The sequence below is a fragment of the Amborella trichopoda genome, chromosome 6 (assembly GCF_054954075.1).
Source record: "Amborella trichopoda isolate Santa Cruz 75 chromosome 6, AtrichopodaSantaCruz75HAP2 v2.0, whole genome shotgun sequence".
Lineage (NCBI taxonomy): Eukaryota > Viridiplantae > Streptophyta > Magnoliopsida > Amborellales > Amborellaceae > Amborella > Amborella trichopoda.
The window spans coordinates 49,100,595-49,172,683 of NC_142341.1; the positions used below are offsets into that span (position 1 = coordinate 49,100,595).

Consider the following 72,089-nt stretch of genomic DNA (forward strand, 5'->3'; position numbering starts at 1 on the left):
ACCGTAGCAATAAAATTAAGAAATGGGTGTAGGTTTTATAATTTCATTGACAATAAGGAATTTTTGTCTCAAATAACCATTTATTCTATATGGGAAAGTATATAATGAGACCATTTGCCTTGGTACAATGTGGTCACAATTAATTTTGATTATTAGATGTGCAATTGAGTGACTGCATTTATTTTATTGATTAAGTTTAAAGTTCAAAATATATTTATTTGAACTTTATGATACACCCAAGCTATCAGATTTCACATAAAATGGTTGTAAATAATTAGGACATCCTTGTACCAAAGATGAATGGTCTCATTGTATACAATCTATGCACTCGTTGCAAAAAACGGGAAAAATATTAAAAACATGAATTAAAAAGTTAAGAGGCAACGTATGTGTAGAGACGGTTGGTTTATACAATTTATCCAAGTGAACCTAAAGGAAACTCGTTTTGTGTCATGCCCAAACTTGTTATTATACGGGCCTCGAGATCTACAATGCCTGTTAAAATTGGTTTCAAAGAAAAAGTAAAATTAGCGGATCAAATAACTTTTCCAAAAAATATCACTTATAGTTTTTAAAATTTATTTATTTTGATAGATTAAGAACTTTTATATTAAATATTATAGGGTGCGGTTTGTATAGAGCTTAGGCTCTAGACAATCAAATTAATGCGTACTTTAAATAGTATTGAAAAATGTTGTTTCAACATTAAAAATCTTTATGATAGCTTTAAAATTTATTTTTATCTTTATCTATAAGGTTTAAAGCTTAAAAAATAGTGTTGATCAACAGATCTATGAAAACTTAAAAATCTTAAAAATTGACGGTAAAAAAATGTGTTACAAAATACACTATTTTCAAAACTTAAGATCCAATGTTTTCTCATGTTCATGCATCTTAATGCCCATGATCGATTTAAGGATATTTGGGCACCAAAACAACCTCTCTTGGTGAAATTTTTGATATAGGCTCTAATAATTTGATGGTTCAAAGCCTCGGCTCTATATAAATTTTTTCAAATATTATATATTCCCTTTCAAAAATAAATTATTAAGGACCCGCATTTCCACATGAGTCCTTGGCCTCATACGCGATGTCGAAACCTAAAAGGGCTCACTGGTCTTGGCGCCATTTTGTCTCACTAACGCAGGCGCCGCTTTCTCTCACTAGCGCAGGAACTCGCCGACTATCTTTCTCCCTAGATCCCTACCCAGACAAGCCTCTCTCTCTCTCTAAAAAAACCAGGTTAAGAAAAACGCGCCAATTCTTCTCTCCGGGAGTCGTTTTTGAATTGCACCATTGAAATAGGGTTTAAGAAAGAAACTTGGATGATTATTTTCATTTTGAGCTGAAATTTAGGAGATGGGGAAGAAGCAGAAGAAGCCTGGAAAGGGAAAAGAGAAGACAGAGAGGAAAACAGCGAAAGCAGAAGAGAAGAGAGGGCGCAGAGAAAGTAAGAAGATCTCGCAGGAAGATGACATTGATGCAATTCTGGTATTTCTTCTCTCTCTCTCTATTTGCCTACTTTTCTCTTTTTTTCTCTCCATATTTCAAACTTCGCATTTGTTGGCTTGTTAGGAGAATTTGCGACTTGGTCTCTCTTTCTTTGACATTAGTAGCTTGCCACCACGCTTTTGCTTCATTGTGTATCCGGGTACGAGTGATAGTGGATTTTGGAAGAGATTAATTTCATCCTATGACGGTTCCTAGCTTGAGTAATCCCGGTCCATTCAGTAATGGTTTTTTTCATGTGTTTGTGGATTGTTCTCTCTCTCTATAGAATTTGCTGTGTCGTGTGTCCTGGATTGAGTAATCGTGGGTCTGTTCACAAAATTATTTTTCATGTGATGTGGATAGCATAAGTCTGCCTCTATTTCTCTCTCTCTCTCTCTCTCTCTCTCTCTATTAGTCTGTCATACACTGGTAGTGGAGAAGAGCTAGTGGCATTAGTTTCTTAAATTACCAACATAGACAACCACTTCTAGCTTCCTTTGTTTGTTGAAAATGAATCAAGTATATGTTTCTTTTTTGGAAATCAACTGTGGGTGATTTTCAGGCCAGTATACAGAAGGAAGAAGCAAAGAAAAAGGAAGTTCATGTTGAGGAAAATGTGCCTGCCCCTTCTCTGCGATCCAATTGCTCGGTATTGTTAATGATTTCGCCATTGTTCTTCATTTCTGGTAGTTACTTTTATTCTTTTGATTAAGTGAGAAAACTCTCTTTCCTATTTGATTTGTTTCACTGCTTGTTTAGTTGAATGTAAACCCAATGAAGGAAACTGAGTTGATTTTGCATGGAGGAGAATTTTACAATGGTAACAAGGTAAAATTTATACATTGTCCTTTTTCCTTTCTCCCCCCCTTTTTTCTTGAGTTTATAACGTCTCCTATGATTATCATGTGATTGGGTTGTGTGGTTTTCATGCATTGGGAGGTATGCCTTCATTGATTGATATTATGATATAGACATTTGTATATGGCGATCTCTATCGGTACAATGTTGAAAAGCGTGAATGGAAATTGGTCTCGAGTCCAAACAGCCCCCCACCACGAAGTGCCCACCAGGCAGTTGCATGGAAGAATCATCTTTATTTATTTGGTTTGTGAACTAGACCACTTGAGCGGCTATACTTTTTCTTAGTACATCATAGTATTCTTTACTAAGATGTTATGTTTTGTGTACTTGTTTTGTTTGCTACAGGTGGTGAGTTTACTTCGCCAAACCAAGAACGTTTCCATCATTACAAGGTAGGCCTTTCTAAGGACTGTTCCTCATGTTTCTTCGATTAGCTATTTAATCTTTACAATGCCTCTTTATTGTAATTTTTGCTGTCTTTCCTTCTTTAATGGAAAAGATGAATGTGGCTTATTTATTGACTCATTCTTTCTACATCACAGGATTTTTGGATGTTAGATCTAGTCTCCAATCAATGGGAACAGATATCATTGAAAGGGTGTCCAAGTGCACGCTCAGGCCATCGGATGGTATGCAAGATTTGCTTGTTGTGGAAAGATGTTGAACACATAAAATATCTTGCAACTTTCATCACTTTTTGTGCTATATTTTCTAGTTTATCTTTATCTATATTTTCTAGGTTATCTTTATCATGTTCTGAACTAATTTTTGCCCATTTATCTGTGCTAAGAGTATGAAATCTGCTAACTAGGAAGCTGCTTTAGCCTAGTCTTGCTTCATGGTTATATAGATATAGATATTGAGCGAGCAATTGTTTGATTTTTTTTTTCATATTTGATTTACAGATACTTTGCAGTGCATTTCAAATTTGTTTCAATGCTTTGTAGTGCATTTCAAATATTGTTTCAGGCAGCAATGGGATATTAGCCATTATGCCAGGGCTGCTATTTGAAATTGTTTTAGTGTGGATTGGAATTCCAGATGCTGTTATTCATGCAGAACTAACTGCTGCTTTCTGTTCTCAAAATGGTGGCTAATACTTTATGTTGTAGGCACATATTCATGTGTGTGTATGTGCACATGCAGTTACCAGGAGATGCATACTCTGTTATGGTTTATTTGACTTGGGGGTTATTTGGGATAGACTGGCTCTTGCAATGTTTATTACTGTGAGGATAGATTTGTAATCTTTTGAATTTTGCTTTCTTCTATAAAAGTTAACGAATAAAGAAAACATAATCTTTCCATGGATAATGCCTAACACAAGGAGTTTCATATTCATTTGTCCTTATAAATGTGAAATGGAAAAAGGATTTGTAGGGTTTCCTGATCATGGCGGTATCTTGGGTTCTGTTTTTCTTGTTGATTTTTCCATTGCTTATTGTAATCACACCTTAAGGAAGGGCTTAAGAAAGGCTGCTGGTTGTTATGCTGTTGCATGGAATCACTATCACAATTTTTTATTTTTATTTTTGTATTATGTTTGCTGCCGATGATTGTTTTGGAATTCATTTCTTCATTGTAATCTGGAATATATGGAATTTAGTAATTTATTTGATGCTTTGATATGATATGTGTTATGTGTTATTTTTACTTTGAATTGCCTTCTTTGTTTAATTTCAAAACTATTTAATTTGTTATGCAATAGGTTATTTACAAACACAAGCTTATTGTCTTTGGTGGTTTCTATGACACACTACGAGAAGTCAGGTACAAATTTCATCATGCGTTGAACATAAATTGATTGAATTTATTTAATGCTCTATTTAGCTTGGTCATTCTTAACTTTTGAGGAGTCTAATTCTGAGTCATATCTTAAAAGTTTAAGTTTCAAAAGAATCAAAACCAACTGGTTTACTTGCTATTGTCTCCATTGCTATCTGCAACATACTCGGATGTCTTGATTGTTCGCATATTCTATGTATTGCATTGACAATTAGAGGCATCTGGACAGTGTTCCTCTTATGCAAGTTAATTTCATGTTGTTTTAAATATCTGCAGGTATTATAATGATCTGCATGTTTTCGACTTGGACCAATTCAAGGTAATTATGCATTTTGGTCATCTAATGGAAACTTGTAGCTTCTATTATGGTTTAGCTCCTGCCTGGTCTAAACTTTGTTTATGGGTTCTGCATTGCAGTGGCAAGAAATAAAGCCCAAACTAGGGAGCTTGTGGCCAAGTGCACGAAGTGGTTTTCAATTTTTTGTTTTTCAGGATGAGGTCAGCCTTCTAGAATGACCATGCACATGATTTTTGTGAGGGTTAAGATCTTCCATATGCATGTGAATGGTTCAAAGGAGTTTAGCCTTTCTATACCCTCCATTAAATGCCCTACACATGTACATCAAAATAGTTTACAATGATTTTGAAAGTTCAAACAATTGTAGTTATTTGGCTTGTGAGTCCTGACCCTTTTGATCATAATTCAATAAATATCACTTCAAATTATATTTGGCTTTTTTGAATTGCAACTCTTTTATTGATTAAGAAGCCTCTTTAGTGGTTGCTATCATTGTGCAGCATGCAACTACCAGCCAACATTTTCCATCTTCTAACTAAATCTTGTACCAGGGTACCTCTTAAATCATCCATAATGATCACCCTATTGATAACCACATCTGTTACTCTCTCATCTACATTACTCGAGCTTGAGAATTTTCCTTCAAACAGCTTATTGTTCCTTTCAATCCATATGCCCAGAAAATTGCTGCCATGCTTAGCACCCATTGTACTTTGCCCTTGTGTTTGTAAGGGCATAAGCTCCACTACGAAAGTAGATCCACCAGAGACTCTGGAAAGACCCATTCTATATCTCGGATACAATATATTCCAAATAACATGCTAACAAAGTATAGTTCCAAACAACAGATCCAAAAGATTCAATGGATCAGGAGATGATTTACACTATGTCTGCTTCTGTTAGGAAATTGCAGGCCTTTGTTGCAAATGGCTCCCTTTTAACGCCTTTTCTCCAACTGCTAACCAGTTGAAACATAGGACTCATGATGTAGCTGGGATGCTCCATATCACGCAAGCCGGGAAAGGAGCCTCATTCACACCTGGTAGCTTTTGGAAAAGTGATTTGACTGAGAACATTCCCTTGTTATCATATCTTTCTACCATTATTTTTGCCGCTTCACCTGTGATAAATTCTTACATTAAGCATTTTAAAAGAGAGCGAGCTTCATTGTCATTTAGATTTCAATGCAAATGTAGGACACCATTTCAGACCATCCCGATTCCTCCTTAGTGTTCTTGTACCTTTGCCTCTTGAGTGGTTACTATTTGAGCTAGTCTTGGTAACTGTTCCCAAAGGCCATTTCACATGTCTCATCCCCAAACCATGTAAGTTCCCCTAACCCCACTATCCCTGATGCCATCCATAAATCTAACCCTACTCTGACACGGAATCCTCCATAATGTTGGAGTAATCTTTGTGATTGTCTTCTTGGAAGTTGTAATTAACAAATATTTAGGGTATTTTGGGAGATATATGACATATGTGGTGGTGATTAGTTTTTTTTTTGTGTGTGTGTGTGTATAGAAAGAACGAAGTTAGAAGTGTCAAGAGGGTATACTAATTTAGTAGGGTGGGTGCATTTGAGATTAAAATGGTTGTATGGGATGTCAAAGAGCTTGCTAATCTTGCTTATTTTTAGGGGAATTTACAAAAAAACCCTTATAATATCATAATTCAAAAACATCTCACATAAGTTATATTTTACGCCCAAGTCTCACTATTTCATTTTTCCCCCCTTTCACCCCGGTTTGGACATCCAATGTTTGTTTCCCTCTTTTTTTTTTCCTTGAGATAGAAAGCAGAACATACATTGCATGTCTGAACCACTTTTTTTTTGTAACTAGAGCGGTTCGGACCAATGTTATTAATTTCGCTTCGCTTCGGCCAAAGCCTTCGGATTTTAAGCATAAACCGAAGCGAAGAGTAGCGTGGTGTTGCCACTTCGGTCAGATTCGGGCTGCTTCGGCTTGCTTCGGTATGCTTTGGGTTTACTTGGGTCGAAGCTTCAGGCTGCTTTGGTTAGAAAAGAAATACCTATATAAAAGTATATTTTTTCAATTTTATTTTAATTTTTTTAAAATTTTCCATTATTTTTTTATATTATATATAAATATCTAATTTATTTATATTAAATTTTAAAAAAAATCTGAAGTCTTCCTTCGAATCGGCCGAAGCACCGAATTGCTTCATTTTTTTCACCAAACCGAAGAAGACTCCAAAGCGAATCTGACAACATTGGTTCGGACATCCAATGTTCGAACTGCTAATTCACTTAAAAATAACGAGTACGGTTTGAACCACCACACTTGTTTTTCTTCAAACCAGAAAGAGCGGTTTGGCCATCCAATGTCAAAATTGCTCTTGAACACGAAAAAATGACAAATTAGAGTGGTTTGAAGATTCACACTTGTCTGTTTTTAGCCCAAAAGAGTGGATCGGACATTGGTTGTCCAAACCACTTTTTTTTTTCTCGAAAAAATAAGAAAGGGAGAAAAAAAAAAAACTGAGCTTTTTAATCTTGATCGAAGTGTTTAGACCACATATCTAAGTGTTGAGACCACATATTGTTTTCAAAATTTTAAAGTTTTTTATTATGCACTGTTGTTACTTGTTTTGATTCTTTTGAAAACATAGATGTTATGTTATGTCATTGTAACTTTGTAACTATGTTGGGTTGACGAAGTTCTCGTAGGATAGAGACTTGGTGAGATCTGGGGTCGCTACATTACAATGTTTATCTCTGAAGATTGTACCAAAAGCAAGTGGGCCAAGAGGGCAGATGGGAAAGCAATGGTCAGCATTGTTTTGGACTCATGATTTTGGACTAGGGTTCAATATATTTTCACCCATTAGGGAATGTATTGCGGTCGGTTGAAATTAAGAAGGTACCCATATTGGGACTTATTTACAAAGCAATGGCGATTGCCAAGGACGAAATCAAGAAATATTCGGCATTAATGAAGCTAAGTACAATGCTTTCTTGAAAACGATGGAAGAGAAATGCACTAAACTTAGCAGGGTACTGCCTCAACCTTGCTCTTTTCTACACCGATCATGAGATGCACAACAAGAGTGAGTTCATGGATGCAATCAACCAACGCAACATCAAACTCAACCTTGATCCTGATGTCCAAGACAAGGTCTTAATGGATTTAGAATAGAGTTGTTAATAAGGCAGAGTACCAAAATCTCTCCTAGTAAGTTTTCTCATTTGGATTTTGTGACTTGAGTATTAGATTCTAATGGATTTAGAATAGAGTTGTTAATAAGGCAGAGGACCAAAATCTGTCCTAGTAAGTTTAGAATTTACTCATGTTGATTTTGTGACTTGAGTATTAGATTCCAATTAAATAATTACCTTATGTACGACATAAAATAACTGCATGATGGACCATCCATGGGGCAGGTGCCCCGTATTTGTGGCAAATGGCTATGCGTATATTGAGTTTGACTTGTAGCTCATTTGGATGTGAATGCAACTTCAACACGTTTAAAATGGTAATGTTATTTAACCATGCCTCTTGTGGGTTACTAGTTCAGTAGTTATTACATATTACTTAGTAGTTACTTTGTTTATTAGCCAGTTAGTCTACTCCTACCTATATTATGTTTTGCAAAATTTTAATTGATCATTCAGCATTTATCTAAGAGCTCCGTACAAAGAAGAGGAACAAAGTTGAGCAGAAAAGACTGAACGACCTTGTCCTCGTTTAGTATAATCAAAACTGAAGGAGCGCTATAAGGACTGCAATGATAGGGATGCTCTTGTTCTTGATAGTGTAGATGATAGCAGTGAGTGGCTGGTTGATGCTGGGGATAATGAGGTATTCCATGAAGAGAGCTTGACCTGTGGCGAAATTTGTGAGGTTTTTGGGATACCACTGAGCCCTATGCGGACCACTCAATCTAAATCTCATAGGCAGGGGAAGAGGTTGATGAGAGTGAGAGAGCAGAATGAAGAGAAAGAAGCTGAATCATAGGAGACAAGGGATGAAGATGAATATGTTGAGGAAGTGGATGACTCTGATGATGATGGCTTGGCGTCATCATCAAATTCTATTAGGATGATGATAAAACTCAACTGTCATTTTGAGCTCATCATATGTGGTCATCATGCTTTGAGTTTTGATTTTTTATTAGTTTATGTATTTTAAGTTTTGTTGACAATTTGATTTCATTTATCTATTTATTTATGTATTTACTTTGTGTTAAAGTTGCTTATGTCTCATGTTGATGATGAGCAATGCAAGGAGATGCAACTTTGTATGGATTTGGGGCTAATAAACCTTACAAAGTTATTGCATTTCAAATTCAAGTTTCAATCCAATTGATGAATAAATTTTAAATAGCACAACTGCCAGACAGCAAAACGCACAACAGCCCTGGAAAATGATGTTCAAAGGGGTTTCGGGGTCATTCCAAAGGTTTTGGGTCCATGAACTGCTCCTATGAACTCCCCATAGGGCTTGAACCCCTTAACTCAGACCAGGGCCACCTAGTCTCCTGGGGGCCCACCTCTGTTTTTGGAACATTGAGTGGAGCTCTCTTCGCAGGCCTTGTTTGGGCTGTAAATGAAGGTGAATCTCTATATTTTAAAAATGTGGATAGCCATTTGCTAGATTTTCACAAAGTTCATTAAAATCTCTGTGGTTGAAGGTGTTTTGGCCACATTTTTTTTGCCGAATGGTTTACCCTCAATTGAAATTCATCTAAGCGAAACTCACTGAAATTCTTCTATTTCTTCAGCCGCCTCAATCTTCAAAACTCTCTCACTCTCTCTCTCTCTCGTACAAGTCTTCATCTCTCTCTACAAACTCATACATTCTCTCTAAATGTTCTTGTTGCTCCCTGTAAAACTATAGAATCAAGAATGGTTTGATAAGAAACCATGGCTTTACAAATCTGGGGCATCAAAATACATACGAATACACTCAAACACGCACAGAACACACAAACACACAAAGAAAAGAACAAACAAGCATCAACAACCCAAGCAATCTTCTGTCTTTCTCTAAATTTTGACCTCCTTTGTTTCTCTCTATATTTCAACCATTGGGAGCCCATCGACCCAAATCCCAGCAGTGACTAAGGCTGCTGATTATGCATGATGAATATGAATATGCGGCACACCTTCATATTCACAAAACTTGAGAAGAAATAGCATTTTGTTTTTTGCTGGTTTCAAGTTGACTATTGAATCTGATGCTGCTATATTTCTGGAGAATGATGAAATAGCACATATACTGCGCCATGGATTTAGATTTTAACCTTCTAGGGTTCACACTCATCCATCTACATATTGTGATTCTGTGGATTGCCATTGATGGTTGATATTGTGGAAATACTTCTTTGGTTTATTGCAATTGATGCCGAATTACTATGTCCATGTCATATCGCCTTCGTTACTTCTTTCCTATTTGCCTAGTGGGTGAATGGCTTGTCATTATCTATATTTTTAGGTTCTTGTGGTCCATGAATTTGTAAAATGACCTCTTTTATAGATTCATTAATGAGTACATTTGCTGATACTGTTATATTTCAATTTTGTAGATATTTTTATATGGTGGTTATTCTAAAGAATGTGACAAGAATAGTTCCGAGAAAGGAATTGTTCATTCCGATTTGTGGTCCCTTGATCCAAAGACCTGGGAATGGAGCAAGGTTTGTACTATTATCTATCTGCATTTTCTCTGTGTAATGACCTTTTGTGTGCTTATACTAGTTTCATGTACATGAGTATTTCTAGACTCTTGCTCGGTAGTTTCTTTGAGAGAAATTCCATGGGGCTGTCCTATGGCTGTCAAAAAAGATTTTGTAATGCAGTTTCTCTTGGATAATAAGGAATTCAGTTTCAAAATGAAATGACACTAATTTGCTCACTTAAACTAGATTTAGTCACTCATTTCCATTGATTAGTAAAATTCAGTAGGAGCCAAAGAGTGAATGCATTAGATGTTCCAAATGTCGAACATACAAAGAAATATAATAAATAAAGCTGTCATTCCATCTTGTTTATTCTTTGTAATCCCGCTGTACTGATTCTTTATGCTAAAGGATTTTTTGTAAAATTTACTGAAGATTAATTTGTGAAGCATCACTTATCATCAATTTATGTTAGTATATTAATAATTATATGACTCCTACATCTATTTTCAGTTTGTGATGTTTTTTCCAATTGAAGCAGGTAAAAAAGATTGGGATGCCTCCTGGACCTCGGTCTGGGTTTTCCATGTGTGTACATAAGAAACGAGCTTTGCTTTTTGGTGGTGTGGTCGATATGGAAGTTGAAGGTAAGATAATTAAGATTTTATTGGTGTTTTAATATAAGTATAGATAGAAGATACACCTGTATCATACATAAGTTCTTTGAGTTTTGTGTCTTGCAACAGTAATTTACCATTGCATATGTGGAGCTTATTTGGCTATTGAGTTTTCACTGCCTGAGACATTGTTTATGAGTGACAATTTATCTTTGTAACGTGGACTTGTCTTCTATATAATTGAAATTTCTGCAATGATGGATTGTGAATTAAAATTGGCATATTAGATGATGTTAATATGGTCTAAGAAGGGTGAAGACGTTAAACTTTTCTTTCACGCGTCCCAAGACTGGGTAAAAGAAGTGGGTTGTGTTAAGTAGGCAACCAAGTAAAACTTTGTCAAAACTTTTCTACATGTGTAAGTAAGTGTCATAACATCATCATCATTATCATCATCAGAGCCTTTTCCAAACTATTTGGGGTCAGCGATATAATCCTGGTCCACCATTCTGCTCTAATAAGGGCTATACCCTCAGTGATGCCATGAGTCCCCATTTTTTATCACCACTTCCAATCATGTCCTTTTGGGCCTAGCTCTTGCCTTTTTCTAGCCTTTCGCAACTTACACTTCCTAATAGGTGTTGTCCTGGGTCTGCGAAGTAAGTGTCATAACATGTTTTTATTATTATCATTATTATGATTATTATTATTAAAGTACTTCCATTCAAAGGTGAGAGACAGTTTTATGGAGGGAACTTCAATTACAAGCTTTGGTTCTTGGTATCAAGTAAAAATTATCCCAAAAAAAAAAAGAATCTATGACCTAGTTTCAATTAGCAAAAAGAGACCTTTTCTAGTATCAATAAAAAAAAAAGACCAGCATAGCATAGAATACATATGCTATATTAAAGCTGTGCTAGTCCTTGATCTCTTAAACATTATTTGCTAGCCAGAGAAGGTCCTTGAGCAAATTTGGTCATGCTCAAGGAAGAAACCGATATGCTATTGTGGGCCCAACGAGGCCTAAAAGCTTGTAACATACTTGACAATGTGTCGGCATAGGGGTTACCATAGTAGACGGCCCCAAGAAAACATTGCAGGTTCTGGTAGAAACCGTCATCACATCCTTTTAAGCTCCCATTGAAGTTTCATTTCATGTGCCGTCAGTTATTCATGTACCATTTCGGTCCACCTTAAACCTAGGGTCAACTCTAAATTGCAGCCATTCTCTCATTAAGTGACCATTGCTCTTGCTGATTCCTTTGCACACAATGGCCATAGCATACAGTTGTTGGAGGCAGCACCGAGTGTGGGAGCAAGAGTGGGGTATTGTTGCTTGCTAGGAGTTATCTAGTTTAGGAGTGCCCATACAATAAATATAAAAATCGGAGAAATTTTAAAAAGTAAAAGATTAATCACAATATTTAAATGTAAATTAAATAATTAGGTATGTATTTAATAAATTTACTGAAATAAAACTTGAGAGTAATAACTCATATTTTTTTATCTCGGTCTTCTCATGCATAAGTCCTTCACAATAAAATACTCCTAATATTTATAGACCTTACATTGTAATGTAAATGATAATAAAGGATCATATTTTGCCCTTATCTTCAAATATCCTCCTTCATTTCAATCTAAAAGAGAAAACATGAAGCAGCGAGGGCAAGAGACAGGGAGGGGGTTCCTTCTCTTTATTGTTCTACATTTTTAAAAAAGATGACAGGCCAAAATCCTGACAATTGGCAAAAGTTGTACTCACTATCCCCTACATTAAATTCAATTTAGGGTGCATTGAATTCAAAATTTTCTTTCTAATTGATGCAGGCTTAAGAATCTTTTGCTTTTTGAAAAATTTACGGAATGTGAATTTGAATGCTAGTTATCAGAATATCTTAGCATGGGTAGCGGTCTCGCTTTGCAAATGTAATCCTGTTCTCTTGGAGGGGGATCATGGTCTTGCGACAATCCCTTGTTGGAGGGAGCGCGACCCCTATCCAGTAAAGGTTGGTCAACAAGTTAAGATACGTTATTCTTTATACTTGAAAAGAAAACAAGAAATGTATATCCATAAAAATATGATAGCAAACATAAATACAATAAAAAAAAGAAAGCACTAGTTATTTAAATTATGTTCTGTAAATTATTTCAAGGGAAAGAGATTCTTGAATATACATCTATAAAGAATAGAAATATTTAAATTAAATGCTCCCTTTATGACGATTAATGTAGGGAATGATGGGTTCCAACTTTTGTTATAAATGGTTTTGAGATTTTAATTCATCATCTTTTTAGTAAATGTGTACAAGACATACAATGATCTCTCTCTTCCGTCTATCTATGCCTTCCTCTCTATATTCGTATATTTGTGTGCTCTCTCTACCTCAAGCTTGTTTGTATATTATTCAACTGGAATAATATCATAATCTTTTACAATTTAAGATCTAATAAACATCTTCAGTATATTTGTTGTGATAGACTTGTATACGAGGAGACTCAAGTAAATAAATGAGTTTGCTCTCAAATTTTGTTGGAGTAAATTTATTTGTTATTTGCAAGTATAATAAATATATTTTCAATGCATTAGCTTTTCAAGTAATGAATGCGATTAATCTTTTATCTTAAGAAAATTCTCCATTTCTATCCATTTATTATTTGGGCACTCCCTTGGCACTCCCAAAGTGGGGAACTCCCAACCAGCAATGATCTCCTACTCGTGGTCCTGCCTCTAAGAACTATTATTTGAATAATTATTAGTTTCCTTTTTTAGTGATATATAGTTATTGCTTTCTCTTTTTAATGATCTCTGTTTTCTCCACTCCCCTACAACTAAGAGTCTGGGGAGAACAGAAAAAGCAAAAGCATCAGACTGGTGGGGGGTTCTAATCCAATAAAAAGGCCCCTCCTATTTCCAGCATATGCCACTGAACCCATTGTGTCTTTGGTCAATGGTGCACATATTGGACGGGCTTCGCTCGGAAAAGATCAGTAATGTTCTCATAGTGTCTGCAGAAGGTGCGCCATCCCCTCGAGCTCAACTAATGGCATTTAAGGAATTACCTTCAGCTAGGAGGGAGCCTGTGATGGATTTAAACAAGATGCTCAACCCTATGAGCATGGTCAAAGCTTAAATCATATTGACATTTCCTGTAACACTTTCAAAAGAGTAAAGCGCCACTTATACCAACACGCTCATCTTTAAAAAGCATTTGTACATTGGAAGCGGATATGATTTTGTTATGTAGCCTTCCTCTTGCTATACCTTTTCCACAAGGTCCCTACAATGACGTCAATGTTATATTTGATGTGATATCTTCCTTGAGGTGTGATGATATGCTCCATTACTAAAGCGATAAAAATCCGTATGATCCCAAACAATTCAAAATGGCAAAATCCATATGAGAGAAAAAGTTGAGTACCATCTTGCTAAACAAGCTCAAACCTGTTAAGAGCCTTTATGATGGAAATGGCTCCTCAAAAAGGATCCTATCTCTCATTATTTGCCTTATGAAGTGGCTAGTTTCAAGGCATGGAAGCAATCCCAAACCTCAAAGATGGAAGCAATACTGCAGAGGTGCCAAAGAGTGCATCAATGAATATGATTGGAACTATGTGCTTGGGTTCAAGATCTCAAATGCCTCGTATCTCTTATCCCATAAAAAACGTGGTTGCTTCTTCCAGTTGATCAGAAGCTCCCTGCTCACATATTTGAGGTATCTCGATCCTATACGAATGCGTCCTAAATGTACTGATTAAACAACCCTACGTCTCCCTCTTTTGCTGCAGCCTGGGTTCACAGAGATGGCGACTACCCTTAAAATCCAAAGGAAAGAAATTAACAACAAAATATATATATATATCGACAGCTGTTTATCCTTCATAATGAAACAAAATGATCACAAACAATGCAACATGATGTCATAGTATTGTTCCAGCTTCTTTAGCTCGCTTTTTATTCTTTGACATATGGTTTAATGTTTGGAGAACCCAGCAAACCCTAAGTCATTGGGCTTTGAGGCCATCTGATGCTTGAGATTTTGAACCTTAGCTAACGGGATCTCCTTACATCGATGGCAATCGCAGTCCAGCCATGATCCCATGTTGAAGGAAGTGCAATCCCAATCTAATAAGGGTAGGTCAACAGGTTACACCTATATTCTTTAGGGAAAACATCATTTTAAGGGGTTGAAACCCCTTACATATCTTTAAAGGGGACAAATGATCTCACTAACATGTTAAGGGTTGCTTTTTTATTTTCATTTCACTTAGGTACCTCATCCAAAAAATAAAAATAAAAATAAAATAAAAATTCCAAGTTGCCCTTATTCAGGATTCGGAAGCCTAAACAACTAGAGGTATTTCAGTAATTTGCACCCCAAGAGGCTTTAACTGAATAATGAAAAACGGCTGGTTGTTTAGGGTTACCAATAAAGAACACATTGTTCAGTTTTAATAGTTGGGAACAACTAAGGGTATTTTTATCAATTGGCACTGAAATGGCTTGTATGTATTACATGACATAAATACTCCTAATTGTTCCTCACTAAGAACTCTAAACAATGTGTTCCTTATCTATAATCCTGAACAAGTGGGGGTGTTTCCATCATGCGGTTGGGGTTTAGACCCCTTGGGGGGTCAAATTATTGAAATACCCCTGATTGTTTGGCCTTCTCAACCCTCTTCAAGGGTTTTTTTTTTTTAGGAAGTACCTGAGTGAAATGAAAATAAAAAAAGCAACCCTTTAAATGTTTGTTAGAATAATTTACCCCTTTAATGATTTTGTAAGGGGTTTGAGCCCCTTAAATGACATTTTCCCTAAGCTTTACAACTTTTAAAGGGAAAAAGAAAAAAAAAAAAATCAATAAATGCATGTCATAAAAAAAAGAAAGCAAGAAATGCATATCCATAAAAAAAAAAGCAATGAATGTTATGAATATGATATAAAACAATAATTATTTATATCTGTGTTCTATAAATTTTTCAATAGGAAAGAGATTCTTATATTTCATCAATAAAAGAGCGTCCCAAAATCGCATATAATGCAAGGAATGGTAGGTATGACTTTTGTCACAATTGTTATAAAATTTTGACTTGTCTTCCCTCCTATTTCTTTTGCTCTCTCTACCTTGTGCTCTAGATTTCTTTAATGAAGGGGGGCATGTGAAGAAAATGGAAGGATGTGCATATGTTGTGATTGAAATGCTATCCTTTATTACCATTTGCAATGTAAGATCATATAACTATCTTTGATAGATTATTGTGAAGGACTTATATATGTGAGATGACTCAAGCAAATAAATTGAAGTTATTACTCTTAGATCTTATTTTAGTAAATTTATTTGTCATTATAGTAAATATACTATTAATATATTAATTTTATATCTAATATCTAAACAAATTGTGATTAATCTTTTATTTTTTAAAATTTCTCTATTGTGATATATTCATTGAACAATACTACCAAACTCCTAGTAAGCAATGATCCTCCGCTTCCGCTTCCGCCTCCAACAACTTTGCTTTGAACCCTTTTGTGGAGATTCAATATTATATCGTTAAGTAAAAATGAAGCCAAATTTTCCTTGTATTAAATATTTGTAGCAGAGATCCCCTTTTACGTATTACTCTACCGTAAATATATCACTCCTGATTTGATGGTACACCTACCTTAACTATGTGGAAATCGGAAATGCATGTAGATTGACAGAAGTCTATTTCATTAGGATTGAGTTGGCCAAACCCTTCACCCTGCATCCGGTATACCCTCCAGATAGCAATTACCCTAATAATGAATGTTCTCGTTGGAATTCCTTATATATTTTAATGAAAAGTTTCCATGTATGACTTCCTTATTTTATAAATCAATTGGTGTGACTTGCCATGTGTCTCTCCTATGTGCGATAAACATGTTTTCTACTAAGATGTGGGTTCTTATTTGTGATTATCTGTTTTTTATGTTCCTTCGCAAGTTTCCACTTTCTTATGCTTTTATTTGTGATTACTATGAGTGGCATTCTTTATATGTGCTTTGAAATAATGGTCTTCCTTCATGTAACTTCCACTGTTTATTGATGCAGGTGACAATCTTTGGAGTTTGTTCTTGAATGAGATCTATGGTTTTCAACTAGATAACCATCGATGGTGTGTTTCAGCTTCCTTGAGTTTTACTTAGTATGACTTTGAAACTGATACTATTTTTAAATGCGCTCTTGTTATTATTTCCTAACATGGCATCATTGTTTTGGATTTCTCATTGGTGTTACCCTTTTGACCTTTCTCACTAAGTGCTTGTTTTATTGATATGCTGTTTTAGTCTACTAAAGCAATATTCTTTGATTTTTTATGGTGGCGTAAGAACATTTGACTTGTCTCTTCACCTTCATGACCCATATTCCTTCCTCTTGTCTGCAGTTTTTAATAGATTAACTTGTAATGCTGTAATATTTTTATGTAGCGTATAAAGTAGATATTTGTGGTATTTTTTCCAGTAAAGTAAATAAACATTTTATTCTTTATATTAAAAAAAGGGTTCTATTCTTTTTTTGTTTCACTAATATGCATGATCGGAGGCAATTACTATAACCGAATTCTTAGCTTATCCGCTATAAGAGTTTAATATTTCTATCAGCTCTGGATCAGTTTGAAGCAAGAGTCAATGGATAAAATCCACATAAATGCTTGCAAGATTACATATCATATTGCACAAGGATATCTAGGATGTGGGTTGCCCATTTTTTGGATGAAATCTTGATTTATATATATATATATATATATATGGAAGCATCTACAAAATGCCTATAGGTGAAGTTCTACAGTACTTCGCCTATATCTCATCACCTCCAAAGTTCATCACACGATCACAGTTGTCCGGTAGTATTTGAATTTTTATAATTATTGCACTAATCAGATTTATCTAAAATTTGGGGCGTGTGTACATATGACCAAGTCGCACCAAAATAAAATAGTAGGAAAATAATAGTCATAAAATAAAATGACAAAATTACCCCTGAAACTTTATAGGGGTATTTTGTGTAATTTTATCATTCAAATTATTTGTTTTATATTTTATTCATGTGCATCTCACTAAGGTGCACACACTTACAAAATTTCAAATCACTACGATTTGTAAAAAATATATTAAAATTCAAACACTATCAAACATCTGTGGTCGTGTGATAAACTTTAAACGGTGATAAAGCCGTTGGTGAAGTACTGTAGAATTTCACCTATAGGCGTTTTGTAGTGTTTTCCTCTCTCTCTCTCTCTCTCTCTCTATATATATATATATATATATATATATATATATATATATATATATATATATATATATATAGGGAGTAGTTTGAGGACAGCCCACATACTGACAACTATAGTAAATGCCCAAATCTGGGCCAATCCAATGGTTGCAAAATTGTATTTTGTATTTGAATTTCATTTTTTTCTATAAACCCAAATCACTTGAAAATTTAGAGCATCTACTCTTGAAAAAATAGGCAAATCTAATAAAAATATTGAAAAACATAATTTGCAAAATAAATTAACCAAAATACACCTGAAAGTTTTAGGGGTAATTTGATCAATTTAATTTTTACGAATTATTTTTTATTATTTTTATTAGGTGTCTTAATGAGAAGAGTGGATGCTTCAAATTCATGTGATTTGGATTTGTAGAAAAAATATAGAAATTCAAATACAAAATGCAGTCATCACCATTAGTCGGCCCAAATTCAACCTTGGCCATTGGGCTTATACTATTCCATCAGCCCATGGGCTGAAGTGATCTTATATATATATATATATATATATATATATATATATGGGTACGGTTTGTATAGAGCCGAAGCTCTAAACCATCAAAGTAAAGTGCACCTTCAAATAGTGTTAAGAAATGTGGTGTTGGAAATCTTTGTGATAGCCTTAAAATATATTTTCATCTTGAATTATAGAATTTAAAGCTTCAAAAATCGTGTAGATCAAGCAGATCTATGAATATCTTGAAAGTTGACAGTCCAAAAATGCGTTCAAAGATGCACTATTTCCAAATCTTGAAATCCATTTTTTTCTCATGTCCATACTTCTTGATGTCAAGATGATCAATTTAAGGATATTTGGGCATCAAAACAACCTCTTCTAGGGAAATTTTTGAGGTGGGCTCCAATTTGATTGTTTAGAGCCTTAGCCCTATATAAACGTTTTGCGATATACATATATATATATGCTGGCCGGAATGAATATAGGCAAGGGATCTTAAGTGTGACTCCAATGGCAATAAGATGAGGGAAAGTAGACTTACGTGGGCTAGCCATGTGCATCGTACACCTAATACAACACCAATTAAAAGGAGCGATTTGGTTCAAGTGGAAGGCTCTAAAAGGGCACATGGATAAAAGTAGTGAGAAGAGATATGGTAGATTGAGGGTATGGCCCCTTGATAGTGCAAAATGGTAAAACAGGATCCATGTAGCCGATCCCAAATAGTTGGGATAAGGCCTTGTTGACAATGATGATGGTGATGATGATATATATTTGAAGTGTTAATGGTGGGAATGGAGCCTAGGATGTTTGATCTGATTTGCCGTAATCCTATAATTTATATTAATGCACTATTCAAAAAAAAGAAAAGCAAAAAGAACACACATAATCCATTCATGCTAGTGAACACACATAATCTAGTCATGCTAACAAATACTTAAAACATGTGATCTACATCATTAAACTGCTCCCAATAACGCTTACCATCATTGAATATGTGTACCAATTGATACCTGGATTACCTCTAGGAGCACGAGTCTTGGTGTGATGCATGTTACTCTGTGATATCGATTGTGCCTTATGATGATTGTCCTTGCAACCATTGTTGCCTAGGTGCAAGCAATGGGCTTCCACCCTCCCTAAGGCCCTGGTGGTTCCACGTGGGGCTTCGAACATTAGAGTCCCCAACTAGGCTGACGGCTTTCTCCTGGAGGCTATGATATTCAAGGGTGGATAATGGCCTCATGTGGGAGAAAAGTTTTTGTCATTTTCAGGTCTTTTAAGGGGGATAAGAGAGGGGAATTGGGGGACGGTTTCTTAACCCTTAGGTCCTTCCAAACTCCTAACTTTGCTTTAAGAACTTGGATTTAACCCCAAAACCTGAAATATGTTGAAAATAAAAATATCTGCAATGAAAGTGAGATGTTTTGGATCAAGATTGGAAGACTTGTAATTGGTTCGGAACACGGGGCCTGCCTAGAGTGAGTCAGCTATGCGAGCCTTGAGTTGACTTGCTGAGTTTGTCCCAGGTCGGCCGATTAGGCTAGAGAAACTCCCAGAATGTCAGAAGAAATCATAGAAATTCAGAAAAAATAGAAGTACCTCTTTTTTTTAGGCAGTTTAGTAGGAATAAAACTTGTGATGTAGGATTGTTAAAGTCAACTATGAACCACATAAGCCCAAATCCAATTTCTAAAGTATTGAATCTGGATATAAATACATGTTGAATTGGAATCAAACTTGTGATGTAAGGTTGTTAAAGTCAACTACGAACCACTTAACCCTAACTCCAATTGCTAGAGTATTGAATCTGAATATAAAAAAGAATAGAACTTGTATTTAATTTCATGAATTTAAATTGAAAAATATAAAGTGATCCAAAAGTTCACCGCTAATCATCCAATCTTTGCTCAGTGTGATTCATGCCTCCAATATTTGTCAAAGTGTTCTCACGCACCTCAAATAAAAATCCTCACAAACTAGATTTGGGGTTGGAGTTCAGATTACTTTATATGAGCTATTGAAATTTTTGGGTGAATTATAACTACAAAATAAAAATATCTTTTTTTTTTTTGGTGAGAAATCAACCTGTAATTGGATGGATAACCCAAAAATAGGCTTAGGGAATAATTTTAATCCAATATCGACCAACCGTTGAAATCGCAGCTTTTTGAATTTGCTTAAAGCCTAGGTCCAAATTTTTAATTCATCAAAATCTGTAAAATCTAAATTTTTTTTTTTTTTCAAAATTTATTTATTCAACTGATAGTTCATTAAAAATTGAGCATACCCCTGAAATTTGTGCCCAATCAGATGCTTGAATGAGGAAAAATGAGGGAAAAGTGGGGACTGGTTTCTGCCGCCCTTTTTATTTCTGAAAGTTTATCGAACTTGGCAAGTTTTGACAGACTTCGTCTGTAAAGAACCTTCTGAGTTGCTAAATACTCGAGGCAATTTGCTACAGTAACTAGCCCAGATACCCTAGCAATTCAATAACACCACTAATTAGGGGTTTTCCTTGCTTGGCAGGGTGCCAAGTCTAAGTGACTCAGCCAGTCCAAGTGGACTAGGCAGAGTTTTCTACCACCATTATGGATATATTATTTTATTACTATACGTATATATATATATATATATATATATATATATATATATATATATATATATATATATATATATATATATATACCTTTTTTTTTTTTTGAAAACTAAAATATGATGTGAACATTTTCTTTTCCTTAATTTTCACCTCCTGGAAGTCCAGCTGCCTTCCTTGAGCACCATAGCAGGCTGGCCTCTGCTTATCACTTTTGTCAAACAGTGCTTGCAACCATGGAGGGTATATATGCCAATTTGTGGTTATTTTATAATTTTAGTGAAAATTTTTTGCTGTCTAATTATTTTCTCAGAATTACCCTCTTGAGCACCTTTCTTACAATGTTGATGTGCCCATTAGGTACCCGTTGGAGTTGCGGAAGGAAAAATCAACTAAAGACAAGGTGAGTGCCTACCTTCATCTTGAGCAAGTTAGGATCGTACTTCTCTTTGATTTTAAAGTCTTTCTTAAGATAATAAGCTTTTATAATCAAGGAAAAATATCTCCCTATCCCTTTTTAGGTTTCATTTCTTGACAAACCAAAGGTTTCAAAAGATATCTTCTAACCCCTGGCCACTTTAAATCTATTTTTTAACCTAAATAAATGTGAGAAAGACATGCTCTTTCTAATCCCAATCCTTTCTCTCTCTTCACTTATATACCCCAAACTTCTCTCTTTCTCTCTCTTCCTGTGTTTCTCACTCTCTCTCTCTCTCTTGCCGTGTTTCTCCAAACACCTCTCTCTCCTTCCGATAACCTCTCACCTCCATGAAGCCCTTCTCTCTTTCTAGAGGAGGCCATGGCCATGGCCAAAACCCCTGCACATGCCAAAAACCTGCGTACCCTCTTCCCCATCCTCATTCTCCCATTCTCCCTCTTCCCCATCTCTTGTTCTCTCTCTGTTTCTCTCTCTATGCAGCCCGATCAAGGCCCTGCATTACCCATATATGCTTGCAACTAAATAAATAGTCAGATTGGTATTTCCCGCATTTCTTTATTTCTTGCTGGAATTCATCGTCTCTCTCTACTGGTCAGGATCGAAAGTTCCCAACTCTTGAAACCCACAAAGAAGATTTCCTGCTCACTCTCCCTCTTTTCATCGCCTCTCTCTCTCTCTCTCTAACTTCCACCCACTTGCACGGGTAGCAGGAGGGTTGCTGCCCTTTGTTTTCTCTATCCCTCATATGCCACCTTCTCTCTCCCACTAATCTTTCTCTCCCCGGCTCCAAGTAACCTATCCAGGTTGATCTGGCACATTTTGTAAACAGTGGTCGCGTCCAGTGATTAAAAAAGCGGACCACCCAGCACTTAGGCGGCCGATCTGGGCGGTCGCCTAAGCGATACAGAACCCTCATAGGCGGCCGCCTCCTAGCGCCCAGCCCAAGGCCTATGCCCCACCCAGGGGCTGAAAAAAATTCATGAGGGTATTTTATGTCATTTTTTTTTGTTTTTAAGGCCCAAAAATTAGTGTTTTAGGTTCATTTGAAACCTAAACCTTGTTTGAGCCAAATTTAGAGAGTGAAAACCCCTAAAAAACTAGACTGTGGTGAATTTTTTAATATCAAAGGGTTACTCAAAGTTAACCAAAATTGATCAAAACATCACCCATTGGTATTATATTTACTTTTTGATGTTTTGCAAAGTTATTAGGGGCTATTTTAGAAGATTTTGAGTATTTAGAAACATCTTTGAGGTGGAAGTTTGAAGATTGAGCAATCAAACTCAAAGTAGGTGATTTTTTTTATTGCTTTAATAATTTGTATTATTTTTTAGATGTCTTCTTTGGGATCTAATAGGAGTGGTGATCCTTGTTGGAAATATGGCTATAACCCAGATCTTAATGATAAAAATTGCATAAGATGCAAAAAAGGATACAAAAGGGAGCATAAACCGGTTCAAGAAACATCTTGCCGGTACCAGGGGGATGTTACCCCATGTAAAAAGACTCCTGATGCTGTTAAAGAGGAAATAAATAATTTTATGAACTTGGTAAAACTGAAAAAAGATGAGAGATTTGCCTCTATAGCAAAGATTAGGTCTTGGGTTCGAGTCAGTTTTGATGATGATGATAGTGATGATGAAAGGATTGGGGAGGGATGTCAAGAGTTGAGAAATCCATTATTAGGGGAAAGGAGAAGGGAGTTGTAATTGTTTGGTTCTGGGACTAAGAAGCCTCGGGTTAGAGGCCCTATGGATAGTTTCTTACCTCGGCCTGACCCTGAGATTGCAGGAGAGAAAACCAAAAAGCAAACAACCATTGAAAATATAATCAAGAAGGAAGAGAGAGATAGAGCTACATATTATTTGGCTACATGGTTTTATGAGGCGGGCATTCCTTTCAATATCGCTCGCTTGAATAACTTTTATGCTGCAGTAGAGGTAATTGGCCAATTTGGTCCTGGGATGAAACCCCCAACCCCATATATGCTTTCAGATCCTTTTTTAAAAAAGGCAGTGAGTGCCACGAAGGAAGTTGTAGAACTTAAGAAAGATGCATGGGCTCAGTATGGGGTTTCTGTTATGATTGATGCTTGGAGTGGTAAGAAGAGAAGAAGTCAAATGAATTTGCTTGTGAATGGTCCAGTAGGGACTGTTTTTTTGAGGTCTATTGATGCCTTTGATCATATCCATGATGCCCATTACATATTTCAAGTGATAGAGAAGGGAATCAAGGAGGTTGGGGAGCATCTTGTTGGACAAGTTGTCACAAACAATGCTGCTCCTAATGTTGTTGTATCTAATTTGTTGTGCATAGCTTATCCTAGAATCTTTTGGACACCATGTGCAGCACATTGTATAGACCTCATGCTTGAGGCTCTTGGTGGTTTAACCGAGATATCAGGTGCAGTGAAGAAAGCCAAGTATGTTACGAATTTCATTTATAGCCACCATATCACCCTCAGCATGATGCGTACTTTTACAAAGAAGAAAGAGATTGTGCGGCTCGGGGTCACAAGATTTGTGACTTGGTACTTATGCCTAGATAGCATACATTCGAGGAGAGTGCAGTTGAGGCAAATGTTTACCTTAGATGAGTGGAGAGCATGCAAGTGGTCTAAGGCTTAGGTTGGAAAGAAGATGAGAGATACTATACTTTCTAAGGCTTTTTGGCGAGGGGTGAAGGACACTCTTAAGTTATTTTTTCCTCTTATCAAAGTCCTACGCATGGTTGATAGTGACAAGCCTTCTATGGGCTATATATATGATGCTATGGAGGAATGCAAAAGAGAGATAGCCCAAAATTTCAATGATGAAGAAACCCGCTACAAGCCTGTTTGGGAGATTATTGATGAGAAGTGGGATAAGCAGCTACATCGGCCATTGCATATAGCTGGTTATTTCTTGAACTCAGCTTTGTTTTATATTAACTAGGATATACAAACAAATGACACAATTATGGATGGATTTAATAAGTGTGTAGAGGTGCTAGTCCTTGATCTTGAAATGCAGGATATTATATGTGCTGATGAGCTGATAAATTACAAGTGCTCATTAAAGTCTTTTGGGAGTCTAATGGTAATGAGGCAAAGGACCAAAAATAATCTAGGTATTAAATATTATTATATTAATAATATTCTTAAGTTCATCACTTCATCTTCATCAAGTTCAATTCTTCAAGTAATCAAGTATTTCTATTATTTATTTATGATTTTTTTTATTTCTTTGCAGCCCATTGTTGGAGCCAACATGGGTGTAGTTCTCCAAATTTACAAAAGTTGGCCATTCGGATCTTAAACCTAACCACTTTTTCATCCTGTTGTGAGCGGAATTTGAGTACTTTTTAAGGGGTAAGGCCATAAGGGTAATTTGTATAATTTTATAAATAATTCATGAACCATATATATTAGATTTTAATTAGTTCGCTTTCATTTTAGTTCGTTAGGTTCATACAATGAAAAGGAACAGGCTTGAATCAAAGAAGCTCAATGACCTTGTCTATGTGAAGTACAATCGATTCTTGAAGGACAGATTTGCTAAGAGAGATAATAGAGACCTCATCAGATAAAAAAATATGGACAATGCTATGGAGTGGTTAGTTGATGATGATGAGGTCGAGGGGCATGAAGGATTGATATGGGGCATTGTCATGGATGCTTCAGGGACATCAGCTGACCCTCTTAGGAACATGGGTGGAGGAAGAGGAGGAAGAACAGGTAGATTCACAAGAGACGGAGGAAGACGAGTCACAATATGTCAAGGAGGGTGACGACTCCATCGACTCCGATGATATGCTAATGCAGCTGACCCAAGATTTTCTGATGATGAATGAATGTCGATTGTTGAATAATTATTAAACTTTGTTACTTTGAAGTTTGAATTTTGATTGAAGTATTGTGTATTGAACATTTGAACTATTGAAGATTCTTTTGAGTCTTCAAGGATTACTTTCATAGGTTTATAATTTGGTTGGCATATTTTAAGTTTTAATTGGATATTGGTTATGGAGTATGAACAGACTTATGGATTATGGTTATGCTTATGGAATGTGTGCTAAATGCTAATATGTAATATAATTTGAATATAACTGATAGTCTAATACTTAAATAACTGCAAAATCCTTATTTGGATTCAACTGGGCTGCCCAGGTTTTGGGCGCTGGGCGGCCTGGACCCCCCAATCCGCCTAGGACTTGCCTAGCGCTTTTTGAAACACTGGTCGAGTTTGGCCGGGCAGGTAACTGGACCGAGTTCCTCAGGTGGCTCACTGTTCATGCTTCAATTTGTAGTTGTCTTTTTTTCCCTTTTTTTGTGTCCCTTTTTCATCATGTTGATTCATATGCTAAACTTGTATTTGGATTGCAATTTAGACATTGAGGTTGATCATTTCTCCATTCATATCCCATATCCAAAATTTGGGATCAAAACGTGAAGGGGTGGCTTTTTCATTCAAAAATCTCGCCCCTGTTTAGACCTCTCATTCAACGATGCACCAAAGCTTTGATATCTTCTCTTGATCCGCAACAAAACTACTCCAAATTTGTTCCAAAAATAGCCATCATGTAGTCCGCTGCAAGATTTATACATTAGCTACTCTAAGAAATCAAGCCTCAAAAGTTTTAGCTTGGTTTTGAAATCGGAGCTTGGATCTATCGACTTTCGAGTTTTTATCCACAATCGAAGCTTGAAATATGTTAAGAGAGAGAGGGAAGGTTTTGAAATTCCGAAAGCACAGGGGGAAGAGGGAGAGGTAGTAACATAGATAAATAAATAAATATTTCGATAGATTGAAAGGAAGGGGGAAAGGCTGAAATCCAAAAAACACAAAGAGAAAGGGAGGAATAGAGAGAGAGAGAGAGAGATGATCAGATCAAACCCCAAAGCTAGAGAGAGGCAGGGAGAGATGCTGAAACCTGAATACTTACTTGGTGCAAGGATGAAGTGGATTGGGTTTGTGGGTATGGTGAAGCTCGTAAAAATGAGGGGAGACAGATGGGAAATGTGAAGAGAGAGAGTAGGAGGAGAGAGAGTGATGGAGAGAGAGAAGGGGTGCGGGGAGAGAGAGAAAGAGAGAGAAGTTTGGGAGGATGGCTTTTAAAAAAGGCATGTCTTTTTAGATTTGTTTGGCTTAAAGAACAAGTTTAAATTAGCTCGGGGGGTTAGAAGAAATAAAATCTACAATTTTTATGGCCCAAGATATCTTTTAAAACCTTGGGTCTATTGTGAAATGAAATCTAAAAATAGGGGGTATGGAGATATTTTCCCTATAATCAAAGTACGTCTTTTCCCTCTATAAAAGAAAAGAGTCAAACTATATCTTCTTGACAGTGTCCAAAAACTCTGAGTCCTACTCAGATTTGAACGAGTTACTCGGACTCAGCAGGATCCTGAGTCTTGATTGAAAACCATGATAAGTAGTCAAGCCTTGCTACTTCCCAAGGTTTGATGGTTAATTTCTTTAAGAATAGGCTGATTCAAGGGGGTTTCAGTGTCATGGAGCACTTTCTCAGTTTCGACTCCATTATTGTCACTGTGATAATCATAAGTTCATTACATACTTTGGAGAAATATTTTACTAGCATTTGGAAAATTTATCAAAATATGCATTTGAGATAACTATTGCAAGCCAAGACATTGTATATTTTCATGGCGTATTTTGAAATTAAATTGAAAGACATGGGTAAAGTGTTAAATTGCTCATTTCTTATGGGTAATTTGATAGATTACCTTAATAGTTTGGTGAGGTGGATTGTCTTATGCGGTTTATCGCCCCACATTGTTTTTTTTCCTGTCTTCATCCAATTTTTGGAGTATATATCGGTCCTTATTTTCTGTTATCTGAAGAACCAGTGCATCAATCTTATTTTCAGTCTGAAAATTTTCACTTTTTTTGCTGTATTGATTAGCTTTGTTCTTGCTACGGCACTTCATTCAAATTATCCAGTCGGTTTAACTTTTACCAATTTATCTCCTATGTTGGAAGACAGAGACAAGTTGGTCTTTGGTTGTTTAGAGTAGCATGCGTTGATTTTAGCTTTTGATTTTTTATTTAGGGCTTTTTGTCAGTTGACACATTGGTCCCATCTCATTCTCCTTGCCTGTGTCGTAACCGGATGGGAGTGGCACTTCGCAATTTTGCCCTTCAACTTTTTGCTTTTTTGAAACAGTTTCAAAATCGTGGTGTTTAAATTACTGACATTTTGCAGTTTTTATTCTAATGAGATTATGGTGCACAAACACCAATACCTCAAGCGAGTTTTCTCTTCAATAACACAGCCCTATTTTGGGGCATACAATTGTATTATATATTTTACCCTAATAAAATTTTGATACACATCAACAAAGAAAAGGAGCCTTTGATGAATGCTGTTTGTTGTGCTTTTCTATTGTGTGTAACATGATTAACGCATGTTATATCTCAACAAACAAAAAAAACGAAATTTTCCATGCGTTTAATATGATTTCTTGTTCACCACCAGCAAATTGCACCATCAGGAAGTTAAACTTGTGAAGATAAGCTGCGTCTAAAGTTCTGAAGAAAAACCAAAACAGGAAGCAAAACATATCTTAAGTCATTATGGTTTGTATTTCTAAGATTTTTATAGTCGTATATCTAGAAGTTTGTGTATCTTGTCTGTTTGTTCAGGGTTGTTTGTGTTTTACTATGCATTCAGCGGTATTAATGTATTTTGTATACCAGTCAGCTTGAGTCTTATCTTTATGTGTGATTAAAACCCTTGATTTGATTAATGAGGATGCTGCATAATTTCTTTCAATCTGCCAGGAATCACTTAACAACGAGGGAGTTTTGGTCAGTTTGATATTAGTATAAAGTAGATTCTGCTAATGAATTTATATGAGATGAAGTGCATTGCATAAGTGCCTTTGGAAGTATGAAAATATTTGATGTTTTGGTTCCTAGGCAAAAGGAAGCAAGAAAACTGTGCAGCAAGATGATACTCTTCTCAATGGCAACAAGGACCCTGTCGATAATTTGGAGAATTCCGAACCTGATAGGGAAGTACCACTTGGGGTGGAAAGTGATTTTGTTGAGCTGTCAATCAACTCGTATTCTCAACAAAAGCTTGATAGAGGAAATATAGGCTCCAATAAGCAGGCATGCATAGAATCTGAGGTGAGTCTCTGAAGTATTCCCTGTTAAAGAGCAATTGTTTTCAAGTGTTTGTATAATATATGATGATATCCTTCACCCCTGACGTGTCTTCTACGATTCTGTTTTAATGCCTAGGTAGTGAAGCCTTGTGGACGAATCAATGCTTGTGTTGCTGTGGCACGAGACACACTTTACCTGTATGGAGGTATGATGGAGCTCAAAGATCGAGAAATTACTCTGGACGATCTATACACACTTGATCTGAGCAAACTTGATGAGTGGAAGTGCATAATACCGGTTTGTCTCTCTTTCATCTCTACTCTATTCCTGCGCCCCTTGTTTTGGTTCAGTTTATATTTGCCGTCATTGTAGACCACATCAAGATATAGCATTCTTTGCTCACTCCAGGCTGGTGAAAGATGGTCTCTCCTCATTTTGTAGCTATATCGGTGGAAGACAACTTCGGAAATCTTATATTATCTGGCAAACAATTTGAATGTTAGGATATATTTATGAAATGTTCTTACTCTGCGCCTATGGGAGTTTTCAGTATGCCACATATTTGTATTCTATAGCTCATAGACATCTTATGATGGATTATGACCACCATTTGTCCAACAATATGATTGATTGTAAATCATCATCCAAACCTTTCTAAATTCATTTTCCATGAGAGTTTGTGTTCGTTCTTGTCACTTAAAGCGTGTTTAATTTTTTCCGTGAGCTTGGTTCAACATGCAGTTTTGAAATGGTGACTGGGATCTATGGTGTTTGTTCTTATGTTCTATCAGGCGTCTGAATCAGAATGGCTTGAAGTTAGTGAAGATGAAGATGAAGAGTGCTCCGAAGATGAAGACGAAAATGATAGTGGCAGTGATGATGCTGAGACCGATGATGATGATGACGACGACGATGATGATGAATTAGAGGTGCTCTCTCTCCCTCCCTCCCTCCCTCCTAAAGGTGAATCATAAAATAATATACCTACTATACTGTAGAAAAAGTAAAGCATCCAAAAATGATTGAGGACAATCTTTCCTTCTAGAGTTGTCTTCTACTGTTATTTTCCTACATATGATGCTCTGTTGTACTCTTTCAAGATTCAGTCTTACCCTCCCACCCACCCTCCTAAAGGTGGATCACAGAAATATACTGTGGTATCTACTGTATTGTAGAAAAAACAAAGCATCAAAAAATGATTTAGGACCATCTTTCCTTTTAGAGTTGTTTCCTATTGTTGCTTTGCTACATATGATGCCATGTTGTATTTTTTCAAGATTCGGTCTTTCTGTGATCTTTTGCTTTCTGAGTAACGCTTTTCTACAATGGTTACTCAAAATATTGCTCTTGTATTCTCATTGTGAATTTGTGATGCCGTTCTTTCAAAATATACTGCCCTTATGAACTGAGTTAAGAGGGATTCACTCGACTGACGTTTGTGAGTGTGTCCAGTTAGTAGCTATGGGGACCTCCTTTTTATGTCAGTTCTCACTTGAAAGAAAAAGAGTTATGACCACGAACCACTGTTACCCTTTTAAAACTTATGTTCTTAATTTATGTGGACGGTGTGAATTATTTGTCAATGATACAACCTTATAGTGACATTACGGATCTTTTTATCACTGTTTTGTAGCTATATCCTAATATTTCATTTTAGTTTGTTCTGAAAGTTCATTCTTTTTGTGCAAAGGTTAGGGGCGACGAGAAAAATACTTTGGGAATGGAATCAGCAGTTGCCCTAATCCGAGGTGAGACTAAGAACCTGCGCAGAAAAGAGAAACGGGCTCGTATAGAGCAGATAAGAGCCAATCTTGGCCTTTCAGATTCTCAGAGGACACCAATGGTAAGAAAACAACACTTGATGGATTTGATAATCGCCAAAGATTTATTGTTGACTTTAGAGTAAACTACTGTGTCAAGTATTCTGAATCTCTCCTTGCAATTTATTTTCTATTTCTCTGACCATAGATGCATTTTGAATACAATTGTTAATTTGGACAATTGAACTCCACTCTCAAAAAAAAAAAAATTGGAAAATTGAGCTAAAATTTGAAGCCCATACAGTGTCACTCTGTATTTGATGTGTGACTTTTCTGTGGGAGCAATAACTAGTACTTGCTGACTTTTAGGTTTTTTTTTTCCTGGTACATGCTGCCATAAGCAGCTATTACCTCATGTTTTCTTTTGTGGTGTCAGGAATGACCTTGATAAGCAGCTTTTACAGCATGTTTTGATTAATCCATGCAATTCTTTTTTACAAGTTTGTTTAGTATTAAATGTACTAAGCTCCACACATAAACATGCATTTGTCTGTATAAACACACTTTTCACACAAATGCTGCCTTTTGATAAGTGGATTTACATTTTAATGTTGGTGAGTCGTTGTTTATATCTATACTTTTCCTTCACGAAGCCTGGAGAATCCCTCAGAGATTTTTATAAGCGGACGTCTATGTACTGGCAAATGGCTGCTCATGAACACACGCAACACACTGGAAAGGTGATTCTTCAATTGATGATCTCAATAGAGTAGTGTTGCTTGTCTGCCTAAACAATTACTATGCCAAGTTAGTTTATGGTTCAGTACTGAATTTTTAGTTGTGAATATGGTACTTCAAAGTATTTTCCTAACAACGCTAATTACAAAGTGTTGTAAAATGAAACAGGAGCTTCGGAAAGATGGATTTGATCTTGCCGAGGGCCGCTACAAAGAGCTACTACCTATTCTTGAAGAGGTGATCTTAGAGGCTTGCTAATGTTTTTATTGCCCTAACTAAGTTTTGCTGATCTTATTTTATAATGGGCCTATTGATATCTTGTATATCTTGCAGTTAGCCAAACTAGAGGCAGAGCAAAAGGCTGAGGAAGAAATCCAAGAGACCAGTTCGAGAAAACAAGGCAATAGAAAGACCAAGAATCGTGTATCAAACAGGTAGCTTTTTTGTCAGAGGCCATTCCTCATCCCTGCTGTCTACTTGTGGTTTTGATTTCATAGCATGGATCATTCCATCTGTGTTTCTTAAGGTCAATATGGCTTCGTACTGATAGATGATACGTTATGGCCTCTGTGAAGCCTGTGTTCTTTGGTCGAAATTTTTTCTGCTGGTGCTTCTCTCTCTCTCACACACACAAATGTAGCCATTAGCTGCTAGCCATCTTGTTTTGCATAAAGCTTAAATATGTACCAGTTAACTTGGAATTATATCATTTGCTTTCGTACTTCTGATTTATTCAATTTCAAGAATTATTTGGAGGCTGCTGCTGATAAGCAGTGAAAAAATGTATTCTTTTTCTAATTTCCATAATATTTGAAATTTTGAGTGAGCATTTTTATTCTTTTTTTTTGGGTAAATAACATTTTTATTCTTGGTAATGGTGTACTGTAGCTTGCATGCTCCTCTTTGACGCTTCCATCAATTCTGCCTCACTTGCCAGCATCGTTCTTGGCAAAAGATAGTGTGCGCCCACGGTAGTATACTGTCTATTTGCTCCCTCAGGTAAAACCCCATCTAGGATTAATGTTAGGACCCCAAGTTTTTGTTTGGGATGTAATCTCTTTGACTCATATATTAACCTAGGCTAAAAGTTTCTTAATTGTACCATCTATGTACTTGAAAAAAATAAAATAATGTCTCCAATTTTTAGAGGGTGAAATCTAAGTATTAGAAAACTCTATTTTAAATTTTCTTTTGAGAATAATCTTCTCCTGATTCCTAGATGGTTCCCAAAATTTTTAGGTTGAGATAATCTCCCAAATAGTTCTTTTGACCGAGGGAATACATAGTGCTACAGCGGGAGGCACGGTAGACGTCCTCTTTTTCTTATGGGACTTTTTAAGTGTTAAAAAGCTGGACTGGGACATATCTTCTTCTTGGCCTTGGTGGTCGCCTAATATAATTAGGGATTATATATTGGAAAATTGTCTCATGCAGGCTGGACCGCATGACTACATATGCGGTCCAAAAAGTGTAAAGCATCCATCTTAAAGATGGATTCAAGTAGGTGTTCCATCTAAAAACAATGGAAATTAACGGTCCAAATATTTTCTTACTAGAATTATGATTTCTAGTTTTTTAAATTTATTTATTTATTCATATTCATGATCTCCATGTTAGAGATTACATATCCTTAAAAATTAAGTCAAAAAATCCATCTCAAAAATAGATTTATTAATATGCCCGCATTTCTACATATGCGGGCTTGGATGTATAGAAACCGGGTCTTTGTATATTATAAAACTATTTACTTTTGGTACCAAGAAATTACAGTCATTTTTTACTATTGATTGTGAAATCTGGCAAACTGAAGTGTCACAATATTCAAAAAAATTTATTTTGGATTTTGTGCCCACTCGATCTCCAATTACCCAATTTCACATCTAATAATCAACCATGATTGTGTTTTTCTTGTACCAAAAAGTAAATATTCTTATTGTATGTATATTTGGATGTAATTAATGTTTCATTATGAGATAAAGTTTCCTAGTCCAAAAAGCTATTCTCTAGTTCGTGAAGAACCACTCGTAATTCTTTGTTCTTATTTTAGTGAAAATGCGATGAGTTCATTGTATCTTGTTATGACAATTTCTACCTGATTCTTTGTTCATATTTTGGTGAAAATACGATGAGTTCATTGTATCTAATTATGACGATTTCTTGATGATTCTTTGTTCTTATTTTAGTGAAAACGCGATGAGTTCATTGTATCTTATTATGACGATAAAGACTAAAGTTGTCAGGAAATTGGCATGATATTTATTAATTTTTGCCAGATCTAAAAAATGTCATGTTCTTTTTTTTTTCTTTTTTCTGCTCATCACTCTTCAAGTATGGAACCTTTGTATTTTGTTTTGAGTGACACATTGGTTCGAAACTCGACTATTTTGAAAAATATTTTGGAACCTGTGTTTTTTTAATTCAATTTCTTGTGAACTAAAAAATGAAATAGTATTCCTGATTCATTATTAAGCCAGAGTTAAGGGATATATACATATTCCAAAAATAGAGAGGGATCTTATTTCTATAGTGTATATAGAGTACATGACTTCTGAATGAAAAAACCTAGGGTACCTAATCCCTTTCTTTAAAGGAGGGAGAGAAGTGAGAGAGAGAGAGAGTCTGGAGAGAAGGGAGGAGAGAGACATGAGAGAGGAAATTGAGGGAAAGATGGAGGGAAATGTTTCCATATTTAGGAGGGAGAGTGAGAGATGATTACTTGAGATAATGAGATGGAGAGAAAATCAAGGAGAGATTATTGAAGATTTATCTTGTTTAAACATGTTACTTATTCAGAATTTTAAATAAGAAAGACATCTACCTTTATGGTAATATAATTAACTTATATATAAACATTGCAATATGTATTCTTTTTCTAATGGGAGAAAAAACCTTGGTTGTTTGTTTTTGGTTGAGATGAGGGTTTTGAAGGGGGGCCTAAAGGAGGGCTTGCATGAATGAGAGAGAGAGAGAGAGAGAGAGAGAGAGAGGGGGGGGGGGGGGGGGGGGGGGGCAGGGATCAACTTTGAGGATGTTGGAACTAGGTTTAGAGAGGCTCACTTTGAGGATGATAGTGTAGTGGTCTGGATTTTGGATGTATAAGAGAGGTGCAAATCGTGTTACTGTGTATTTAAAATACACATGATCATTCCCCATAAGAAAAAGAATCCAATTTGAAGCAATATTGTCATTTTTTTAATGTTAATTTGAATTTGGAAAATAAAATCATAAACTACAAATAGATCTAAAATCTAAATTAGGAGTGAAGAGCTATTTGCGTGGGTTCTAAAGATGTGTAAGTTGAAAGCCATATGGTTCGACAATGAGCCATATATGAATATTAGATTGATCTCTTTTCTGGAATACAACGGAAATATTTCAAGACAAGTGATTTATAAGATTTGGTCATGTTTAAAGTTTTGAGTGAGGTGTGAATAAGGTGTCCACCGTATATTGTACAAGTAAGATATATTTGAAAGATCTTGATAATAGATGGTTCAAATAACTTTTTACCGGTCGCTATTTTTAGGACTTGAAATTATTATTTTTTAATGTACATGCATTTTGAGCTGATTAAAAAGTTTGCCAACTTCATAATACTTTTTTCACTGAATTATTGAAGTGCATTGTACTTTCATAATATAAAGTTGCAACCTTATACAAACATTTTCCTTTAAAGTTTTTAGTTGTTTCTTTTTAAACTTCACATTACCATTTTTTTTAAAAAATTATACTCTATTGATGTAAGAATAGGATAAAATCCCAAAAAAAAAAAGATGTTGCAGATAATATGCCGATAAAATGCTTGCTAGCTTCCCATTAATGAAAGTTGTGAATAAGTATCTAAAATAGTAAGAACCTTTGACCGAATTGGCTGGCAAAAGAACATTCAAAAGTAGAGGGAAGACATCAATAATATGCTCAATCCATCTTTGAATCAACTAATTTACCACCAGAGTGGGTATTTTTTAAAAAGCTTATTTTAGATTATTTTTTGAAAATTTTGTTAAAAGGAAAATTTTCGTATAAAACCCTAATTTCTCATATTATTTCATGTTAGATTTTTCCGTTTTTCTTTTAAGCAGCATAAGGAAATCTCTAATGATTTCGCTATATTCCCGCATCTTTTATCTCCCTCTTTTATTGACTTTTGATTATAAAAATTAGTACCAACAATTGTTTTTATATCATTTCATCTCAAAGATTTTTTTAACCTTCATTTTCTCTTTTCACTTATTTAAAAAAGTTTTTGGGTTGAAATGGTATAAAAATATTTATTTGTGTTAATTTTTATAATCAAAAGTCAATAAAAGAGAGAGAGAAGAAATGATGGGGTATATTGAAATTTTTAGGGGTTTTTTTGTCTGGCTTGAAAGAAAAACTTAATGAATGTCTACCATGAACTAGTTCGTTTGAGCAAGTGAACTAGGAACATATTTTTCATTAGAAAGCCTTAAAGTTTAGAACCAAAATAAGTGGGGTTATTTATGTCTTTTGGCTCACCTGATCTAAGTTGCGGAAAATAACCAAGTGCCCTACTTGTTTTGGGATTCAACTCAAAGTATTATTTTCTAATAAAAAGTTGTGGGATTATATACGGCAGGAAAAAGTTTATATAAGGTTGCAATCTTAAAATGTAGACTTAACTATGCACCTCAAAATCCATTGAAAAATGTTTTAATGTTGAAAAACCCTATAATTGATCATCTCGACAATGTGAATATGAAAAAAATAAAAGATTTTGAGTCCAAAAAATAGTGCATCTTGCAACACATTATCCAGATCGTTTATTTTCAAGATTTTCAAATATTTATAGATCTACTTGATTTTACCCATTTTTTGAGTTTAAAATTTTATGATTTGATATGAAAATAGATTTTGAGATAATCCTGATAATTTTAACACTAAAATTACATGTTATGATAAAATTTGGAGGTGGGCTTTAATTAGATTGTTTAAGGTTGCAACCTTATAGAAACTATACCCTATACTATAAGACTAATCACTTCTTTTTTTTTCTTTTTTTTTTTAGGTAATTCAATGGAGAAGATAGGCCCCTACCCGATTTTTCGTATAGATTAGGTAGTTAAACGTTTTTTTGCAGGTGTCACTAGGTGGTATCAACAGGATTGAAAACCACACGTGGTAACGAGGTATGAGACAACTTTTGAGGGTATTTATTTTGAATTTTGTGCCGAATTAGTGAGGCATCCCCAATAGCTCGAGTATATATCCAATGGTCAATAATGATTATGATCTTGACGTTTAAGAGGTAATTGGTCCCCTCATATACATTTTTGAAAGTCTTGGGTTTGGAGCCCGGATAAAAGCCAAAATAATTGTAGTCATTTGGCTCTGGTGAGTTAAATTATGTTATTATACCAAAATACTCTCAGTTCATGGTTACAAACATGGAAAAAGGCTACTTGGGTACTTTTAGTTCGATTAAAGCATGATTTTTTCAAAAACTCTATGTTCTTTTAAATTCGTGAAAAACTTCGACTTTTTTAAAGATCATAAAAAAAATATCTTTTTTTATTTTTTTAATGGAATCAGTATGTGTATTTTTACCTTTTAAAAAAACTTTTGCTTATTTTAATAACATTTTTAAGCTTTTCTTGGGTTTCCCTTTCTCTTCAATGATTTGAATTTTTTGAGTTCAGGTTTTATTGAATGGAAGGGTGCTCACACCATAGCAATGTTATCAAATTCACTTAGTTCCTGTCGAAGAGGCCGAAGCTTTCGGATTTTGGGTATAATCTGAAGAGGAGAAGTCGGATGTTGTCGCATCGGTCAGATTCGTGTTGCTTCGGCCAAATTCCGGCCGTTTCGGGCTTGCTTCGGATATGATTAGGGTTTTCTTCGGCCAGTAAAGAAATAGCTATATAAAAATATATTTTTTTATTTTTTCATTATTTATATTATATATATATATATAATTTATTTATACTAAATTAAAAAAAAAAATCTTAAGCCTTCTCTCGAATCGGCCAAAGCACTGAATTGCTTCTTTTTTCTCACCAAACCAAATAAAACTCCGAAGTGAATCTGACAACATTGCACTTTAGAGCATTTTATAATTGTACTAAAAAAAATTTAGATACTTATATATTCTTGTTTTGTAATGCAATATTTTTTAAAAAAAGGTATTTTTTATCATTATGGGGGCCGTGACATCATTCATATGGGTGAGACATCACTCAAATAAAACATTAATTCCCACTAGTGTACTCCATGTGGGTGATATACATGGGTGAGACATCACTCACTTAAAACATTAAATCCTATTAGTGTACTTCATGTGGGTGATGTCGCACACCTTCTAATGACTAAAAATACCCTCATTATCAAAAAACCTCAATTAAAAAATGCTTCATGTACAAATAAAGGTACGTAAGTGTTCAAATTTTGCTAAATACAATTATAAAATCTGTGTAGTGTGAACACCTTAACATAACCATTTTAAGATTACCAGCCATCCTTATAATTAATTTTACCAATTAAAATTAAACTCATTTTTATGCTATACAAAAGGCGCCATTAAAATATTTTGCACCCTTTATTAATCAACATTTTACTCGATCGCATATAAATGATGGTTCAACATTTACAGTTTTACACAAATGGAACAACTTTCCTTCTTTTTCTTGTCACAATATCAACAAAAGACCCAAAAAAAACACAACTTATACATTCAAACTTTTGGGTGAGAAGCTCACCATGGTACTCCGATGGAAAGTTGAATGCTATTTTTGGGCAAACAGTGGAAAGCATCTCAACCAATATTCAATACAATAAAAGGAAATTGATCAAAATACCCACAAGAGTTGAGATATTTAATATTTCAATCATTACTAACTGCTTCAACTCAAGATCATGTGTTTTTTTTATGGATATTTTTAATTGAATTAGAAGATACACATAAAATAGTAAATACTTCATCTATTATGAATAATTTGATAAATTCCCCTGGAATCAATTCAACTTTGTGTGAGAGGTTCATCAACACTGCTCCTAGAAAAGCACCTCAAATCCCTCAGCCTCAACAACAAATAAACAACAATCCCACACACAAACCCCAAGGCAGCACTGGACCCAACCATTGAAACTGAGGTCACAACCAGCATCACAAATGACTCCTCCTTGGAACCCATGTCCCTGCAAGCCATGGCCAACTCAATACCAGCAAACAACAACAAAACTCCCAGTAGACCAACTGGAAATTCATTCAATATCATCACAAATGAGTTTCCAAGCACAACCCCAAGTACCAACTTAGCCAAACCCAATAGAGCTACACTAGCCCCACTCCTAGCCCCAAACTTGTACTGACCAGCCAAGCCCCCAGCTCCATGGCAGCAGGGCATGGCACCAAACCAGCACCCAACCAGGTTCATCAAACCCACACTCACCGACACCGACGTCGCCGAGAAATCCTTCCCGGGGAACAGATCGCTCGATAGCTTGCATACCGCGATCACCGAGTTCAGCACCGACAGCGGGATCTGCGGGATAGCGGCCTTCACGATCCCATCCCTCCATTCTTTCTTGGTTATGTGCACAATGCTGAGGCTGGATGGCCCAAATTTGAGGTGCTTTATGATACTGGGATCTCTTATAATTGCAATCACTATGCCCATCAAGAACACAATCATAGCACTTGGAATCCCACTCAATTTCCTCATGAACTCGGGCTGCCTCCTCATAACAGTATGAACCCCACTAGGACCACCACTGCTACTCTTATTCTTATTAAACCGAAACCAATGAATAGGAAATATTCTCCTATTCGTACTACAATTATCACTGATATTAGTAGAACTACCTGTTGCAGTGATCGTGGTGTTGTTATCATGAGAAGAATTATTAGGGTTAGGGTTAGGGTTTGTAATTGTGGTAGGCAGAGCACCACTTTCATCATCTAGGTCAGAATCTTCATCACCAGCTCCATTGACAATAACAATGAAGCAGAGAGAAACTAGGGCAAGAACCAGGCCATCGAGCCCTAGCCATGGCCGAGTGCCGGTGCTCTTCCCAGTTGAGAAATTCTGCTTATTTCTCACATATTTCACAGCAGTTAGGGCAAAAGCTAATCCTTGAGAGAGCTGAACTCCTCGAACAACTGGTAATGGAATCAGAGCATAGGCGAGCCTCATCAATCCAGTGATCCCAAGCAGAAATAGGGTGGACGCCGTGAAAATTCCAGCCGCCATGATTTCACCCACTGTGAAGCTTTTACCTGTGCTCACCGCTACAGAGGCTATGCTCTTCATAGGTTGTACGGGCATTGGGACTCCAAAGAAAACACCAGTGATTATGTTGTAGAGGCCGGTGAAAATTAGAGTTATGCTGAGGTCGAGGCCATTGACCAGGGTTACAGCTATGATGATGGGAATGAAGGTGCCAAGGTCACCCATGGCACCATTGATTTCCGGCAACGGTCGCCGGATAACCAGGTTTTCAGAAATTTTCTGGCGAATGCGCGCCGGAAAACCGGCTTGAGGAGCTGTTTCCGTGGGAAATGGGTGGTATTCGGGGCCGGTTTCGGTGGAGGGGTGGGTTTGAGCCATGGCTAAAGCGGTTTTGAAGAGTGGTTATTGGCCCGGGGGGAGGGGTTTTATAGCTCCGTCAAGAGCGAGGGCCCAAGTTAGAAGTTTAGGCCTTCTTTGAGTCCCAATCAATTTTCTGAATCTCATTTGGATCCCGATGAAATTTTGAAGTGGCTTTGGAGCTTTGACTTTGCTTCGAATATATTTTATTTTTAAGAAAAATGATGGATACTTTTTAAATGTACTTTATAGATATTTAATCTCTCAATCTTTTTTATATTACACTTTTAACCTAATTACTATTTTTTTTCGTTTTTACCTGGTCAAAAAGTTAATATCTTAAAAACTAAACTACCATTTCAATCCTCTCTTATTCGATAAAGCTCTCTTCGAATTGGAAAGTGCGGTCCGGCTCAGACTTCAAATTCTAGAAGTCTCACTACCAGCGTGGCACACTTTTGTGCTAGGCCGTATTTTTTTATTGTTTTTTTTACGGTTCGACAAGAAATGTGCCGGACCAGAAAAACATGACAAAAAATGTGCTCCTGTAGTAAATGTGTATGATCGCAAGAGCAAAAAATGTGGTCTTGTTCGGCACACGTTTTTGCCAAATCGATTTTTTTGTCATGTTATTATGATCCGGCACTTGTTTTGTTGTGCCCAGCGTTTTAAAAAAAGCCGAGTCGAACCGGATTCGCCCGGTTCGACTCGGAAATAGTGAAAAAGGAACCGGATCGCCCAAAAATCGGAAATCGTCCGGTTCTAGAGAGAACCGGACGATTCTGTACAGTGAATCGCCGATTCACTGTACGGAATCGGCGAGTCCGAACAGTGAATCGGCGATTCCGTACGGAATTTTTTTTTTTTTTTTTTTTTTTTTTTTTTTTGGTAATCCATGATAGATTTTTTTGTAATCCATGATCGAATTTTTTGGTTTTTTGTAACCCATAATAGAATTTTTTGTAATCCATGATCGAAATGTTTGTTTTCTTTTCTTGTAATCCATGATCGATTTTTTTGTTTTTTTTTTTTTTTTTGTAACCCATGATAGAATTTTTTGTAATCCATGATCGAATGTTTTGTAATATATGATCGAAATGTTTGTTTTTTTTTTGTAATCCATGATCGAAATGTTTGTTTGTTTTTTTTTAATCCATGATTGAATTTTTTGTTTTTTGCTTTTTTTGTAACCCATGATAGAGTTTTTTGTAATCCATGATTGAATTTTTGTAATCCATGATCGAACTATTTTTTTCTTTTTTTGTAATCCACGATTGAATTTTTTGTTTTTTTTTGTAATCCATGATCGAATTTTATGTAATCCATGATCGAATTTTATGTAATCCATGATCGAATTTTATGTAATCCATGATTGAATTTTTTGAAAATTTGTGATTTTTTTTGTTTAATCCATGATCGAATTTTTTTTTGTAATCCATGATAGAATTTTTTGAAAATTTGTGATTTTTTTTTTAATCCATGATCGATTTTTTTGAAAATTTGTTTTTTTTTTTTTTTAATCCATATTATTCAAAGAGAAAACGAGAGAGATGATGATTTTGAGGCCACCCTATCCCAGCCATATAATTCACATATCGAGTCCCAACAGCAACAGTGTAGGGATGAGCACGAAATACTGTAAATTAAATGCTGAATAGCGGTTTATGCAGGGAAAGAACATATCAATATTCGCATATTCATTCAAAAACATGAAAATTCTTAATGGAGTACCCTCATTTTTTATTGAATTCCTAAAAATCAATATTTATAATGAATTTTAATAATTTTTTCGGATTTTTTTGAAGCTTTATTCTGACCGATTCACCCGATTCCGATCCGGATCGTCGATTCACCGATCCAGATCGGTTTTTGAAAAGCCCGATCCGGGTCACCGATCCGGTTTTTAAACCATTGGTTGTGCCTATGCCAAACCGCATTTTTTTTGGCGGATTCTGTCGGTCTTGCAAATTTTGGGCCGAACTGAGTTCCTTTTTTGCTTCGAACGGTGTGCCACATGAGTTGACAAAAATATGAGGGTACGAGTACAAAAATGGGTAGTTTCGTCATAAAAATTACTGCTATTTTTACTTTATGCTCTACTGTCCCAATTTTTAAGAGCACAATTAATATTTTAATTTTAGCTTTTTTTTTTCTTTTCTTTTTTTATACAGCTTTTGGGTGACTGTTCTTCTCACCAATATGCATATTTAAAATATATAAAAGCAATAAAATTAAATTAAAATTACTAAAATATCACGTACAAATTTTAGCGTATTATGGTTATTATGGTTATTTTATGAATTTAATTTTGTTATTTTATATTGTAAAAGTGCATTATAGTGCAAAGTATAGACATCCAAAATTTTAGTTTGATTTGATATAAAGGTAAAAAATATAGAGTTGAAATACTAGATGTGGTCTTAAAAAATATGGCCAAAATCTAAACAAAAGTATGGCCAAAATATAAAGAAAAGTATATACTAGGAGACCTTCTATTTTTAGTACAAGAAGGTTATAATCATCCATAGCCATTAGATTTTAAAATTGAACAATTAAAAATAATATACTAAGTTCGAGAACAAAAATTATTGAGGATTGTGTATAATCAATGGCCATTTGATTTTAAATTTAATGGCTAGAAATAAGTTTGACCTCTTTGTGTCAAAAGTAAATAATCAAACAAATAGGACATATTGAGGACATTTTGAAAATTTTGTAGTGGATATATACATAAATTTCTCTAAAAGTTTTAAGTTTGAATTTGGAGTAGCATGTTTCACCTCTTATTTAGATCTAGACCATCTACGAGGTACACGAATGGAAATTATATTATATATGCTAAAAAAATATAACATTTTATTTAAAAATTTATCAAAATACCCATAATTTGTCAACTATTTAATATTTTACTCATTCGTAACTATTCCAATCCATGATCATACATATTTGTATAAGATTTTTGAAATTTAATCAAACAACATGATAAAAAATTAAATAAAGTTTATATAGTGCATTAACGCTATACTATGGAAGTACGGCACACCTCAAAACCCACTGGGACAAGGTTGTGAAATTGGTAAAAAATAAAGGTTGCTCTGAAGCTTAAAAAAGAAAAAAAAAAAAAAAAAAGATATCGATTGATCTTCTCAACCACAGAGATATATCAATATGGAAAAAAAATAATATAGAATGCGATCATTTACCTTTGGTACAATGTGGTCACAATTAATTTTAACTATTGGATGTGAATTTGGATGACTGCATTTATTTTATTGACTAAACTCAAGCTTCAAATAAAATTTTCTCGAATTTTGTAACACACCAAAGCTATCAAATGTCACATCGGATGATTGTAAATAATTGGGACCACCTTGTATCAAAAGTAAATGGTTATATAATCCCTATGGAAAAAAAGATTTTAACAGTTAAAAATAATGTATTTTGTAACATATTAGATATTAGGTTTTGCCGTTTGTATCAATTTTAGAGCTTTAAATTTAATAATTATGGGTGAAAATAGATTTTTGGGCTATCATAAGCATTTCTAACTCTAGAATTGCATCTTTCGACAATGTTTGAAGTCACACCTTATTCCAATTATTTATGGTTGACACCTTGTATAAACCACACCCTAAAATATTTAAACTCCCATATGTATTTTGAGAAGTTTTCTTTTTTATTCATAAATAATAAGTTTATGAACATATTTAGTATTGGCCCTTTAGACTGAAGAACTAGACATCTTTGGCACTGTTAGACATGCTTCATGTAACCTTGCTTTCTAGACCCTAAAAATTCATTACATTGGCGGCCCTATATAATACTATGGTGTTAAGTTTTTCGGATTTAAATATTTTAAATAGAAAAAGTTTTATAGTTCTTCCAAGGTTGGACATTTATTCCCATGGAGGCTTTACGTCCTTTTGTACAATTCTAGGGTAAAGCTCTCATTTTTCATATATCACCAGTGCCAGATATTACAAGTATTTCGGTAAATTTCTAAAGCTATAGTTTGATGGGCTTGTTTCTTGATTTTGTCACTCCCTTCATTTCACAAGACAATGTCATTGTCTCCTTTGGAAAGCTTTTTTAATTTCTTGTACATGTTCTCCTCTATGATGTATACTTTCTTTTGTTATTATCAATAAAAACAAAAGGACGGTCGCCATCTCCACTGTTTTACCCCCCCAAAAAACTAAAAAAAAGTTAAACCAACTACCCCCCCCCCAAAAAAAACCAAAAAAAGAAAAGAAAAATTGTTTGTGTGCTTAAATGGCGAAGTCAAGCTTGGGGAAGGGGGGATAATGATGGGAACAAATAGGGAATATAATTGACCAAGTTGCAAGATCCCTCTTCGATTTTGAGAAAATTAATTGTATCAATGGTGTATAGTTTGTACATGGGTGACTTTGCATGATGCTATGTTGTAAAAATATGCCTGTAGCTCACTTATCACAAATGACCGCCCATAAGTTCTCATGGGAGCATATTGTACATCTATTCCCTCGGACAAAATACCTATTTGGGAAGTTGTTTTTACCCTCAAAATTTGGAATTTTAGAAACGAGCTAAGAATCCCTTGATGATTGTTTTCAAAAGAGAAATTTTGAAGTTTGAGTTTCAGTTAACACGTAGATCTCAACCTCAAAAAATAAGACAATCTCTATTGAATCTTGAGACATTATCTTTTTCAAGTGTATCTAGTATACGATTTGGGATTATTTTTCGTTTTCTTTGGCATTAGAATATAGATTGAAGAGGTTATATTTATAAAATTTGGGGTCCTATAATTTATTTTAGAATGGATTTTAGCTAAGGGAGTAAATGACTAAAATGCTCCCATGGGAACATGAATCTTCTGCATCACAATATGCTTCAGCCTATATATTTAGAGGTGATGAAGCACCAATCATTTTCATATTCTACTTTTAAATGTCAAAAGATTCTGTGCTAACGTAGGCATTACCTATCCATTCAATCCCTCGCAAATGGTGAATTTAATAGAGAGAAAAAGGCAAAAAAAAAGGGCATATAAAACATTGCGTGAGGAACAATAATGAAAAACATTTAAAAAATATCGTTCAATTTCAAAATGACGAATCTAATACGTATCTCAAGTCTCTAGTATGTTGGTCCTAAGATATTTATCAATTATCTAGTATGCCGCTCTGAAATATCTACAATGATCATGATATTGCCCGTACCACTTACAACATTAATAGGTGAGGTTCTATAGTATTTTGCTATCACTTTCTAAAATCCAACAAACAATTACAATTGTTTGATAGTATTTGAATTTAAATATTTTTATAAATTAAATTTATTACAAATTGTGTGGCTATTTACAGCTTAGTGAAACGCATCTAAATAAAATATTAAAAATAATTTAAATAAAAAATAACCAAATTATCTCTATGAATATTTCAAAGGTATTTTTGTCATCTTATTTTTTGATAATTTTTTAATATTTTATTTTGCTTTGATGTTTGTTAAAAACGGTGTTACCTAAATTTTTTGAGTGATGACATTTTTTACAATATGTAAAACATCTTTACTAGCTATATAAGTAGAGCCATTAATTTCAAATTAAAAGTTTGCAAATTCAACTCCAATAAACAACAATTTACATTTTAGACTATAAACCACAACTTAATTACATAAATTAAAACAAGTATGTATATTATAATGGATTATATCCATAACGATATGAATATGATAATAAAATAATAACATATCCAAAAATATTTATAAAGATATGTATGCCCGATTGCCCATTCATTGAAGGGCATGTACATGCATGTAGGGGTGGCAACGGGTCAGGTTGGATCTAAGTCCAGCCAGACCCGACTTAAAAATTGAAATATCAATCTATTTCATAAATTGAGACCCAAAAAATATTACTAGACCCAAACCCAGACCTGAATAATATTCGAGTCCAAGATTTGGACCCGAACCCAACCCGCCGGATCCAATTTTTGGATCTATACCAGGAGCTATATAATTTCTACTCCTTGTGTCCTGAGTCAGGTCCAGGTCCATATTTAATGCGTGCCTCCGATGCATCAAACGTCTATCTTTAAGATAGTTTTCAAAAAATGGTGGCCATAAAAAGGTGGCCATATTGGGGACGTAGCTGTAGCATCAACGGGGTTGATACTTCAACATGACGCTCCAACCTCCATTCCCATTTTTAACATGTCAAAAGAAAAAAAAAATGATTGGTATACAAAATATTAAATCCAACATTGTCAATAATCATCGAAGGCTCTCATTTTAAATTTATTTATTTTTAATCTTTTCATATTCCTAATCATGGCTAAGATCCTTGAACTTTGGAAAATTAAATCCATAATCCATCTTTAAGATAGATTTCGTATCTCAAATCCATCTCTAAAATAAGCTCGAGAGTGGGGATTTTGAATCATCAAAACCCTACCCTATTTTCTGCAAACAAATGTGGTAATTCTTGAAAGTAAGGATCGTGTAAACTACAGGGATACGAAAGAGATTAAAATTTTTGATGTGGGCACCTGGGGAGATCATTCTCTTGAAGCTTTATGTTTAAAACTCGTTTCGACAGAGGAAAAAGAAACCTTTCCGAGGCCGTAAGGCCGTCGACGTTTCAAAATCTTGCCGGAATCTTCGGGATTCTACTGAATTATGCTTGGCAAGGCAATATAATGAAGTTTTAAATTATTTTTTTGTACAATAATAGTCTTAAGTTATATTTTAATAGTGGGGTTTGTTATGTATATTGCATGTCGAAATGAAATAAGCGATCACGTAAATAATACTGTAAATACGCAATCAAGAGTATGTGGATACGTCATAGCAATTTTGTAAATAATGTTCTAAATATTGGATGGAAAAGTATATTTTATGCAGTAGAAATAAAATCAGCAATCATGTAAATAATAGGGAAATTATCATAAATATACTTTAATTTAAACTTAATTGGAAAAAAAACCTTAAACCTGTGTTTATCTCGTCTGCAACTTTTTTTTTTCATTTTCGGTTTTTTTTAACTAAAATGACCTTCACTGTAGTCGAATTACCATAATAGTTAGTGCATGTTGTACGGTACTTAATTACCCTAATACTTAGGGAATTTTATATGGTACTTTTAGCACCGTAATACTGAGGGCATTTTATACAGTACTTTTAGTACCGTAAACTTACACTAACCTTTATATGACATTTTAATAACCGTAAATACTAACCCATGGTATACGGCACTTAAAATGCCGTAAACTCTTTTATCATTAGGTTTATCTCTTTCATCTCTAACTTTTTTTATATTTATCTATTCTTTCTCTTTTTAATTCTTTTTCATATTTATCTATTACTCATCTCTCTAATTTTGTTTATCTCTTATTTATCTATCTACAATCTCATTATCGTTTCTTCATAGAGAGTAATCAAACACTGACTTCAGCTATGTAAAATAGAGGACATGATCTATCTAAGGAAACGATGATGAGATTGTAGAGAGAGAAAGAAGAAATAAAAAATAATTACAGGGAAAACAAAGAGATAAATATTAAAAAGAATTAGAGAGAAAGAAGAGATAATTAGAGATGAAAGAGATAAATATAAATTGGATGAGAAAATGATTTTATAGTATTTTAAGTGCAGCAGAAGATGGGTTAGTTTTTACTGTACTTAAAATGTCGTATAATGGGTTTTAGTTTTTACGATACTTAAAGTACTGTAATTGGCTTCACGGTATGGCCAGAGTTTTATTGTACTTAAAGTACCGTAATACTATTTGAAATTACTACGGTATTTTAAATACTGTATAAAATGATATGTATTATAGTCATAAGACTACCGTGAATGTCATTTTGGTCCAAAAAATCCAAAAATGAAGAAAAATAGTGTAGACGAGATAAACGAAAGTTTGGGGTTTTTTTTCCAATTAACCTTAAATTAAAGTATATTTACGATAATTTCCCTAAATAATAGTGTTAATATGTAACCAACAGTACGTAGTTACGGGATAGCATTCATGTAAATAATTTCGTAAATATAGGATGGAATAATACATTGATATGCGAAAATAATTGCATGTTCCAATGGGAGAGCACGTTACATGTAAAATATATTCATAATATTCAATTACGATTCTAGTTGTATTTACATAATTGTTTTAATATTTTTTTATTAATATTACAATCACATTATTAATGTTGATTTTAATATTATAATAATAATAAATAAATATCATTACTTAAATTTAATTATTATCTTATAATTAAAGCAATTATATATATTTAAATTTGAATTATTTGAATATATTAATAATATTTAATTTTAATTTTAATATTTTTATATAATATTCATAATTACAATTAATAAAATTGTATTTATTATTGTCTTAATAAATAAATTACTATATTAATATTAATAAAAATTTAGCAAAAAATAAATATATATTGGAATATTTGACTTTGGTATTATTTTACTAGTAATATGTTATAAATACTAAAGACATCCTTAGGTTAAATTAGTTTATTAATTTTTTATTTTAATTTATAACTATAATTTTAATATCTCATATAAGTTTTTATAAAGTTCTAAAGGTATGATCATAAAATTTATGTCTTTTAAAATAAATATTGGAAAATAACATGCATTTGGCATTTTGTTTTATACTTGTCAATGCAAAGAAAAATAGTTTTTGTATTACATAATTTATTTATGTGTGATTATGCCTAAATGTAAATATGTCTTCATAAATGGCCCGTATAAATGCTTTATTCCAAATATCATTTCAACTTCAATTTTTAAACTTTAGAGTTTAAGATCCGTTTTAATTTTCAAGCTTTAAAGTCTAATATCTATTTTAACTTGGATGAGATAACTGTGATATTTGCCCTTTTAAAATTAGAACACTGGAAGAGAGTTCTAGGTTTTAGAGCCTACTATCCATTTTAACTTTAACTTGCGAAATAGTAAGTATACCTGGAATTTACCTTTTACAATACTTAAAACTTATCCCATCTATGAATTTCCTCTCTTATATCTCTTATTTCAACCGATGCTCCTCTGACCCTCTTTTTTTTTTTTCTTTTTTTTTTACTGAACTCTCTATTTAATATATTTATCCTTTAAGACATTCGTCTCTCACACATTCTCTTCATACATAATCTCAATTTGTGGATTTCGGGTTTTTTCTAGCCAAGATCACCTAGATCTGATACGACCATAGCTCTTATGAAACACAGAGGTATCTCTTTTATATGCATAAGCTTCACTCTAAAAGGAGGTTCACTTTCCTGAAATGACTATCATTATATACGCATAAACTTCACCCTAAAAGGATATTCACTTTCCCGAAATGACTATCATTATACATGCCATATGGTGGTACATGGATGAGGCTTTGACCCTGTCTATGAAGGTCACCATCATACACAAGAGTCACACAGTCCATCGACTCACTGATTTGGGTATATTTCGACCTCATTAAAGGATGACCTGTTAGAATCCTTTCTACCAACCGACTGGCCTAGCTCGTCAAACTCAGTCTGGTATCATCAAAGATCGTTTGTTTAGTATGATCCATGAGAAACCACACTTTCACTGAGTTCATATTCCATTATATTAAAATGTTTATTACAAACACTCAGAACCCCTTTTAATGGCCACACCCACCCAACGAATAATTAAGAGAAGGTATCGATAAGACTTGCATGTTTTTAATTGTGAACCTTTCAACTGTTCTCTCACTTCACAAATATCTCTTCTTCACCACTTCACTAGGCTTTAAAATTAGGTTTCGTATATGAAAATTCACAAATAAAATATGATTAACAATATTTTCTAAAATGAATATATTTCAATAGCAACGACACTCTCTCTTGGTTAGTAAGGAGATGCAGTGGTTGAGGAAAGGCCCATTCATGATATATCTCGATGCAAATCTCTACATGCAAGGAAATGCAACCTTTCTTTAAGGAAAAGCTATTATTCTAGGATTTTACTTTTATGTAATATTGGCAAGGAGTAACGTTTCGGCTCTAGGATTTTACTATCTGTTTTCATATACCTATGAAAATAATATGAGCCTCTAAATACTCACTCTAATATCCGCTCTAACATATCTTTCTTAGTAGTTATCTCGACGCGCGACACTTTCTATCTAAAGCCACTTGCTTATTTTTTATTTTTTTTTCATGTTTACTTTTTTAATTGTGGCTCATGTAGTATAGATATATAAAGCACCTGCTATAGTTATAAGATCATAGTTATCAACACAAGATTGCATCGACTAATGTCTTGATGAGTTTGGTCTAAGATAATCACCGTAGTTAGATAAAAAATCGGTCAAAACTAATGACGGAACAACTTTGGTTAGTGATAACTTTGACCGGTTCCACTAGTTAAATAATATGGAGCAAATTTTCTTATACATTTGATGTTTTGAACTATTTTATGATTTTCTTTTTCCTTTTTACTGAAATCCAATCCAACAGGTTTGATTAGTGATTTGACCAGTTTTGATTAGACCAAAGCCCTTACTAATTTTGTAGTTTGTCCGACCACGATAACATTGATTGAGACTAGACTGGATTGCTTGATCTAACTAATTGGACCGTTGACAAGTGCCCTGCTTGGTACGGTCCAATATAAAAGATGGCCGTTGATATCGCTAACTATTAGCATGATTGGTACGATCCAAAGCAAACATTAGGATTGGTCCTCACTAAGGATATGTTTTTTCATAGATAGGAATAACGTCAAATAGTTGAGAAAAAACTTTCATCAGAATGATAACGATGGAAACATACATAAATGGTGATGGTAGAGACATACAAAACAAATCAATAGAGGTTCTTCAAGACGCATCGCTTTAGGCATGCTGTTTCAACCACTTATTGGTACATTAGTTGCACAGTTTCCTCTCTCTAGAAGTTTCTCTCTCTGTAGTTTTCGTAAAAGCAATCTCTCTCTCTCTCTTTAAGGATTACGAGTATTGGGTACATTATCTCACCCTCTCTCTAGGACCATACTTACGTTATTCGTTCAATCTCTTTCATCCTCCATCACTGTCTAGGATCATGTTCATATTTTCACATTTGACATTACTCTCAATGTCTAGATAATGCACACTTTTTTTTCTACCACCAGTTTTGTTTTACATTGCACCCTGTTAGAAAATGTTTAGGGCATGCTTCGTGTAATAATTTTTTTGGAAAATATTTTTACGTAAAAAAATTCTTTTATATTGTATTGTGCACGAATATTTTCATACTAATTCACTTTTAATTGACATGAAAAGATGTATTGTGACTAATTAATGTGAAAATATTTATACATCTAACTATACGAAGGAATTATTTCACATGAAAATAATTATTGGAAACTTTTTCACATGAAATAAATGTGCCCTTAGTATCTACGACAGAAGAAGGAAAAAAAGAATTGCAAACTCATTTGTCAAAAAAAATGGGATTGGTCTTCAAATCCACTTCTTTTAGATGCCCTGATCAGACCTAGTCCGGTCATTCTAGGGGTGGTAATGGGCCGAGCAGCCTAGCTGACTTTGGCTTAAGGATCGGGTTGGGACCATGATATGCCAGCCTGGTTTAACAACCCAGCCCGACGTTTTTTCCCTTATTTGTTTTCTTTAATCGTATTTGCCTTTTAACAGGGTCAGGTCCTCTTTGGGCAAGTCTGCCCGACTTAGGGCTGGGCCCATTGTTATTCCTAATTCTTGAGTGAGTTTGGTTTATATTTTTTTTTAAAAAAATAAAAAATCAGAGAACTTGGCAATTTAGTCCATCTTTCACTTTAAAACCGCAAAGCTCTATCCGACTCGAACGATTCCAAATCAGCTATTTTAATTCACCATCCATCCCTAATCAGAGTAAGCCCTTCTTATCCCCATCTCTCCTCCCTTTCTTACTAAACTAAATGCTATTTTGTTGTCCTCAAATCGATATTTAGGGTCTTGTTCTATCTCTCCATGCACCCCTTTCCCGCACACTTAAATTCAAAATTTGAATCTTACCCACGACTCCCTCTCACCCTGAAATTCGATTTCTCTCTCTAAATTCCTTAAAATCCGATTTCTCTCTCTAAGAATCTTTCTAAAAGTAGCAAAATCCAGTACGATATTAAACATTATTTACTTACTAATAAAAAACTTTTTCACAATAACATTTCAAAAAGAAGAAACTTTTTGCTCACTCTGAGCTCTACACCACACTTGAAACATAAATCCAATGTGAATTTTGAATACAAAATAACATAAGGTACTGCACTGTATTTATTGCCTTTCTTTATTTACTATTATTCTTGCATTCTGATTCTGCAGAGCACAAGAAGTGTTTCTATATTGACTTGCAAATTTGAATGAAGACCGTTACTTTTTAGGGTCTTTTGCAGGGAAGAAGCAAGCGTTTTCACATGCTTTCTGCCAGCTTTCATGGCGGATTCAACCTGTGTTCTTCATCTCCCTTACCATCCCGACAAAACCCAAGAATCAGATTCTAAGGTTAGTAACAAGCAAACAAGTTCTCTTTCTAGTTTGTCCTCTCTCTTTCTAAAACATTTTTTCTCTCTCTAGACCAATTTTTGTGTCTTTTTTCTGAATTTTTTTTCTCTCTAGGCGTTCATTTCTCTTTGGTGCCGTCTTTACAGAGGGTTGTTCTTTTATGATTCGTGAAGCTCAAGAACCTGGGGTTACTTAGTGAGGGAAAGAATTCTTTCTTTTTACATCTCTATGCACAAGGCAATGTCTTGGCATCCCCATTTCATTCTTTCTCTGCACACTTTCTCTCTCTTGTTAGCTCATGGCCTTGATTTGGGTGCTCTCTTTTTTCTTGGGGGAAATCATGGGTTTCGTTTTGCAGAAACTGCCCTCATTCTCACTCCAATGGCCATTATTTTTTCTCTTCACGTGGTTATTCTTCTTTGTATCGCTGTAATTCAGTTGTTTTCTCAAGCCTTGATTTGGCTCATCTCACTTGCCTCTCTCTCTCTACACTCTTATTCTTCTTCCATTCTCCTTCTTTGGGTTGTTCCCTTAAAACCTTGAGTTGGGTCTCTCATTTAATCATTTCTTGAATCGGTTACCTCTTCTATTTTTTTGCATTTTTCTATATTTTTTGCTCCAATTCCCATTTATTTTCTGACTCCTCTCTTTTCCCCTTACTGTCTGTCACTGGGTTGTTCTTTGTAAACCTTGATTTAACTATTATCTTTTCTTTGAAGAAATAAGGCAAACAATCATCTCTCTCTCTCTCTCTCTCTCTCTCTCTCTCTCTCACACACACACACACACACACACACACACACGTGCACACACACACACGTCTGTTGACAGTTAATTTATTCACCATTTCTCTTCTTCTCTCTACTCAAATATTAGTGTCGCGGACAATTTCTTTGCTATGTTTGAATCTTAACTTGTGTACAACTAGTTTTATAAGGAAATCCTATTTGTTTACATCTCTCTGCACATTCTCCATTCGATTCCCATCTCTCTCTCTCTCTCTCTTTCTCTCTCTCCTGCAATATCGATTTTCTTATTTTGCAAATTCTCAACGCGGGTACTCTCATTTATTTGATGTGTCTGTATAATGTTCGAAGCAAGCTTGGTTAATGAGTAATGAAATGTCTTTGAAAGTTTGCTTATAAATCATGATCTATACAGTAACTGGAGACACCCTCTTCCAATTTTACATCCATGTCTCTTCAGTTGTTTTTTCCTCTCAGGACATTGATTTCTATACCCTCTTCCATCAGATTTCACTGTGATTTCCTCGCAAAGGACTCGATTTAAATTATGATTGATTGTTTCTCATAGGTAATTTATGTTTGAATTCCCAATCTGGGTTTGGTTGATGTAGTAATATGGAGAGAGTTTTGTGTTGCAGGGGAAGATGATGTTAGGGGAATCCATATCTTTTGGTAGGTTTGCAACCGACCCTTCTGTATCTTGGGAGAAATGGTCGGCTTTCTCTCACAACCGATACTTAGACGAGGTCGAGAAGTTCTCCAAACCTGGCTCTGTAGCTCAAAAGAAGGCTTATTTTGAGGCTCATTACAAGAGAATTGCAGCTAAGAAGGCTGCATCTTTGCTTGAGCAAGCTCAGAGTGTTGAATCGAATACTCAGGCTGAGAAATCCAATGCAGTTGCAGAATCGGAAGAGTTAGGGATCTCTACTGATGAAAATGCTTGTGAGAATTTATCTCGATGGAATGAGGTTTCAGTGTTGGAAGAGTCCAAGGTCCCTGCTAATGAGCCAGCTTGTGAGAATCATTCCCAATGTAATGGGGTTTCAGAGTCGCAGAAGTTTGAGGTACTAAGTACCAATGAGAGTCAATCTCAATGTGATGAGGTCTCAGAGTTGGAAGACTTTGATGCCCCTGCTAATGCGAATGCTTGCGAGAATCAATCTCAGAATGTAGAGTTTACTGCGATTCCTGAACCTACAGATTTGGATGGCTGTTTTCATGGTGATATGATGGATAAAGCCGAGGTATTTGGAGAGGAGGTCGCATTGGGTAATGAAATTACATCGTATTTGGCGCCCGTTAAGGAGGAGGAAGGTATTGTTGAAGAGAAACTGATCATTTCAGATGGTCAGGCACATGTTGAAGACTTGGTACAACTTAGGGACGACGGAACTAGGAAGCCTGATGCCAGGATAGAGCCGGGTAGATCCGACCAAATAGACAAGTCACCTCTAAAGGTAGTAATTTGGGTTAATTATCTTCTATGTGCAAATTGAATATTCTCTGTCGTCACATTTAATTTGAGAAAGTTGTGTAGAGAAAGAAAAAATGTCAAATAATGCAGTGGAGTAAGTTCTTGGTGCTGTTTCTATTTTTTTTTTTCATTCTCACTAATGAATTTCACAATTTTAAATGTTTCTTTTTCTCTTTCCTCCCTTTAAACAAAGAATGTGCAAACTTAGTTTGGGAAAGTGGTTTTTGAAATGAAATGAGCCATGTAGAGTGAGCAATAGGTTACTATATATAGGTTTTTAGGTTTGGAATACTTTGTATCTATGGATTGTAAGCTAAATTTTTATTTATCTGTGATGGGTGTTCAGGAGAACTGTAGTGCGAATCGGGAGAATTTTGCTGGAAAAGATAAAAATTTAGTACAGACCCCATTGCCAAGAGATGCTCAAATCATGAGGAAACTAAAGCTGCATCATGCTTCTCCAGCAAAACCTGCACCATTTAATAACAAGAAGGAGAATCGATGCAAATCCAAAAGTGAGAGGGATTCAAAGCAGAGTTCACAAGGAAAGAGGTCAGTTCAAAATTCATTGCACATGTCACTCAGTTTGGCACCAGGAAACTCCCTTCGGACTCTTGAGAAAATCCATCAATCTGAGGTATGCCATGTCTCTGTATTCTTGTTACAGCTTCATAATTTAGGCATAAAACTTGCTTAGTTGAAGGTTTAATGGATCCGAGGTATATATATATATATATATATATATATATATATATATATAGTAAGTAGGATTAGTAAATGGGATTCGCTGGATGAATCTTGAAGGAGATGCGGACCACATGATAGAAGTACAGTTATGTTTTTGCTTCATGAATATGTTTTGTGGGCATTTCTAATAATATCAAGTGTTATTCCTATTTTGGCATTTCTAATTTTTGTAGTTTTAGCCCCGATTAGTCAAGGACCAGAAAAGGTCTCTAGTTATGAATTAGTTATAGAACCACCGGGGGATGCTTGGATACAATTCCGAATCCTCTATTACATGTTTGCCCTAGTTTTTGTTGTTTTTGATGTCGAAACGATTTTGCTTTATCCATGGGCCATGAGTTTCATGGTATTGGGCATATTCGTATTTATGGAAGCTTTCATCATTTATATCGTACATTATCTTTTATTTCACTATAAAAGAAAATCTATAGAATCTCTTTTTCATATTTTTTTTCTTTTTTATAACATTTTACATAATTGTTTAGATTAGAATTCATTTTCTTAATTCTTAACTTGTAGATCTCTCTCCTAGATGGCCGTATAGCCAAGAGAAACCATGAACCTGAATAGAAGAGCTTGCCCCACCCATAAGTAAATATTTCATATTAGCATCATTAGACCATACATTTCTATCGGTATATCCAATAATAGGTAGAAGCATAAATTGAAACGAGCTACAGAGATAGTTATTAAATCGTTAGCACCACATAAAAACATTCCTCCTAGAGTAGCTGTTAATATGAATAATAGAAACTCTGTCATAACCATTTATGTTCATTCAATATACTCTACCAATAGAGGAATACATAGAGTTGAACATAGAAAAATAAAAAATTGAAAGATTTCGTTGAAATCGTTCGTTTGGAAATTCCTGAAAAGCTAATGCTATGTTCCTCTCTCCATCGGAACAATAGTATATATATAATAAGAGGAAGTCATCAAAAAGCATGGAAGAGATGAAATATTTAACATGGCACTCTTTCTTTATTTGAGTTCAAATTGTCCACATTTAATTTTGAAAATTCTTCATAGGGCACTAATGACAAGTTAATTCTAGGTGCGCTACCTTCTAATTATACAACTCCTTCCAAAGTTAAGCTCTATTTTTCTCTCTTGTACCTTCTCTCTCTTTCTACCCCCCTCTTACATTGATCACACCCGTTATTTCATGCTGATCCTCTCTTTATGTCTAGCTCTCTCTGAAACTTTCTCTCTCTAACACTAAGCACCTCTTACCCTTTAATAGTATAGAAAGCTTCTTCTTACAGTTGTCATGTCTTAGCTTTAATTTCGTCCGAGAAGTTCTGAAATTTCTCACCAGAAAATTTCTGGAAAGCTTTGTTTTTTAGGAAATAGATATGTAAGCCTAAAGAACTTGCATTAAAGGATAAAACCAACGTTGGAGAGAGTTTTAGAGGGAGAGAAAATAATAGATGCTTCATGTGAGAGAGAGAGAGAGAGAGATATTTTTGGAGAGAGAAGGCTCTGATAAAGGTAATGGCTGAGCTTAGTGTTTGTGTGTGTGTGTGAGAGAGAGAGAGGGTGGGTGGGGGGGGAAGCATTTTTTATGGAGGGGCAATATTGCAGAGTGCCCCTCCCACCATTTTTTTGGAGATGTGGTAGTTTGTCTATGGGCTTTCTGATACTATTTTAAAAAATGGCAAACTGTTAAATTCTTCATCTTCTTCGTGGGATTTGATAAATTTCTCAACATAGAATGTGCCCCCCCACTTGTTTATTCTTTACGCATACTATTATTTCTCAACATAGAATATGCCCCCCCACTTGTTTATTCTTTATAAATACTATTAAAGAACACTTGATTAGTCGTTCCCAGATGCGGATCATGGTCAAGTGTACTTGTATACCATTGTGCTTTTCTCACTTTGGATTGACTGCCAAATGTGAGTCCATGAATTCAGCTATTTGTGGACTAGTATGCTTGAACAGTTCAGCTTAAATAGAGAAAAGATGTGTTGTTTATTATTACTAGTTTTTAACAAATCATGCCAGTTGGTGTTCGTGTGCCCTTTGTGAATTTCTCAAAGGTTGAGCTTCCCACCACCCCTGAGTTTCCCTTTCCTGTGGAAAATTAACTCATCCAGCATCTTCTTAAACCTGGTAATTGTGGAGGGGATCTGTTTGAGTATTGTACATGCTCCTTGAAACAGACATGGAGAACTGAGAAGTCTACAGGAATAAACAATAAAAAAGAAAATAATTTTAAAAGAGTTAACTGTAAATGAATAAATAGAAAAGGCTTCTAAAAGCGAACTAGTTAGGCCATACAAAGCCCCAAGGAACTTGCTTCAGTACTGAATTCAGTGACTGAAGGTTTAAACTGATGTCCCAGCCATTTAGCGAAGGGCCTTAGTTTTTTTACATATTCCACCTATATTTGAGCTAAATCCTTTTGACGTGTCTTTGTAAGCATGTTTTTGCGATTGAATCTGGAATTGAGGTCATTCTAGACATTGAGACCCAATGGCCAATTCCGCTGCCAAGTTCTACTTCTGAAGTGCGAATTTAAGTTTTTTTCAATAATATGAAACCATGTCTTCCTGGTGTTGCGACAAAGATCGTGCTTAGAGATATCGTAGGAACACCGTTAAGTTTCCCATAAGTGGTCTACATTTTGAAATAAGTATGGGTGCATCTGCTATTGCAGGTATCTAATTCTGGAAGAGTAGCGAATAGCTCCCCAGTTACAAAGAACTCTAATCTGGAAACAGGAAGGTATTTCCTATTTAATAAACTCTTGAAGTCAAATGCAATGTACATGAACTTATATTAGTTTATTTTTATGATTAATGGTTCTTGAGATGCACAATTGAATTGTGGATAGGATTTTGCTAATGATTGGTTTTTTTTCAGGACTTTACTCTCTACTCCTCCTACTGGAATCAGAAGAAGTTTTGTGAGTACCCCATCTTCTTCTTTCAGCTTAAGAAGCGATGAGAGAGCTGCTAAACGTAGAGAGGCAAGTCTCAAATCAGTGCAACATGCTAATTATTGTGTTGCATTCTGAAAAGAATGAGGCAAGCTTTTCCGAAAACATTAATTGCTTTCACTCTTCTCTTTTTGCTTCAGTTTTTTCTAAGACTGGAGGAGAGATCAAATGCTAAAGAGGCTCAGAAAGCACAGCTTCAGGAGAAAACCAAGGTGTGGCGTCACATTTAACATCGTAGTTAGTTTTCTAGTATGGCTGTTCAGCATCTATTGTGTGCGTCTGCACATGCGTGCACGCCTGTGTGTGAGGGAGGGAGGGAAGGAGATATAAGTTCTCTATCCACTTATTTTGTTGTCCATCTCTCAACAGAAAGAAGTGGATTTGGAGCTTAAAAGGCTACGCCAAAGTCTTAATTTTAAGGCAACAACAATGCCAGATTTTTATGGGAGTGTAACAGAAGTAGCAAAGAAGCAGATCAAGAAGGTATGCCATGATATCTTAATGCAACATTCAGCAATTAATCCATTAGGCTATTGGCAGAATTCATAATTCTAGTTATCAGCTGCTCTCAAAGATTATAGTAGTGCTCAAGAAATTGCCTCTACCTCAACTAATTGCTGGTTATTTTTAATCAATTTAAATATTTTAAAATTATATTACTTCTTGATTCTCATAAAAGTATTCCCTTGATTCTTGGTAGTTTCATTGATGCATTTCAATTAATACTTTGAATATTCAAAGTTCTATCAAAGTTGTTCAAAACATTGGTGGTTTAAGTTTTGTATTATGATATGCAAATGTTCTTTGACCCTTGTTTTTTTTTTTTTTTGATTGTTCAGTGGGATGGGTTCCCCTACCCGTGGTACAATGGAACACAAGGTGTTGTGTTGTGGTGACCCATCTACCTAGCCTTGAGCCCATTCCTAACTGGTACAAAAGTGATTGTATGCAAATGTTCTTTGACCTTGCCTGCTTGATATCTAGATACCTACACATTAAATCGTTTTACGTCTCTGGTTCTGGTTCTAATAGCATTCATGACTTAAGCCTTACCATCATGTTTGTTTGTCTTTTATTCTTTTTGAAAAATAGCTAAACGCGCTCTATGGCCTTTATTTTCTGGTGGCCATTAGTTTTTGGTAAGTTATTTTCTCTTTCTTGATAGTGGCTGTATGCAATATAGAGCACCTTGATATTTGAATATTTGTTATTACTATATCTGTAATATCTATATTTCTATTTACCAGTAATAGAAAAACAGGGATTGTATATTTCTATTTACCAATAATAGAAATGCAAGTTACTAATTTTTAGTAATGAGAATTATATTTGTCCAAATTATAGCATTCTAACCAGAGCTAGTTTTGCTGATTCATATTTTGGTCAAATTCATTTGCTTCTTGATTAATACTTGCAATTGATTCTCCAAGTGTCTTGGGATCCTCAACCTTTATGTATTATACATTTCAGTTTCCACTAGGGTGGTTTTAAGCATTTTTACTAATTGATTTTCCTAATAACTGTCTATTCGTCTGTTTCAAGATCAATTTTTATCTACTATGCTTGTGCATATTTACCTTTCAGGTTAATTATATTCTCAATATCATAAAACCTGTATCCTTATGAATTAAGTTATTATTCTACAAATATAAGCTACTATTTTCGAACCTGTATGCTGATCGTTTAACATAGCAATGAAACATGAACCATAGAGCCCAACTTCTTATAAAAGGTAAATTTGGCTTTTAATAATTCTCGTGGGGGTTATCATTTCCTTCAATAAGTGTTCCATTTAAATAATTTCCGGGTTCTAAAGCTTTGAGCAAAAATAAAGTCGGCATCTTTCTTGAATCATACAATTAAAGTTATGAAATTGGGTGATGAATGTACACTCTGTTTGTTCAGATCCCTTTGACACGGCCTGTATCGCCCAAGCTGGGGAGGAAGCTCCATTCCAAAACAACCTTGGGCCTAGAGTCTTCTCGTCCTCCAAAGCCTACTAATACCAAGAGTGGTGGTTCTAAGGTTGCTTCCAAGAAGAGCCCCATTGTAGAGAAGCAGACCGGTTTCAAGTGATGTAAAAATGAGAGAGAGAGTGTAATGGTTTTGGTGTCCTTTGGCTAGTGTTAGTAGCTCCATCTTAATTCTTGTATTTCTCATTGGAATGCAATCCAATATATGTTCTTCCCCTTTTCGAGGGTGAAATTTTCAATATATATTTGGCATTTTCTTCTTACCATCCATGATGTCTTTGGAAAATTTCAAGTGCTGAATGAAGACAAAATGGGAATAATAATAAAAAAAGGCTGGATATTCATTTCGTGAATGAAAGAAAGCCTTAATAAGCTGGGTGATGGAAAATGTTTGAAACGTAATATATGAAAAGCCAGGGGAATGTACCTATGGTTTCAGATTTCTTTCCATTTTTACAGGAGAAATAACTGAAAGGCAGCCTGCACAGTGTTGTCTTGTTCACTTGCTGGTAAGTTAATTTGGGCCCTGACATTTGAAAAATTTAATGTTCTTGAAAAATTTTCTAGGAAGTTGAAAAAGAATGAAATTGCAGCTTTTCAAAGAAAATAGTTTGTAATTTAAAGTTATGTTTTATAGAGAATTTGTATTTCTCATGTTTATAACTTCTCACAATTTCGTTATATATATATATATATATATATAGTAAACCTTACAATAGTTGGGTAGCTATAATGAATAGTAATATAGGTGAAATTCCAATCGTCAGATTTTCATTATGTGGTTCTGAATGTATATCACCATATGAATTTTAATTTTTTTTATAAATCCGACTTAGAGGAAATTTTAGGTGTATATACGTAATATTATTGTCCATCATATAAAAATATAAAAAAACTATTTTCAATAATTTAAATTGATCAAATTACCCTTGTCATTTTTTAGGGGTATTTTGGTTATTTTATATTTTGAGAAATATTTTTTATATATTTTTTAATTGTGCGCCTTATTTTTTAATACGCATTTATAAAATTTTATGATAATCTGATTTTTAAAAAAAAATATTAAAATTCATATGATGATATACATTTTGAACCACATGATGAATATTTGACGGCTTTTATTTCACCTATATTAGAAGTCATTATAATTGCCCAGCTATTGTTAGCTTTTGCTATATATATATAGGAAAAAGCTGAGATGAACATATGAGCCCAACGTCTCATATTGAATCTAAGTTGATATGATAGTCACGACTTTATTTTGTGTTTGAACTTTGATTCTTTTTCTACAAATCCAGTTCACTTGAAATTTTCGGTGTGTATTCTTCTCATCAAGGCACATCTAATAAAAAAAAAAAAAAAAATATTCGTTAAAAAATAAATGACCAAAATACCCCTAAAATGTTTGGAGGTATTTTGGTCAATTTATTTCATGTAAAATATTCTTTTGATATTTTTTGAAGATTCAACTATTTTTTATGAACACACTCTTAAAATTTTAAGTGATTTGAATTTGTAGAAAAAAAATTTAAAATGCAAATACCACCGGATATCTGTGATCGTCAGATCAGTTCAGATTCAATTTTGGTCGTTAGGCTCATATGTTCATATGAGCTAGTAGGCTAATCCCAACTTTTTCTATATATATAGTAATGATCTTATGAGACCCTCCTACACCCATGCGTGTAGGACCCAAATGATCATCATTAAATTTGGCACTGATCTCTAGAAAAGTCAAGTCCCATACTTATAACTTTTCTAGAGATCTGTGCCAAATTTAATGGTGATCCTTTAGGGTCCTACACACATGGTTGTGGGAGAGTCTCATAAGATTATTACTCATATATATATATATATATATATATATATATATATATATATATATATATATATATATATATATTTATACCATTTATAATGAGAAAGAGTAGGACAGCGTAGATTAGATAGCAAGTCTTCTGATCTTGCTGCCAGTAATGAAGTACTGCCTACAAAATGTAGGGTGATTGTGTATATCAAGGTATTAACAGCATCACTTTCTGTATAGATGACTTCTTGGTTTTGTTCATTTCTTCCAGTCCATTGCCTAGTATTGTTTAAGATCCTTTGTTTGGTGTCATCATCCACATAAAAATCCCACCATCCTCTTAACCATCCTGTGAATCCATTTACTATTGCTTTGGCAACTTCTTGATCATGGTTGCCTGCCATTTTATTTGCAGAGGCATACATGGTCATATGTCTCATGACATCTAATATTTTTAATTCAGATAAACCATCTATTTGCCAATTGACTATAGATCTTCCAGAATAAGATACTGCCTGTTGTATTGAATCTTCTTCCATCTGAATGTCAACAGGAGTAGGTCTCTTATGGTAGGGTAAGGCTGTTATGGGTTTCCAGTATTTCCCATAAGCTATTTTATTGATAGTATCCATTAGAGGTGTAGTATCCATAAATGCTTTTTCCTGATTTTGGATTGTATCCTCTATTATGGGTTCTTCCTCTGTGAGCACCATTGTTTCATGCTCAGGTAGGATAGCTTTTCCTTTGTCAGATGACTCAGGTATTTGAGAAGTAATCGTAGGTGGAGGAATATTGATTTGAGGTGAAGGTACTCCTTTCAAATCTAGTTGGGATAATTTGGAGATTAATTGATCCATAAGGGATTTATTATTTTCTCCAATGTGGAATTTATTCTTATTTAGCTCAGGAGGAGGTTTAAATAATACTGATTTAGGAATGGGAGAGACAGTAGGTATTTCCTTGGATACGATTCTTTCTATTCTTTCAGTTTGCTTTCCAAGGGATTGTAGATATAGGTTTGTATAATTATTTTGTTCTACAATATGGGGTATGTACTCTTGTTTTTTATTGATCTCCTTAGGTATGGCTTTATATGGTGTAGCCACTATATCATAGAAGGATGAAGGGTGTACAGGCTCATTTTTCTTTGGAATGTCTGTTTTAAGTATAATGCTTTTCTCCGGTGGATGAATACTAGCAGTTGTAGTACCATCAGTACTTATATATGTTTTTTCTTCTATGGTTTGAATTTTATCAAACGAGGGAATAGTAATATTCTTCTCTAAGCATAGGTCTTTTAGCCAATGAAAAAATCCTATATTTAATCTTTCTTTGTGTAAGAACTTATTATATTTTTTATGTAATAATTCCATTAATCTAGGTGGTTGAAACCTTTGTAAATACCATTCTCGAATATTTTTATTTTCTTCTGATAAATAATCTTTTTTAATAAAAGCTTTATTTATTTTTCTTTGTTTCCTTTCTAGCTTGGCGGCTAAATAGGCTGCTATATATTCTTCTGAATATTGAGTAGGATCTTCTTCTTCAAGTTGTAATGTACAAACTTGAAAGTCATGTAATTCTTCTATACTTGGTTCAGTATTAGAAGTTGTAGGATGAGATGATGTATATGTTGGGATTACAATATTATCTCTGGTTCTATGTGTTCCTTGAAATTGTATATCTGAATTAGATGAACTTATTTGATTATTAGATGAAGATAGACGACTATGACTTGGAGGAGGAGGTAATATAATAACATTTGGGTTATGAGAAATTGATTTTCTACTTGGTATATTTTGTTTATTATTTCTTTTCCTGTTTATATCAATATCATCTTGTATTCGTGAATTTGTATTTTGAAATTGTATTTCTACATTTCCATCGGTATGTTCTATTATATGATTTGGAATATGCTGTTGAGGAATTTCTCGTGGTTGATTGGCATTTCGTAATGCCCATGATTGAGGTAGAATTATATCTGACCATTTTATAGTTTTTGGGACTATCATATTAGATTTTTCTATATTTGTTTGGAACAAAATTGTTTGATCTTTTTGATCAAGTTTCAAGGTATTGGGACTTAATGTATTCATAACCTTATAGTATATTCTATAGACTATAACAAGATTTTGTGATCCATGGACCATATTGAAACCATGTGTTTTAAGATTTATTGTTAATATATCTAAGATATTGGGATCATTTAAAGAAACAGAAAAATTAGGAAAACAGTTAAAATAAATTGGCCCGCTACAGAGGCTGGATTCTACCATGCCTAGTAGAGAGTCTGTGAATATATTGTGTCTTGTATCTCTTAGGCATACAAGCACAGAAGTGTTCAACCCTGGTCGGGTCAAAGGTTTTACGGCTATTTGAATGAGGCCAATGTGTAAGTATTTGTAATTATTTTCTCTATGTTTTTCTATTACTTTTTTAGAGAGTAGGTGAAAGTCTTCTTGATTTTGCGTGACTGATAGACTTTCTTCTACAGTCTTGATGGCATAACCCATCTTAAGTTTGAATGATCCTTTATTATAAACATCATGTATTGGTACCTTGGGGATATTCCAATTTTGGATATTTTCTTCAATATCATTTATGATTATCTGTTCTTTATTTTTAACTCTAAGTTTGGAAGATGAAGGTACAGTTTTACTAGTAAGATTTCTTATGAGATTTGCCATCCGTAGGTTACGGATAATGACAATCTGGACATTCAGTGGCTTTAGCTTTTTTCCCTAACCGGCTCTCCTGGCCTTGGCGGTACTGTTCAGTCCTCTCCACTACACACCAATAGGTATCTCCAGCTCAGTCAAAAGGATCCAGAAGAAACAGATCCAGACGAAACAGATCCAGAAGAAGACGATCCGGATGAGTTCAGCCAGAGACCATGAATAACCATCATCACCGTTCAAAAGATAGTATATGGGACAAATAAGGGTCCTACCACCAACGACAAACACTCATTGTAATAAGGCCAAAAGAGCCTAGATATTTTACTTTTTATTTTTATTTTGCAAAGAGCATCCCCCTATGCTCATATGTTTTGTCCACTAGCACTTTTGTCATATTCCACCGACACCTCCTCTTGTCGTATCTGCAGACATCTGAGCCCCTCTCTTTTGTCCACATGCACCGACGATCCTCCTCTTGTCGCATCTGCCGACATCTGGGCCCCTCTTCTTTGTCCACATGCACCGACGATTCTCTCTTCTTTGTCCACATATGTCACCTCTCTTTTCCTCCTTTGTCCTATTCTGAATGGTTGCCAGCTGTTTTCCTCTGCCGACAATGGCATCTACCTCATTTGTCCTCTTCTAATAATGATGGCCAGCTGTAAAGCCAAAGGGATTCCTTTCGACTCCTATAAGAAGGAAGCCCTTCCTTCATTCAAAGCAGGGCCTCACTCCTCTTCTCTTCTAGAGCTAAACTCCTCTCCTCTCCTCTCCTCTCTGAGCCTTTACCAGAAGCCTTCACCAACCTCTCGACCTTTACCAGAAGCCTTCACCAACCTCTCGACCTTTACCTGAAGCCTTCACCGGAAAACCTCTCGACCTTTACCCGAAAGCCTCTGAGTCTCTTTGAAGTCCCTGAAGCCTTTAAACAGAACTCTGCTACCGACCTCTACCACCTGTAACCTCAGACTTCTACCAACAACCTCAGACCTCCTGTAACCTCAGACTTCTACCAACAACCTCAGACCTCCTGTAACCTCAGACCTTTTCTACTTTGAACCTGTACCTCTGCTCTGCACCTGCACCTCTGCTCTGCACCTACACCTCTGCTCTACACCTGCACCTCTGCTCTGCACCTGTACCTCTGCCCTGCACCTGCACCTCTACTTTGCACCTACACCTGAACCCTGCAACTGTTCCTATTCACAGCTATCATTGCCCTCATAGCTGAACCAGGTTCTCTCTCACCTCACTCTTAATAATGTGTGATTGCAATATCAATAACTTGCCTTCTTACTGTCATCACCACTGGAAACTCTTTTCCAGTTACTGTGTATGTACCCAGTAAGTTTTGTGCTTTCTTTCTCGTTTAAGCTTTTCTGCTCTTTGTTTTATTTCTTGCTTTACTGTTTTATCTTCTCTGTAATATTTCCCTGTAAAATTCTCTGTGAATAATAATAAGATGCTAGTGTGATTTTTCTGTAAAAATTCCATGCAGTTTAAAATTTTATTCAATATTAAAATAGGTAACACTAGTTACGCTCAGTGGATCGTACTTGATATTTCTTTGCAGGAGTTCTGCTATTTCTTTTTTACACAGTTCCAATAAAACAGTATTCATTTGTATTGGCCTAGCTTTCGTAGGGATTTGGCTTTCAGTGAAAGTTGATTCATATGGTAAGCTGATACTATGTTTTTTCCTATCCCAAAAAGCATTAGGATGTTCGCTACATATTGAGGTTTCTATTTGCTTTTGTATCGATTGAATCTTTTGTTGGATTGAAGGCATTTGCAATTGCTCTTCAATTACTTTGTATTTAATTTCTTGTTTAAGAGTGCAAAGAAATTTTTCTTTGCCTTGTAATTGGCTTTTGACATTATTTAATTCTTTTAATTTTGGTTTATGTATGAAATTGAAATGTATTGGAATATTTTGAATTGTTGATGAAATTCCTTTTTCATCTATAGTGAGAGGATAAAGCAATGTTAGGAATAGGACTCCTAGAATTACTGATTGGCTTAATCCTTTAACCATGATAAAGGGTGTATCAATACATTGGTGATTATTACATACAGAGGCGTTGAAAAATTTATATTTAATAAATAACCTACTACCATCTGCTGTATTTAATATTTGAGTAGTTTTGTCAAAATATTTTGAAGGTACAAGTCCTTCATTTATGCAATTGAGATCAGCACCTGAATCTATAAGGGCTGATGTTTCAAAACTATAATTTTTAGCAACAATGATTTTGACTTGGACAAACCGTTTTTGTATAACTATTTTATTTATCAAATTAACTGACGGAATCGGTATTGTTGGTATTTCACTAGTCTCTATGGGACCAGTGGTTTCTATTGGATTGTCTGTTATTAAATCATTAAATTCTATTTCATCTGTCTCAGAATCTTGTTGAGACATTTGTTGTAATTCTAGTATTTGAATTCTTCCTTTCAATTGTACTATTTCGGATTTTATTTCTTTAATCTCTTTTATATATATATATATATATATATATATATATATATATATATATATATATATATATATATATATATATATATATAAACTACTAGCTCTCAGCCCTAAGATCTTCATCAAGTGGTTCAAAATTTATACTTAGTTGAATTTTAATCTTTTTTTTAAAAAAATTCATTTCGTAATGAAAATTTTAACGTGTGTACTAAAAAATAGGGTACACAATAAAAATATATATAAAATATTTCCTAAAATGTAAAATGACCAAAAATACCATTGAAAAATGATGGGGGTAATTTGGTCATGTTAAATTATTGAAAGTAATTGTTTTATATATTTATATGGTGCACAATAGTATTAGGTTTATATTCTCAAATTTTCATCTTAATCTGATTTATAGAAAAAAAGATTAAAATTAAAATAGTGATATGAATTTTGAATCACTTGATGAAAATCTGACCACTAGGAGCTAATAGCTTATATTATTCATTATAGCTAGTAGCTTAGGAAATCTTTTTCCACTTGATTTGAAATCCACGAGAGTCATTGTGACCTCTTTGTATATAGATATTTCTCGATTTCTAAATAGATTGAAACATTGGGTAGTAAAAAAAAGTGGGATGTTGTATTTCCGAGATTGGATTTCATAATTGAATAAACCCCGTAATCGTAAGAAAGTGGGGTTTTTAGCTATGGGCCTAGCAAAACAGAAATTGGGATAAATTCCTATAGAATTCCTCCCTCAAAATCGGACATTAGAGTTTCCTCTCATCCGACTCAAGTAGTTGTACCAAATAAAAGGGTTCTCAATCCCAAATTTACTCTAGATAAATAAGTCAAAGGTGTCTTATTTGATTTTTTAAAAGGCATCATTATTAAACAAGCAAAATAAGGTGTACCTCCTACATAGTTGGAAGATGCATTTCCCTTGGACTTGTAGGCATGTAGCCAAACACACATTGACTTGTAGGCATGTAGCCAAACGCACATTGGCTTCATTTATGGGGCTTTTGTTCGTATACTTTCCTCCCTTAAAATAGAGCCATACTCAACTTCGTATAACTTATAGAGTTTGGCTATGCTCTCCTCCACTCCCTTCTAAACATAAAATTAATTTTTTCGGCGTGTAGAACAAATGGATTCAAATATATCAGCCATATCACCCAATCGTAAATTTTTAAGATAATGCTTAAAAGGGAAAGTATAGAATGAGATCATTTACCTTTGATTAATGTTGACAATTGGATGTGAAATTGGATGGCTATAATTTTTTTATTGACTAAGCTCAAACTTCAAAAGATTTTTTTTCGAACTTCGTGTCATATCTAAGCTATCAAATTTCACATCAAATGGTTGTTGTAAAAAATTATGACTATCCTGTATCAAAGGTAAATTATCTCGTTGTATACAAACTTTGTTTAAAAATGGCATTTTCTGTAACAATGTGTCAAATTTATGCTGCCTAGCTAAAATGTATAAATTGTGAGGCTTATATAAGGAAAATATGTTATATGTTAGGATTTACAAACCCTTTTAGATGCGGAAACAGGAATCACAAAAGTTAGATCCCACCAAGATCGTAGACCTATCCATTTAGAAATAAAATAAATGAGAGCACGAGCCATAATACAAAAAATAAATGATGAAATACACACGTCACATGAAAACAAAGATTTACGAGGATCACCCTAATATTAGGGCGTAATGCTAAAGTACCCCTATCCTTGTGGTATCTTCCTTATTGATAAAGGGCATTTTTCGTCTTTTGGTGAAGACCTCTTTAAAAGGGATTATTTAGACACGCTTATGAAAAGGATAGAAAGGAAGCGTGCATGTGCGTGAAAGATAAAGGAAAAATAGGAAGCGCACGTGAGGGACGCACGCGTGTGTGAATAAAAAGGGGAAGAAAAAGTGGCATGCGGGTGGGCGAGTAAAATAGAAAACGCGCACGCGTGAGTTATAAAAGGGATTTAAAGGAATGAAAACTTGAGAGAGAAGGCACGAAGTTTTGGAGTAAAAACAGAGACAGAAATTTGAGGGCTCATCTTGAGCCATTTTAACGGAAAATCCTAGCCCCATTATTGGGGCTTATTTTATCGGCATTTCTTCGCGGCAGCAGTGAATCGAAGAAATGGATCAATTGTAGGTGGTTTTATAGTAGGAAGTTTTTTATTTGAATATTTTTTGAGATTGTATGAGATAACTCTGTATAACCCCAATCCTATAATTTGTCCTTTTGATAGTGAATACACATTTGTCATCTTGCTCATGGATGCAGCCCATCTTGGGTGAACTATTTGTCCCTCTTTATTTCCAATTGTATTGTGCTTCGAAGATTTCTCATATTGTTTGTTTTATTGTTCTTATATTTTTTCAATTATATTGCACTTGTTATTGCATCCTGTGTATTTTATTTGAGTGGTGAAATCGGATTTGAAATATGCCAATTTGCTCAAAGTGGAGATTGGGTTTTCTCGATTTTTTTAATACCCAAGAGGGATATCCACGGGAATGGACAATTGAAATCCACTATACCTACATCACAGATTTTGAGACAAAGAGTTAACTCTTTAACCATAGATAAAAACCCAATCGAGTAAACCTTTTTAGACCCAGTCTCTTAATCGGGACCATCATCGACCTCTTATATGTATTCCACAGCTAAACCATTCTCTAGAAGAAAAACCTTGAGAGCAACCGAGGTTTTTTTTTTCTAAAATGGGAAACCAACAAAAATCTTTATGGAAACCGCTTCTCTATAAGAAACAAACATTTCAATTTACAGAAAGCACATCGGAGTGTTTCTTTCCATAGGAAGTTCCCTTATCTCTGAAGGGGAGGCCTTGCCTCTCATGCACATGAGGCCCTTGACTCTCTCTAGAGAAGAAGTGACCTTTCCTATATGTTGACCTAAATAGGACAAATAAATTCTCTGCACTTTCATATGATATATATATATATATATATATATATATATATATATATATATATATATATATATATATATATATATATATATATATATATATATATATATATATATATAAAAGGTTAGTAGTCCACACCAAATAGGAAACTTCTTATGTGTTACATATGTCTCAAGAACCAAGAGATATATTAAGAGTCCTAATCTTTTTGGAATTCTATTTCCTTTAAAAAACTTAACAATATCAAATATCAATCCCACATAATATGGTATTTTCTTATGTGGGTGATTTTAGATAATCACCATATCCAACAATATATGCATCGGGTATGCATAATTACATTTGTATTCCCCGAGGTCCCACAAGTTATGTCTCTCCAAAAAACGGTAAATCAATGGTTTAAAATATTCTTCAAGCACTTACCAATTTTAGTTTTTTTTAAAAAAAAAATTATTTATTTTTACAAATTCATATTTCCATGTTAATATACATAAAAAAAATTAGGTCCAAATCCATCTAAAAAATATGTGTTCTAGAACCCATAAAAACAAGATTATTATACAAGGCATCCTCCTTATATTGTAGAAGTAAGGTGCACCTTTAAATTGCATCCGGATATATAATTTTAGTGTTGGAAATCTTATGATCGAGCATATCTTTAAATGTTTGAAAATCTTGAAAGTACACAGTCCAGATAATTTGTTACGAGATACTATTTTTAGTACTTGAAATTCTTTATTTCTTCATATTCATACATCTCGAGGTCGCGATGATCAATTGGAAGGTTCTTCAACATCAAAGCACTTCCTTCTAAAAGCTTTTTGAGATGTACCTTCAATAGATGTCAACTTTATATAAACCTTTTTTTTTTAAACACAATGACTTTACTGTTGGGTTTATATGACCCATAAAGTCCTTATGATAGCTTGTATGAGCATTTTATTCAGTGAAACGTAAACTCAGTAGCAGTGTGGTCCTCTTGTAGATCATACTAAGCAAATGTGATTTGCCGATACTCAGACTAGACTCAACATGTTAGGCCAGCTGAGTATGGAAAAACCCAAGATCCCTGGGCACATCGATCTATCGAGAAGTGTTTAGTGAGTTAGCCCTTGATGAGGTCGGAGTATGTCCAGATTAGAGTGAGGGACTGTGTGCGTGTGATGAATAGCCTTTAGAGACAGGGCTAAAACCTCATAATTATACAATCACACTGCATGTACACAAATGGTCGTTTTGAGAATTGCCAATGAGGGTGAAGCGTGTACATGTGAGATATATTACCCCTATGCACCATATAGCCATGGTTGCATTATGGTCTGGAAGATCATGATTTTTTTGTCTCTAAAGGAGAACCTGAAATCAATAAACTGATATTGCATCCCCTAGTCTATTAGCTGGCTTTGGTGGTCCAATCATGAGCCGCTACAGTGGTCTGTGCGTCATGAGAATTGCTGGGTTAGTTTGAGAAAGCTAGGTGGATCGTGGTCTGCAGTTGAAGGTGGAGTGCTCCTGTATATTGATAAATTTCTAGATCTAACGGATCCGATTCTTATAAATTAATTAGCTTTAATTAATTTTGTGATATATGATTTTTAGAATGTTTATTTGAATTTTTGTAAATCTTATGATATTTTATTATTGTCATTTGGATTTATAAATTAAGAGAAATTGATTTTCCAATGTTTTTAATAAAACATAATATTTAAAATATTCTAAACACAAAATAAAATATTTTCTAAAATTATATGGGACCCTCCATAAATATGGGGGCCCAATTTAGAACATGTGGAATTGGGTGGGCCTGGCCACTAAAGGGTGGCACGCCCAACCCATAGGGCCCAATTTAGAACATGCGGAATTGGGGAGGCTTGGCCACCAAAGGGTGGCACACCCAACCCATAGGGACTAACTTCTTTTTCAAGATTGGGTGATAGTTATCTTTTGTTTGTTGGCTTATTTTTTGGGTATAGCCAACTTGTTGAATATTTGGAATATTTATTAAATCTTAAAATCAAGATTGCTTGATCCAAGAAATAAATATTTAGGAAAGATATAATTAGGCTCTAGCTCATCTCTTTAAATCTTAATGGTGGATCAAAGAGTTGGATGGCTCAAATCTCTCATCCCACAAGTCTCCTTGGATCGATAGTCAATATTTGACCTTACAA

At 34.6% G+C, this 72,089-nt stretch overlaps 3 protein-coding genes across 16 annotated transcripts; 2 read left to right on the forward strand and 1 right to left on the reverse strand.

The window, feature by feature from the left end:
• Positions 1-1,132: 1,132 nt before the first annotated feature.
• Positions 1,133-36,473, forward strand: LOC18441870 (Galactose oxidase/kelch repeat superfamily protein). 4 transcript variants are annotated; one of them, XR_002282224.2, is made up of 22 exons: positions 1,133-1,491; positions 2,054-2,140; positions 2,251-2,319; positions 2,463-2,595; positions 2,698-2,744; positions 2,895-2,981; positions 4,061-4,122; positions 4,414-4,456; positions 4,555-4,635; positions 9,986-10,096; positions 10,620-10,725; positions 16,770-16,833; positions 21,401-21,443; positions 28,400-28,612; positions 28,727-28,888; positions 29,383-29,520; positions 30,282-30,434; positions 31,005-31,091; positions 31,258-31,326; positions 31,423-31,523; positions 31,978-32,088; positions 36,119-36,473. XR_002282224.2 is itself a non-coding variant. In XM_088868974.1 (21 exons), the coding sequence occupies exons 1-21, from the start codon at positions 1,360-1,362 to the stop codon at positions 36,120-36,122; spliced, it is 1,992 nt and encodes a 663-aa protein (XP_088725100.1). In that variant the 5' UTR covers positions 1,133-1,359; the 3' UTR covers positions 36,123-36,473. The 4 variants fall into 4 exon arrangements, 2 of the variants coding, with proteins under 2 accessions (XP_088725100.1, XP_011626150.1); XR_016057080.1 differs by having other exon boundaries at positions 36,191-36,473; XM_088868974.1 differs by lacking the exon at positions 31,978-32,088.
• A 1,537-nt stretch (positions 36,474-38,010) lies between these two features.
• On the reverse strand, positions 38,011-39,678 carry LOC18441869 (molybdate transporter 1). Its single transcript, XM_006852094.4, has one exon. The coding sequence runs from the start codon at positions 39,654-39,656 to the stop codon at positions 38,067-38,069; it is 1,590 nt and encodes a 529-aa protein (XP_006852156.2). The 5' UTR covers positions 39,657-39,678; the 3' UTR covers positions 38,011-38,066.
• A 10,962-nt stretch (positions 39,679-50,640) lies between these two features.
• Positions 50,641-60,293, forward strand: LOC18441868 (protein WVD2-like 7). Of its 11 annotated transcripts, none has more exons than XM_088868978.1 (10): positions 50,641-51,895; positions 52,029-52,137; positions 53,522-54,340; positions 54,704-54,994; positions 57,773-57,840; positions 57,979-58,084; positions 58,195-58,266; positions 58,424-58,537; positions 58,894-58,984; positions 59,960-60,293. In XM_088868978.1, the coding sequence occupies exons 2-9, from the start codon at positions 52,069-52,071 to the stop codon at positions 58,948-58,950; spliced, it is 1,596 nt and encodes a 531-aa protein (XP_088725104.1). In that variant the 5' UTR covers positions 50,641-51,895; positions 52,029-52,068; the 3' UTR covers positions 58,951-58,984; positions 59,960-60,293. The 11 variants fall into 11 exon arrangements, with proteins under 11 accessions (XP_088725104.1, XP_020527753.1, XP_088725105.1 ...); XM_088868979.1 differs by having other exon boundaries at positions 51,467-51,507; XM_088868977.1 differs by having other exon boundaries at positions 51,783-51,895; positions 52,017-52,137.
• Positions 60,294-72,089: the final 11,796 nt, after the last annotated feature.

Bases quoted from the DNA above. Each gene is read 5' to 3' on its own strand.
- LOC18441868 (XM_020672094.2), top strand. From the start codon at position 52,069: ATGGCGGATTCAACCTGTGTTCTTCATCTCCCTTACCATCCCGACAAA. The intron at 54,341-54,703 runs GTAGTAATTTGG...ATGGGTGTTCAG, and splicing joins TAGACAAGTCACCTCTAAAG to GAGAACTGTAGTGCGAATCG. The intron at 58,267-58,423 runs GTGTGGCGTCAC...ATCTCTCAACAG, and splicing joins AGCTTCAGGAGAAAACCAAG to AAAGAAGTGGATTTGGAGCT.
- LOC18441870 (XM_011627848.3), top strand. From the start codon at position 1,360: ATGGGGAAGAAGCAGAAGAAGCCTGGAAAGGGAAAAGAGAAGACAGAG. The intron at 2,745-2,894 runs GTAGGCCTTTCT...TCTACATCACAG, and splicing joins AACGTTTCCATCATTACAAG to GATTTTTGGATGTTAGATCT. The intron at 4,636-9,985 runs GTCAGCCTTCTA...TCAATTTTGTAG, and splicing joins TTTTTGTTTTTCAGGATGAG to ATATTTTTATATGGTGGTTA.
- LOC18441869 (XM_006852094.4), bottom strand. From the start codon at position 39,656: ATGGCTCAAACCCACCCCTCCACCGAAACCGGCCCCGAATACCACCCA.